Source organism: Amphiura filiformis, chromosome 7 (assembly GCF_039555335.1).
Source record: "Amphiura filiformis chromosome 7, Afil_fr2py, whole genome shotgun sequence".
NCBI classification, from domain to species: Eukaryota; Metazoa; Echinodermata; class Ophiuroidea; order Amphilepidida; family Amphiuridae; genus Amphiura; species Amphiura filiformis.
Window position 1 is genome coordinate 21946285 of NC_092634.1, and position 58568 is coordinate 22004852.

General features: G+C 37.3%; 2 protein-coding genes across 2 annotated transcripts; both read right to left on the reverse strand.

Annotated features, from left to right (window-relative positions):
- Positions 1-13536: 13536 nt before the first annotated feature.
- Positions 13537-24497, reverse strand: LOC140156309 (adhesion G-protein coupled receptor G6-like). The gene is made up of 9 exons (XM_072179289.1): positions 24382-24497; positions 23888-24034; positions 23333-23711; positions 22901-23055; positions 21505-21645; positions 19575-19684; positions 17153-17424; positions 15983-16049; positions 13537-14953 (listed from the first exon to the last, which is right to left on the reverse strand). Exons 4-9 carry the CDS (start codon positions 22997-22999, stop codon positions 14101-14103), a joined length of 1542 nt encoding a protein of 513 aa, XP_072035390.1. The 5' UTR covers positions 23000-23055; positions 23333-23711; positions 23888-24034; positions 24382-24497; the 3' UTR covers positions 13537-14100.
- On the reverse strand, positions 23025-43640 carry LOC140157713 (uncharacterized). The gene is made up of 13 exons (XM_072180955.1): positions 43559-43640; positions 42513-42578; positions 41433-41548; positions 40041-40206; positions 35119-35214; positions 34259-34504; positions 27233-27478; positions 26842-27087; positions 25722-25841; positions 24382-24503; positions 23888-24034; positions 23240-23711; positions 23025-23053 (listed from the first exon to the last, which is right to left on the reverse strand). Exons 1-13 carry the CDS (start codon positions 43638-43640, stop codon positions 23025-23027), a joined length of 2154 nt encoding a protein of 717 aa, XP_072037056.1.
- Between the last annotated feature and the right edge of the window lie 14928 nt (positions 43641-58568).

The window sequence follows — 58568 nt, forward strand, 5'->3', positions numbered from 1 at the left end:
TTTTTTTTCTTAATCCTTTAATTAAACTTGTAAAAATGACAGATGAAACGCATTCCTTAAAGGTGCCTGACTTGTGCATCAACATGACTATACTGGATTTACGATTTGTGTCTGAAGACATCATCAAAGATAAGTATTTCTACACCAACAGTGAAAAGCTTATTGTGTTAATATTATATCCTTTCCTCCTGATGTTTGGTCTTACCGGTAACTGTGCGTTTCTTGCTGTTGTCGCACGGATTCCTAGTATGCGTACGATAACTAATGTGTACTTGGTGAACCTTGCCATAGCCGATATTTTATTTATCTTATTTCAAGCTTACGACATACTTATCAGATATCTAATTTCACCTCAGATAAAAAGTTGGCCTTACTGGACAGATTTTGGATGCATAACCGCTCTTGGGACATTGTACATCGTTCATTTTACTTCTGTATTCCTGATTGTCTTTGTCAGTAAGGAGAGGTACTTAGCCATCTGCAAACCTCTAGAACACCGTGTCTCAGCAACTAGAAAACACGCTATTAAAATGGTGATTACATCTTGGTCATCCGGGTTCGTTTGTTCCATTATACATATACTTCGCTTAGGCAAAATATCCACAACCTGCATTCTGTGGCCAGACAAAACTGAATTCCATGACGCACCGACCATTTTCAGTGCTTGTACATATTTTCACCCATTCTTCAGATCTATCCCGCTCATTCTTCATGGTATACCATTTTTCGCTGCGAGCGTCATAACATCATTGATGTATTTCAGAATCATCAAGGCATTGCAAAATCGGACATCTCAAAATGCACTAAGCACAGATAAACCAGAGAGTGTAAAAGGTCCGCTGAAATTTGAGCACTCTGCGCAAAAAGCTCGCAACAAAGTAGCTTCTCTGCTAATTATCACTGCTGTCGTGTTTTTTCTTTGTAATTTACCTTTTTTCGTTACTCGTATAAATGATGGTATTTTTGATCTCAGCAACCAACAAATTGGGTTTCAGTTAAGTACTGATAAGCACGCAATGCTGCTGCAGATTGTCCGTGGTTTGGGTGTGGTTAATTCTGTGATCAATCCAGTTATTTACAGCGTCACCAGCCCTAGATACCGAAAAGCGTTGATCGGTGTGTTTATTTGTCGAAAACGCAGTTCGACGGACACATTAATTAGTATGAACTCTTTAGCGACCTCGACAGCTAATATATAACCAATAACTAGTATGATAGACAGATAGAGACCACATGGGTCAAGCCAATCATCTGAACTCAATCTGTACTCAATCATCTGAACTCGAAGACTTGACGTGCAATTTTATGGTGGAAGATTCAATTAGATTTGTTAAATTTGCTCTATTTTTTCTTAATCCTTTAATTAACTTGTGAAAATGACTGATGCAATGCACTCTTTAATGTTGCCCAAGTTGTGCATCAACATGACTATACGGGATTTACGATTTGTATCCGAAGATATCATCAAAGAAACGTATTTCTACACTAACAGTGAAAAGCTCATTGTGTTAATATTATATCCTCTCCTCCTGCTGTTTGGTCTTACCGGTTTCTTGTGTTGTCGCACGGATTCCTAGTATGCGTACGATAACTAATGTATACTTGGCGAACCTTGTCATAACTGATATTTTATTTATCTTATTTCAAGCTTACTGGACAGATTTTTGATGCATAACCGCTCTTGGGACATTGTACATCGTTAATTTTACTTCTGTATTCCTGATTGTCTTCGTCAGTAAGGAGAGGTACTTAGCCATCTGCAAACCTCTAAAACACCGTATATCAGCAACAAGAAAACACGCTATTAAAATGGTGATTCTATCTTGGTCAGCGGGGTTGGTTTGTTCCATCATACACATACTTCGTTTAGGCAAAATATCCACAACCTGCATTCTGTGGCCAGACAAAACTGAGTTCCATGACGCACCGGTCATTTTCAGTGCTTGTACATATTTTCACCCATTCTTCAGATCTATCCCTTTCATTCTTCAAGGTATACCATTTTTTGTTGCGAGCGTCATAACATCATTGATGTATTTTAGAATCATCAAGACACTGCAAAATCGGACATTGCAAAATGAACTAAGCACAGATCAACCAGAAAGTGTGGAAGGTCCGCTGAACTTTGACCACTCTGCGCAAAAAGCTCGTAACTAAGTAGCTTCTCTGCTTATTATCACTGCTGTCGTGTTTTTTCTTTGTAATTTGCCTTTTTTCGTTACTCGTATAAATTATGGTATTTTTGATCCCAGCAAATTGGGTTTCAGTTAAGTACCGATAAGCACGCAACCAGGGGCGTAACCAGACCTGACCTTCCGGGGGGCAAGATTGAATAATTTCCCAATTTCTGATGAAAAGTTGTAGCATAGCGAGCGGTTTGCCGCGAAGCGTTAAACGGGTGGCGTCCAGGGGCCCGCCTTAGGGTCCCTGGTGGGGTCCAGGGGCAAAGCCCCGGCGGGGGTCATGGGGCGGAGCCCCCTGAAGCTCCTGGTTTTTGGCATATTAGAAGCTAAAAAATCGGTGTTTCAGAGTACAAATTTCACAATGAAAGTAGTATAGATCTTCTTCCCTCTTTCTTTCCCGTTTCTCTTCCCCCTTCCCCTTTTCTCTTCTCCCTTCCCTTTTTTCTTCCCTCTTTTTCTTTTCTTCTTTCTTCTTCCCTCTTTTTTCTCTTCTTTCCCCTTTCTCTTCTTTCCCCTTTCTCTTCCCTCTTTTTTCTCCTTCTCCCCTTTTCCCCCTTCCCAATTTTTAGTTCTTCTTCCCAGTTTTGTTGTCACGGGGGGGGCAGCTAGAACAAAATTTCAACAAATCAAAATTATTTGATATCATCAGGACATTCCTCGGATTCAGAATACAATTTGGTGTGTCTGATGTCCTCTCAGGTCCCACAAAAATACTGTGCAAAGGTGTGTGACCGAGCCCTCAAGAGTATTCCATAACAGTGGGCCTCATTGTAGTCCTGATATGATCAGCGAATACTTTCTTGTTTGTCATTTGATAATACGTATTTCTATTTCTTGTATGAATATCGGATCGTTTTCAAATGGGCATGGTAGTTTTTTAACAGAATATTTATACATATACACCCAGTTCTAATTTATATGTATCAAAAATATTAAGAATATTGAGGACAATAAAGGTGTGCAGGAAAAGAAGTTGTCGAGTAAGCATGGGAGTGCAAAAATGTCGTACCTGCCATTTTTGTGGCAAAATGTTTAATATCTGTCTAAAATGTAAGCAATCATGAAACACAGTGAAGTGACGTACCGCTATAAAGACTCCTTGTTTACAACTTCATTGTGCGTACTGCTAGCGCGTGCGTGTATTCCGTATTAGTCTACGCATACAACGCGATACATACTCGCACCTCTATTATAAAGCGTGTTACGCGTTATTACGCATTGTTACGTAGTAGATAAAGGGTTCAAAACAGACCATTACCATAGATAATCGGTGTCTTGTTGAGGTATGATTCGCATGTTAGTCGCTCGGAAGGCGAGACCCCGTCTTACATATACGGTGAGCCAAAATAAACGAATTTGTGGTTATGGTTTATTCATTTTCCAAAAGACAAACTGGAAAAGCTGATATGATTATCTTGTGTAAGTTTAGGGTTTTCCAAAATAAAAACACACCGGGACAGTGTAATATTCTTCTCATGTGTCCTGCGTTCGAGTCTATGAGTCTTATCTTGTTAACATTGCAAGTGTTTAATCAAATCAATACAGCATTGATTTCAATCTATTTAACGCGTTAACAGGAGATTCTATTCAATTTACTCGATAGCCTTATTAATTCTTTATACAAATTCGTAATATTAATAATGAATATGTAAATAGTTCAAAGGTCAAATTACCAAAGTGGGTGTGTTTTACCTAGATATGACGGTAACTCATTTAACACCATAGAATATATATTTATCTTTGATATGCTTATACAACAAATGTCCTGAACCAAATCAACGCATATTCCTGGGTACCCTCCTCGACCTATTTTGGTTGGGGTTAGGCCGCGGATTGTTGTAGTTACTAGTTTTCTACATCTAGTCTTGTGGCCTGTAATGTAAGACCTCATGGCTCTGTTTTGTTACCTACTTTGTCGGAATCAGCGTTAGTTGGGAAAGGGGGGACAAAGGTAGATTAACATCCCCGTCCTAATTATACAGGCTTTAAGAGACATAATACAAACTAATTTGCATTATTCAATAGAGGCCTTCTTGGTGTCATTCAATACACACAAGTATTGTTTATCATCTTCAGTTAAATCTAATATGCATAAACTTGCATAATAATTTATGCTGATCATGTAAAAGTCAAAATTAGAGCCCTCTCTAGTTTGATCACTTCATAATGTACTTTGATGCATTTTAAGTTTGTTGAAATGTCCAAAAAATCAAATAACGTGGTTATAAATGTGAACATGTACTTCTCTTGTTCAAAATTTATTGACCTGGCCAAGATTATCTTGACCTGTGCAGATTATCTTGACCTGTCCAGATTATCTTGACCTGTCCACATTACTTGATATAATCGACAGTTGACCAGACTTTGAACAAAAGAAATACAATAGATAATGGATCAAAAGAAGAGGGCTAGACGTATATGGCCTGATAGACGGCACCCGAAATCATGCGATTGTCCAATCAGATTATGTGTCTACGAACCACTCCCACTGACTAAGAATTTGGGATGAAATGACCGCCACTTCGAATTGTAATGATTGTTTGCTATTTTCTGCCAACAATATGGAAGAGGAGACACATGTAGCTGCCGACATAAGGTACCTTACGCTGTAACGGGTCACATAATGCTCTTATGCGATTACCTAACTCTCAAATGGAGTTATTGTTACAGCTGAGAAGATATCTCAAGTTGTTGCTGCACCTGATGTGACAATCGGTACGGATCAATCTACAAGCAACACGTCCTTGACGAATCATCATATCGATTCCTCTGAGATCATGATAGTTGCTAACGAAAACACAGATCCAGATCAGTCGGAAATTACCCCAACACAAGCAGCTGAGTATAATGACGAAAACTGAGAGGTTCATACTAAACTAAGGATGTCCTTCATTGAGCAGAATAATTTATATAGACCCAATCGAATAAACTCAACCGGAACGGTATAACAAATGACAGATACGTTGCTTCTAAGTTCTAAGTGACAGAGGGACAGGTCTCCAGTTCGATTCCACAACCATTCTTACCTATCACCTGTTTTGATTGTACTATCATGCGAATTACCGCACGGTACCTTACGGAGGGCAGTATTTTATTTAAAGGAGTATTTTGTGATCCTAGCATCCTCTTTTTATGACATTTGTCAGTAGATATCCACAAACAAAAATAGAGAGAGGTTTTAGTGGTACACAAATCTCACCCTTTTTTTTGAGAAAAGTGGGGGTGGCTTGTGGATCACGAAATGGCCCTTTAAAGGAGTAGAGGACGTGTGACGCAATATTTCATAGGGTCTATACAATAAGGCGTCTTGTACGAAGGGATCGCTTGTCTTTGTCGCAAATAGCTTTGTAGGAAATCATGCTAGAAAAAGAACAGAGCTGATTAGGGAATACTATTATTATAGATATTGAATGTCATTAATCGCATAACACTTCTATATAAATTAGTAAATGAATAAAGCAATCCATAGTGCATTTTCTTTTATACTGCACGGAATCTGAAATTAGATAAAAATATAGGCCTATACATTTATGAATACTTATAAAACCAATTTAGCATTATTATGCAAGAAGTTACTGATCTCATAATAATAATAATAATAAAATGACGTGATTGGGGCTCGAGCAAACTGGCATATGAAAATATTGAGAAAAAAAATTCAGGACTCAGCGGGGAATGAACTTCTTCATTATTTAATAATAATAATAATAATAATAATAATAATAATAATAATAATAATAATAATAATAATAATAATAATAATAATAAATAACAATAATAATTCTTCAATATATATACGATATGACAATTCAAATACCTTTATACGAGTTTGTATACATATGTATCATAATAAGTATCGCATTTCAATGTACTCAGTGAACTTGATAATACAGTGACAGTGCCGCACCAATCGGGGAAGGGGTTATCCACTTAAGCCCATAAGACCACGATTTATCTTGATTACGGGTCAAATAATAGTTTAAGTGACCCTACAGACTTTTTATTTGACGTATAATATTCGATGTAACATATCTACGTAATTTAATCTATTCCAGTAATGTTTAAGTTCTAACGAATGTTTGATGACGTAAAATCGATAATATATTTCTACCGATTTTACGTCATTAAACATTCGTTAGATTACTGGAAATAGAATGGGACTAGATTAAATAACGTAGATATCTTACATCAAGTATTATACATCAAATTAAATATTTAACTGACTAAGAATGATAATAAACGATAGTAATTTTTATTTTTACTATCCTATGATAGACGACAGGCAGGTCAAATATTTTTATCGTAGTATACCGGCTGCGCCGGCATCCACTACTCAAATATTGGACCTGCCAGTCGTCTACCACACGGTAAAAACAAAAATTCCTCTTATTCTCTAAGTCAACGAGGTCATTCCCTACACTGCAAATGTTCCCGAACACGTGACGCCTCTCAGACGCGTCCGAGGTGTTCATAATTGTCTCTTTAGAACACTAGTGTATTTGAAAATATGATAAGCCTTGCACATTAGTGTTCTTTTAGTATAATGTAGAACACATAGTATTGATCAGACGTGTCACAAGTGTTCTGAATGATTATATTGAATACTGGTGTTCAAAAATGGAACGCATGAGCAGATAGAGGCGTTGGAGAGCTGCGACGTGTCAGCGAGAAATACACGGTGCCCCGGGCACGGTGCTCCTTTGAAGGAGGGATATAAGTAACAACAACAACAACAATGGCGATGCAACGTGGAAACGCTTCCGGGAAACGCTATAACAAACTGTCTTTTCCAAGACAAATGGGATGATAGTGAGAGTAAATTCGAAGGATTTAGAGAAGAATGAAATTCAGGGCAACTTTGGGAGCGACTCGGAGCCCGTATATCTGTTGACAGCGATGAACAAGCATAGGAGACACAAGAGGGTGACTATGGCCGAGCGATTTTAATCGCATTAAAATGCGTTGCGCTGTCAGCCGGGAGATACGATCGGCGAGGGTTCGAGCCTTGGGCTTGCCTTAGGTGAAAATTCTCTGATTTCATCGGAATTCTTCGGAACACCGCCATTATCTTGTTTATACTACCATGCATTTGTTTATTGTCGAGTAATGAGATTTTGAAAATGTATAAATAAGGTTTGAACACCAGCATTCTGAAAATCAATGTTTGAACACGTGTCATGTGTTAAAAAACCGTTACATTTCTTTCATGTGTCCGAGGTGTTCATAGATAGTAATTTTGAACACCAGAGTTTAAAGGATTAGAACATGTTACACTAGTGTTCTGAGGTAATAACACCTGTGTTCTCTACATTAACACTAGTGTTCTCTAAATAAGTTGAACACGTGTCATGTGTTAAAAAACCGTTACATTCATGAACGCGTTCCATGTGTTCTGGCCAATTTACAGTGTACATAAGGAACAGAAGCGAGTGGAACAGAAATGCTTGAGTGGTACTACTGACGTTTACATGTTTCAATTCTCATTTCAGTGTGAGCACACTTTGTAAATTAGAACAGGACATGATTAATTATTTTCAAACGCTGCACAATCGTGTGATTATGCTGCTCAGCTGCATCAACTTTGAATGTGATAACATTATACAACTTTGCTCACAGCTGGGATCAGAATCGTTTTTATTTTATCGTACATTAAATAATATTTATTTTATATTTTATCTCAGTTTTTCTCTGTAGTGAGATTGCTTTCATTGAGTTAAGACACAGCTTATTTTACTCTGAGCTTGCTGTCTTGTTTGCTACTGAGTTTTATTTGAAAAATTTTTCCAAAGAGACATAAATAGTTTTGGTGTTTTTGGGGGAAAATCGATATCTTCAATACGTAAGGTCAAAATGTTCAATTGATCGTTGTCTTTTCATCCCTGCTAAATACACTATAAGTGCATATCATTAGATTGATAAAGTTTACTTCGACGACTGTTAAATATCAACATATCAATTTTTAATCATTTGCCATAAAATGTGTATTATATCGCGAATTTTTAAAAATCTAAATTAATTGATATCAGAAGGACATTCTTCGTATTCAGATTGCAATGATGTGCTCTCATGTCCCACAAAATAGCGTCCAAACGTTGCTACCAGAGCCCTTAATTGGTACAAATAGGTCCCGGAAATCCAGCCACATCTGTGCGCTCGTGGATAATTTGTAACAAGACCAAACGAGATATTATTTTAATTTGTGGTTCTAATGACCGGATTCAATGTGTCTATCAACTCTACATTGTATCTAATAAATAATAGATGATATAAACGAGCCAACGAAACGTATTGTGTTAGAGACATATAAACGTAAGGATAACACCATCAACGGATTAAAAAAGTGCATCAGAAAATTATTGCGTTAGGTAATTATAGTACTTTTTTCATATATCGAATAAAACGCCTTTTCGATATGTCTCAGAAAGGATTTTAACGCAGAATTTAACCGAGAATACGTCATCAGCGATTCGCACATCATTACTACGCAGTTCAATGCATTGCAGTAACAATACAACGTATTTTAAGAATTCCCAATTGTCAACACGCACCTGTTTTAGGGTATCTCTACCGGATGCCGATTTATACCTAAATTCCTTCCCACAAGGTAATAGGCATATTGCATAACAGTAGATACAGTTCAGAGGTTATTTCAGTTCATTTGTTATGCAATGTACATAATGGTATTATGGGAAGGGATTTTGGTATAAACCGATATCCGGTAGATACATGTCAGGTATCGCACGTCACAACAACTGCAACTGCAAATTTCGCGTATCGCTCCTCACTTTATAACAATCAATTCCCTGATCTGTTTTTAATTGATTCACTTGTAACCAACATTATTTGTTTCATCTTAGTATACTATGGTGCTTATTCTGCCCACCCATGGTGGTGGGACCCAACGGTAGCCTTTGTGTCTGGTTTTTAAAAGAAAATTTTTTTCTTGCCTTTGCTGGACTACCACTACTTGTTTTTGCTTGCCTTTTTCATTACTCTTGGTAGTGTGCAGCATTATGCTCTTTTTAACAGAGGTATCCGTTGGGTCATGTTGTCATGGTGGGGCAGTATTGTAAAAATCTCATTGTCATACTCTGATTGCATATTTGTATCTATCTTGGTTACCGTAATTAAGATGGGGTCTGGTGGACCATACCTGTATGTTCTTTTTTCCTTTCCACCAGGCCCAAGTACAGGTGAATAAAAATGGGGGAAAAACAATCAATTCGCGTATATCGCGTATACCCGGAGAGATGAAAGAGAAAAATGAAAGAGGGAAGCGAAATAGATACAGGCGACGACGGGGACAAAGAAGAACAAGATTATTAAAATGACAGATAAGTTATTCTGTAACAAATTAGACAAAAGGGCGCGCGCTAAAGGGGGGAGAGAGGAGAAAGGAAGAGGGGAAAGGCATGACAGGGGGGAAGGGAAACAGCCGTGAAACAGATCGAGGCGATGGGGACAACGAAGAAAAACATTATAAATACAATGAAGACTGAACGATATGGTGATGTTCACCGATGTTTTAATGAAACAAGAATAAAAATAAACACTTTGATAAAGTGCTCTTGTACGAAACGTCAGTGTTTATTTTTATTATTCCATTGTAACATCGTTGAACATCACCATATCGTTCCGTCTTTATTGTATTTACCATCTTCGTCTTCGTTATCCCCATCGCCACCAGATATTCCACTTCCCATTTCCCTCTTTCTGTTCTATGAAACAAAATAAATATAAACACGTTTCGTATAAGAGTACTTTATCAAAGTGACAAAATGGAGTCATTCTTCATTTTGTCTCTTCGATAAAGTACTCTTATACGAAATGTCAGTGTTTATTTTATTTTTGTTTCATTAAAACATCGTTGAACATCATCATATCGTTCAGTCTTCTTTACAAAGCAATGCCAGTAGGCAGATAGCTGTCACATTAAAGTTGAAATTAAAATCTCATTCAGTGGCTTCTTTACGCCCTTGGTATCTTTAACCAATGATATGCCGTTTGGCACCCTCTACATGTTATTTTGACCAGTTTCAGTCACGAACGTACTGTATTTTCGTTGTGTGCTTGACTGGCTACAGAAGATCTGCTTTGATAAAACCCACACTGTTTCACAGACCACAGAAGTTTGGTTGTTGGAACTTAAAGAGTAAACGTGTTATTTTCATGGTGGAGAATTCGACTTAAAAATATTCCTAAAACTTCGTTTATTTTTTTACTTCGAAGCACATTTTACCCTGCAATTCAACTTGTGAAAATGACAAATGAAACAGATTCCTTGACGGTGCCTGAGGAGTGCATTAACATGACTACACTGGATTTACGATTTGTGTCTGAAGACATCATCAAAGATAAGTATTTCTACACCAAGAGTGAACAGCTCATTGTGTTAATATTATATCCTCTCCTCCTGATGTTTGGTCTTACCGGAAACTGTGCGTTTCTTACTGTTGTCGCACGTATTTCTAGTATGCGTACGATAACTAATGTATACTTGGCGAACCTTGCCGTAGCCGATATTTTATACATCTTAGTTCAAACTTACGATATATTGATCAAATATCTAATTTCGACTAAGGTAAAAAATAATCCTTACTGGACTGATTTTGGATGCATAACCGCTTTTGGGACATTGTACATCGTTCATTTTACTTCTGTATTCCTGATTGTCTTTGTCAGTAAGGAGAGGTACTTAGCCATCTGCAAACCTCTAGAACACCGTGTCTCAGCAACTAAAAAACACGCCATTAAAAGGGCGATTCTATCTTGGTCGGCCGGGTTGGTTTGTTCCATCATACACATACTTCGTTTAGGCAAAATATCCACAACCTGCATTCTGTGGCCAAACAAACCTGATTTCCATAACGCACCGACCATTATCAGTGGTTGTAGATATTTTCACCCGTTCTTCAAATCTATCCCGTTCATTCTTCAAGCTATACCATTTTTCGCTGGAAGCATTATAACATCACTGATGTATTTCAGAATCATCAAGGCATTGCAAAATCGGACATCTCAAAATGAACTAAGCACAGATCAACCAGAAAATGGAAAAGTTCCTCTAAAATTTAACCACTTTGCGCAAAAAGCTCGCAACAAAGTAGCTTCTCTGCTAATTACTACTGCTGTCGTGTTTTTTCTTTGTAATTTACCTTATACCATTACTCGAATAATTTATGCTATTTTTGATCTCAACAGCCATCAAATTGAGTTTCAGTTAAGCACCGATAAGCAAGGAATACTGATGAAGATTGTTCGTGGTCTGCTTGTGGTTAATTCGGTGATAAATCCAGTCGTTTACAGCGTTACAAGCCCTAGATACCGACAAGCGTTGATCGGTGTGTTTATTTGTCGAAAACGTAGCTCGACGGGCGCATTGTTTGTTAAGAACCCGCGACCTCGCCAACTAAAATAAGGATAATGAACTGAGGCAATGCATTTAGTCAAGATAATCGCACGCGCCGTGGAGTTATTTATTAGCTCGAGAGCCGATAAGCTAGAGAGCTAAATTCTAAATTCCATGGCAATCGCGAATATCTTGACAAATGCATTTGCACTAGTACATTATACGTCATATACTTCGAGTATATCAGTTATATCAAAACAATAAGGAATATTAATTGCTGCATTCATTAGGATTTCTTTAGATAAAACACTGCCAGGCCACTGACCTGGTTTGAGGGCACGGTTGCGTGTAACTGGTCAGGAAAATCAGTCACTGTATACGTTAACTACAGTGTATCAATGGTATTGATTGCCATCTTCATCGCCATAGTAGTTAATACGCCATACTTCATACCTTAGTAGCTGGTTAACGCTTGGTTTACATACATGTTAGCAACCAATTGACTTTATGTTGTGATCATTTTGATCATGGTTCCGAACACAGAGTGCATGAACCAGTTGAAACTCTTGACGTCACATTACGACGGCGAATACGCATAGAAGATGAGAAAATACACTATAATAATATCAACGGGACTTTATAGTTCTGTAATTTGAACTTTAAATTCTACTTTTATTAAAACACACGACATTGGAATTTTCCAATTTGTACAGTATTATACATCATGATCATGATCTTATGCGCTAGTGTGTGTTTATGTTTATATTTCTAAAATGCTGAATATTTTGTAATGGTGTCATCCTGTATATAGTCACCCCTGTTTTTTTATCTTTTTTTTGAGCTTTTTAATTTACAGAAGCTCGATTATTCTCTATAAATGTTTGATTTATTTGGGTTCATTAAAGGTCCGTAACCCGATCGAGAGCATCATCATCCGATTTTGCTCATTATTGATGAGTTTTTGGTATCATAATAATACATCTTATTTTTTTCTTTACCATCCTGATATTTGACGATCCAAATCGATGTATTTCCTGAGAAATCGTGAACAAACAGGCTAATAGTGGTTACCAGTTTTGACAAGCCCAGAAATGTCATCCCTCTATCTCTAAGGACCGCTTTCTCTAAAGTTCGCTATCTCTAAGGTTCGCTATCACTAACGTGTAAGTTCAATGAAGATGAAAGTCCCGCTATCTCTAATAGATAAAAGGGTTCGCTATACCTAAAAAAAGGTTCGCTACTTCTAAGGTTCGATATAACTAATTCGGAATAAGATCGCTAGTTCTAAGGTTCGATATCACTCATTTTAAATGATATAGGCAATCATAAAACATTGTGAAGTGATCGTGTACCTATAGCCCCCGTGGTGCAAAATTACAAGTCGTTAACTTTGCAACTTTAACATTATTAAACTATTATTTGACCCGTAATAAAGATAAATCGTGGTCTTAAATGAATAAACCTTTTCCCGATCGGTACGGCACTATCACTGTATTATCAAGTTCACTGAGTACGTTGCAATGCGATTCTTATTATGATAAATATGTGACGTGTCATGTCAAAAGCAGACACTTTTGGGCAGGTTATCAATTTTGAGGTTTTTACATATCTTAAATATAGAGATATTTTGCTCCACAACGCCGTTTTCCCCAATGAAATCGGACATTCCTAAGCGAAAATATTGAGTTTGTAAGTTATGGTATTATAATATTCGTATCGGCCTATATTATTGACAATGTTGAGAGTAGGAATTACCTTGATCCTGCCCAAAAGTGTCTGCTTTTGACATGACACATGTCACATATATATACAAACTCTTATAAAGGTATTTTAATTGCCATATTGTATATATTGAAGTATTATTTATTTATTTATTTATTTATTATTTATTATTATTAATTATTATTATTATTATTATTATTATTATTATTATTATTATTATTGTTATTATTATCAAGAATACTTATAGTGGTAATCAATGGAACAGTAACTTCTTGCATAATAATGTTAAGTACTATGTATTTTACTTTGAGTCTATAAGTATTCATAAACGTACATATTTTTTTTATCTAATTTCAGATTTCTTGCCAGATAAAACTAAATTCACTATGTATTGCTTTACCGTAAAAACTCGATAGCTAGCATTATGTGCTTACTATCGAGCGCTTTTGAAAGCATGAAATTGTACCAAAGTCCGGCACTTTACCAACTGAGCTAATAGGGTTGAGACGTTTACTTGTTCGTATACCGTATAACTATGTGTATATCGATGATTTGCTCAAAGACCTTTACCCTTTTGTGGATGGGACACTTCATGTTTGCATGTTTTAAAAGCGCTCGATAGTAAGCACACATGCTAACTATCGAGTTTTACGGTATTCATTACTAATTTAGGAGTGTTTTGTGATTAATAACATTCATCTGAGTATATTCCCTAATCAGCTTTTTTTTCTAGTAGCTAGTTTTTACAAAAGTGATTTCTTCGTACAAGACGCCATATTTTATTCTATATAAATTATTCTATTCAATGAAGGATATCTTTAGTATAATCTGTCAGATCTCGTGATTCTACTTAGCCGTTGGTGTTGACCTAATTTCTGACTTTTCTGAATCTACGTGTATTTCGATAGCAACTGCCATGATTTCTGAGGAATCCATCTGAGGACTCGTCAAGGACGGGTTGCTTGTAGGTTGATCATACCCGATGGCCACATCAGGTGCAGCAACAACCTGAGACATCTTCTCGGCTGTGACTTTACCCTCTGCTGCAGGACCTATTTCAGCTTCATTATACGGGTTATTTTGGCATCTGGAAGACACATTTTCATAAACCTCCGCTTCACCGTGTACGCGTACTGTTGCTTGACTTTCTTCTTCACAATGGCTACATTTGCCTTCTTTGAAATCGGGTATCGAATACGTCAGGTTTTCTGTCGTACTTGGAGATGACATACTTGCTAAGTTAAAGCCCCTATCGTCATACGTCGGCCCAGATGTTGCTGAAATGACACCGGTACTTGCTGTCATCGATGTTGCGCGTTCGGACAAATGGAAAATGGACCCAATGAATTGATACAGCGATTTCTTAACATCTTCTTGGCGAACACAAAACAAGACAAAGACAACGACACCTTGGAATGAGTTGAACAAGCAGAAGATGAGAGAAAAGATAAATTTGGCACCATCAATAGCAAAAAATCCAAACACCCAAGTAAGCCCCATCAGGATAGATATAGCAAACGCGTTCTGGAGCCTCCGGGATATCTGGGCAGCTTTCGACTTCTGCTGTACGGTACCTCCAAGATTTGCTTTGAACAGACGGCGCATGACGAGACCGAATGTAATCGTGTTATGTAACAAGATTGTGGCGATGGGTAGGACGAGCCCGTAGTACAGTGGCGGTCCTGTGGCTACGAAGCAACTATAAAGGAAATATAATGTTCGAGGCAGATACAGGTTAATACTGGCAATGCAGCCACAACTGTTACATAGACATAAATGCTTGCTTTCTGCCCGTTAGCTCATTTACGAAATTCATTATGTCACAAAGCTTTTGCCTTTCATATAAAATATATTTGGTGCGGTGAATGCAGGAAGTAGGAGGGCGTGACCTTCCAATCAATTCCCTTGCCCACCTTAAAGTCCCGTTAATATGATTTTGCCCTCTAAGCTAGGTTACTTGTCTCGATTAAATACGATAGTATGGTTAGCATACTGATATATCTCTCAAAATCATGCTAAACTAGCATATTTGAGCCTTTACTTTAACCTGTTATAAGCCCCTGTATTAAAGTTAACCATTTCTTCTGGATCCGCCCCTTGTAGAAATCATATAATTGCGATTTACCAATAGCCTACGCCTTACGTTTGCGGTTTTATGCTTCCGGCAGATCCAGTGACGTACCGAGCACAATAATTCCAAGGGGTAAAATTACAAACAGTCACGCGAACCCGGTCTCAATATAATTTTACCGGGATAAAATATTTTCTTCTAAAATAGGGATGCAGCAACAGCGCTCGATCAGAAACCTCGCAGTTACCCAGAGAGAGAGAGAGAGAGAGAGATAGTTACACAGAAAATCCAGGTGAACCAGTCCTAGCCTTAGTGATCAGAAAGAATTTAATCATCCTAATAATTTATGGCTTGCCGAAGGCAAGCATCAAGTACTAGCCCCAGTTTTCTAGGAAGTTCCAGTTATCTAGAAATCCCCAGCTGTAACCTTCCAAGGTTCTTCAGACTAGTTTCAGAGGTCATTGCAATTGGACGCAGTTTTTCCTTTTATATTGGGTGCAAATATATAGGTCGACTTTGAAGCAAAGGTAATACAAAAGATGCAAATTGATAATTTTCGATCCAAATGGAAAACTTGCCACCTGGTACGCCACTGGGCAACTTGGAGCTCTAAAATAGTTTATTGTTCAATTTTCAAAGTATTGTAGCTATACGTACTATTGCATGTGACCATAATAACTCATTCCAGCTCCTAGAGATATCACTGACACTAGCAATGGAAATCCTATTGACAAAGTAAATAAGGACCGAAGAAAAAAGCACATTAGTAGAAATGCGTTACGACAGAAACCATGAATTTGAGAAGATGCTATGCGAAAATGAAACACAAAATATTGAATGTTTATGAGTACAATGGTAAGAATATGTGCCTGGACACCTCGAATAAGCCGTAAAGTCCCCCTCTGGTCATTTTTACTTTTTTACATATTTGCAAAGAGCATGTTTCAGGGATTAAAATGACACCTCGATGAACTTAATATGACAATCAGAAGCGAAGTTATGGCTTGTTATAGGTTGTCATGAATCAAAACGCGAAACCGAGAAAAACGCGTTCAAAGTTAGGGAAGCATGATGACCACTCATCAGATGGGCCTCAGAAAATGTAAATTATTTCATATTTCCACTTATTTCTTTAAAATAAAACTTTGTATGTGTTTAGAAGAAAACTTAAACATTTCAAATCTGCAAAAATCTCAACTTCGCCAAAATACGAGATTTGCATATATTTTCACCTGTAGCTCGAAATGAAGTTTGCCGAGTTTACGGCTCATTCGCCGCGTCCAGCCACATATGTTCACGAGGTGAAATATGGACTGTTCCAAAAGCCTCGCTGAATGGAACATTTACCGAATACAAATATTCTTTCCATTGAACTTTTCTTCCACTTAATTTTACAAGTTACCATGAAAACAAAATCAATTAAAGTATCTAAATTATATTTATTTTAGAAGCAACACCCACACCAATAAATGGCGAGTGAGGTGGTCACCGCGAGTACTATGCGATCGCGTTTGTAATTGGCCAAACAAATGACAAGAATCTTTGTATAAGTTTTATAAAACTGAATGTCTAATTATCACCATCATCTGAGACACACTAGTCTCAGCCTTGTGAACCCAATAATTCAGTAGGTAGAGCATTACGATGATAAATCGGGATCCCATGTTCCATTGGTTGGTAATGTTTCATTTGGGATGGTTTAGTTGCAGAGGTGCTAAATGTAAGAAAATATTGTAGCTTACAGAGATCGTTTTGGATTTGGCAGACTTTGAAACTGATAAATAAATGAAACTACGCGTCCAGACAAGATGTGAATTGTTAACTCACCCCATGCAACAAGAGATGCCTTAAGAAGGAAATGTTCCGGGATCGCATCGAAAACCTTCACCACATTAAGATACATGTGATATGCCTCAACGCCCATCCATGAGAGACTCACAAGAGTCAGAAAATGTAATAAAGCCGCCACAAAGATACAACCACCACGATGTGACACGCGATCAATACCAACCAGAAACACGAAGTATAACAAGAACAAGGCCATGCAGAATTGGATGAGAATTTTGCGGGATATGGCGTTGTTACCAGACCGCAGTTGCCTGTTTGTAAAAATTGTGAGACAAAGAACACCTTACTATCAAGGTGATTATGCATTAATAATTAATAATACTAAATATTAACATTAAAATCAATGACAAATGATAGTGTGTACTGGAAATGCTACAAACCCCCCCAAAAGCATATCTATTTATTTTAAGTTATACTATCAAAGCTCTTGGGATCGAAGTTCATATCTCAAGAACCAGAAACATTCTTGAAATTTATACAAGTATTCGTTACAAAGAGGGCTTTAACAACCCGGTCAGTACAAATGCAAAATAGCTACAGTAACATGTGCACATTCAATAACAACAAATTTAAACTTGTCCATTTAAGGGCGGGGGTAAGGGCAAACTTAAAGTACTGGTAAATGGAAAGAGGACGTGACGAGGAATCCCAAATCACAGCGCTAGATAATGACCGGGCCACCGAGTGCAAATGTGCATTTATTTTGGAAGGTTCATATTTGTTTTAAATTTTGGGGCGTTTTTTTCGAAATTTGATATTTTGGTGATATTTCAATAAAGCGACATAATGCCAGAGACAAATCTTTTGGCACATACTTTGTTTTTGTTAATACAACTCTTTTCTGCATACCTACGTTACAATTCGTTTTGGTGATTTAGTAATATAATTTTGTGACTGCGTTTTGCCGTTTTCAATGCGTTTTAAGCTTACCGTGGAATTAATATTACAATTTTTGTCTGATCGTCGGCTTTTGCAAATAACAGAATGTACGACCGTAAATTTGGCTCTGAATAAGTATCCTACTCCTCTCGGTGGGTGTTTTCATGCTATAATTACTTTGAATTCCATGTAACAACACAAAATTTACCTTTGAATTCAGGGTTCAATGCTGCTTTCGGAAAAGCCTTAGTCTTGGGTACTGTATTAATATCTCAAAAATGTGCACGAGTGGCGACTATGTTTTATACGTCCCGCATTGATGATTGCGTCTACGCCTAATAATATATACTTCTTATGTTGATTGTACAATGATTGAATCACTGTATAATCAAGATATACAACGAATTGGTTATATGTGATGCGATCAAGCAAAATCAGTCGGAACTCGGAAATATTAAATTTTCAGTTTCTTATACGATAGTAAAAAACCCTAACAAAGCTGCATTTTGCAGAAAACCCCATTGAATTTGAACAGCCAGTTCCAAAGATATGAGCAATTACAGAGTTCCCAAAACAAGAGGAAACAAAAGAAAATATTTACTTTCTTTGGTTATATCTCAAAATCAATATTGCCGAGTTCCGACTGATTTTGCTTGATCGCATCACATATGTCAATGACATCACATTATATTTATTTGTATCAGGTATAGACCCTTTACAGCAATGTGCCCGGGGCATGTGCCAATATTGCGTATTAACGCCAGAGGTGAATATAATTATTTCTTTGACACCGAGTTGTTATTGTTTCATCTTTTTTCTTATGTTGCTTTATTTTTCCAGCGTATAGAAACTGATTTATATTTCTTTTTGTATTATTTATTTATTTATTTATTTATTTATTTATTTATTTATTTATTTATTTATTTATTTATTTATTTATTTATTTATTTAATGACGTTTTAGGGGCTCGAGAAAACGGGCACATATATTTATTTATTTATTTATTTATTTATTTATTTATTTATTTATTTATTTTATTTATTTATTTATTTATTTATTTATTTATTTATTTATTTATTTATTTATTTATTTATTTATTTATTTATTTATTTATTTATTTATTTATTTATTTATTTGATTGCTTATTTGAATAACGTGATGATTGAGTGATGATTGATCGATTGCTACTTTAGTTGTGAGACTTCTATATGAATGACATCGTATATTAGTATTGATTTATTCCGTTAAGCATTATCAAGGATTAATATCACAGGTTTTAGTGCAGATAGGTAGTGGGTTTAGTGGTACTATCCCGTGCTTCAAAACCGAGAGTTACCGGGTTAGATTCCCATCTATGCCTAATTGTTTTGAAGACTAGGAAAATTACTGCAGTAAGTTTATTTGGCGCGCGATCTCAGTTGGTGATTTTCTCTTACAGATACCCTCCATTTTTGCCACATGTAGCATATCTGGATAGAATGTTAATTTAAGATTGAAGTACTAATTGATACTTAAACTATACCTGAACGATATAAATATGATCAATGTTATCAGTAGAGAACACATCGATAGACCACATCCAAGTTTGCTTACTACATCAAGAACAACGTGAGATTTCTCGTATGTAACATCCTGCAAAAGAATAACATATGATGCTCAAACTAATTTAATGTTTTTAGTCGAAATCAGCTCATGTGTGATTTCTCGTATCTGATACCTTGCTGTAATTTTTTAATGACCGTTCAAATTAAATAAAGCTAATGGTTCCATATACGATTAATTCATTATTCATAACTAAATGTGCGGTTTCAATGTTTGGCTCTCTTTGGAGCTTTATTTAAGAGGGTACTACACCCCTGCCCAATTGTGTGCCTATTTTTGCATTTTTCTCAAAAATTATAGCGCATTGGGGAAAAGTAAGATATGTGTATTGTAGGGCAAGGACTACAACTACTGCAGTGGAAATTTTATATCAGCACAGCCAACAGTTGTTGAGTTACAGTCAAAAATGAGGGGAAAATAATATTTAATCAATAAATCAATAACTACGTGCTTTGAGTTGCTGAATTTTCGGTACAGTAGTTGTAGTACTTGCCCCTATAATATACATATCTTACTTGTCACCAATGTGCTATAATTTTTGAGAAAAAGGCAAAAATAGGCACAACATTGGCCAGGAGTGTAGTACTCCCTTAAAGAGGCAAGAATTAGCCTTACTATGATTATGCCCAGCTTTTGTCAGAGCCTTACAAAGACAAAAACGGCATATAAGCAGAACTCTTGATAAATGACTATTGTGTCCTGAATTTAAAGCCACTTTTTTGAATGAAGACTTCTTTTCTTTGACAATGTGGACTTTGGTCTTTTGACAGTTTGGACGGTATTAAATTTAGTTTCATAAAACTTGTCACAGTTGTGAAAAAGCACTCTCGTTTTACAAGGAAATTACTCTTTATATCTGAACATTTGTGTAAATTATTTATAAACTAGGAATCTCGAGGACATTACAAATACTTTATTGGTTGAACAAACCGACTGAAATATCACATTTCTCTTTACTCCATATTGCACATTATATACCTCATATATAGATTCCTCTCATCTGATTGGTTAAAAGTGGAGTCATTAAAATTGCTGTGCCCCCTTTTTCTATCAAGATGACATCATAAGCAACAACTGTGTCCCGGTCATTGATTCAACTGTGCCCGCTAAATAATTGGATATTCGCAACCCCGAATACACAGATCGCTCGTATACATTACGCACCCACTATACGGCCGGCGTTGATTACAGTGTTGTCACATAGTTCGCGATGAATTTGACCTCTCCTTGCAGACGACGACCTTTCACCGCCGTAGTGAGTGCAGTGATTTGTTTTTAAATACAACCATGTCAAGAATTTATACCTGCCAAATGACACTTTTTAGACAAATTACTACGACCTGAAGACTTGGCATTGTGTAACGTTAGCACAGAAACGGTAGGGTTTTAGATATGTTATCGGTAGATATCGAACCAAATTCTGCACCCTTGCTCTTGCATGCACTGTGCATTTAAGGCCTATGCAGTTAAAGCTTGTGGGCCTTGTCAGCTCAGGAAATCTTTTAACCAATCAAATGAGAAGAAGCTATATTATTCGGTATATAACACAAATATTGACTGCTTAATATGCGGGGCACAGTTTAAAATTATAGGCCCGAGGTGATGTCAAAACCATGACTATGCCCGAAGCTTCGCTTCGGGCATAGTCATGGTTTTGACATCACCTCGGGCCTATAATTTTAACTGTGCCCCTCATAGCATTGTATACTATTCCAAGACTTATATTTCATCTCCGCACATCGAGATTAAACGCTAGGTGTGAACATCGTTAAAATCAAACATTCGAATGCGGACATGAGAATATCACAGTCCACATTTTGTAATGCATAATATATATAATCATAACTTACCACAAGAACAGCAAAGTTGGTCAGGTGATAACAATGACACATCACTTTGTTTCTTACTGAAGCCACAAATTCACATCCTTTTTGGGACCAGTCAAGAATGTTAAAATCCCAAAATACGCATGTTGGGTTTTCTCCTGTTACCTGCATACAAGTGATTTGATTTAAGTAACTGTCATTTTTAAATGACAGTTTATTTTAAATGACAGTTTATACTTAAAAGTCAGTTAAATTTACCTTCCGGTATAAAGAAGTATGGAGATGCTGCCTCCAGTAAACAGTAAATGGGTGGGTAATTTTGCAAGAAAAGATCGGTCGATCTCACATTCACCATCATTTTAAGAAATGATCAAACTATTCCCGGGTATTATACATTATTGCAATCTATGGATGGTGGATACCTTTTAAATACGCCTAAGATAATACGCCTAACCTTACACGTCCAAGATGCAATCTTACACGTCTAAGATGCAATCTTAAACGTCTAAGAATTTCGCGGTAGATTTAAATCAACGAAACAAACGACCAGAAAACCCAAACAGCCAATCATCTTAAGCGTATTCAATTATTGACCAATGAAATCTTAGACGCCTAAGATTTTACATCCCTAAGATTTCTTACACGTCTAAGATTAATAAATTGCAGTGATGGACGGTATCACCAATGTGATAACTCGCAAACGCACCTTGGAAGACTACTAGCAGCTTGTATTACAGATACCATGCGCAGTGATCGATCATAAAGCACAGCGGGATAATCAGTTCAGTTGATATAAGCAAACAACAAGTACACTACCAACCGCAATAAGCCGGAGAGAGGGCCTGGATCTCGTGTGAGATACAATAATATATAAGAGTTCCAACAAAGTTTAACAGGGCAGTGTAAAGTTACGCACAAAGCTTTCGATTTAAAAAATCATCTTCAGTGTGTAATCACTACAGTCTACGCTCTACAACAGCAATCATAGCAATGACTGCAAAATTGAATCTTACACTACTACTACTACTGGTACTACAAAATGATGAGAGAAAAGAGCAAAGTTTATATATCAGTTACGAATAATTTTATTCAGTATTATCAGGGAAGTGCCATAATAATACGACAGAATTATGGCAGTCGTGTTATAAGATTGCATCTTAGACGTCTAAGGTTAGGCGTGTTATTTTAGGCGTATTTAGAAGGTATCCGCCATCCATAGCAATCTGCTACTTACGTTCATACGAAGTACTTGAATGTTAATGAAGTTTTCACTACGGTTTCACTAATAAGTTAAAAGTTCTCAAGACATAAGGCCTAATCATGAACTGGAGTTTTGACAGCTTCAGTTGTCTTAACTTTAACTTTATTAATACCCTAGCATTTGTATCATATCCTAGTGTCCGTTGCTGCATAAACTTACGGTGAATTCTAGTGCCACTGGTTCAGCTAAATTATGGACGTTATTGGTTCCAATTACAATGGGGGCGATTATATCTCCACTCACAGTTTTGTTAGTCATATCACTGGGAAATAATGCATCACTGTTATGCACAACAATACTGACTCCAATCGTCTCTGTGGAAAAAATCGCGATTATTATAATAGCTTCACGTCCAATAATTATCATCATCTTCATCATCACCGTTATCATCGTCGTCGTCATCATCATCATCATCATTATTATCATCATCATTATCATCATCATCATCATCATCATCATTATCATCATCATCATCATCATCATCATCATCATCATAACCATCATCGTCGTTGTCATCGTCATTGCTAACCTCGTTGTTATCATTATCACCATCATCGTCGTCATCATCATTATTATCATCAACGTTCATACCATTTGTTGTTGAATTGAAGAGTGCTGCAGGAAGAGACACGGATGTTCTGGCGTCTTTCTGAGATGTGTTGTTATCTTTGAGTTGGAAAAGACCATCCTCTCCAAAATCATTACCACTCTCACTTTTGCTACGTACTGCAAAATTCACGCGTGCTTTATAGTTTCCGCTCGGTTTTATGGTTGTTGTTTTAAGAATCAAGTTAGGTTTTACAACATCAACTTCTTGTCTTGTTGAAGCACTCCTGATAACCTGATCTTCAAATGCTCTCAAAATGTCAAATGCCTTCGGATCTTTCTTCTTCGTTTGCTTTTTAAGACTTGTTTGCTTATTTGCAGCTTCAACAAGATTATTGACAATCCCAACAACTGCTTTCGTAACCTTTACATTAATATGAAAGAACGTTGAGTCAGAAAATACGTAACGTAACTTAAAAGAATATCGTGACAGACAAAGTATGTATATATTATACATTATGTTACGTGATGTTTATAGTTGTGTTTTTTTATCGCGTCGTATTATTTTTAGTCGAAAACAACCAATGAAGTATACAATACCTCAGGTTCAGCAGACCCGACGTCTACAATACTTCTAACAGTTGTAGCTACATCTTCAATATTGCTAGATGTCAAGCTCTCTGAATTCTGTGTAACACTCTCCAGTGCCTCGGCTACATTGACAACATTGCTTTCTACAACATCAGTCTACATTCAGAATAAAAACAAACAACAACAACAAAACAAAAAACGCACATGTATTTTAATCACAAAATTCTTTTTTGCAGTTAATGGAGCATCATGGATTAAACAGCAGGCAAACTCACATAAGAGTTCACAAATACAAATACGGGACCCAAGCACTCGCCAAATCAAACTTGTGAACACATTGACGAGTTCACAAAACAAACAAAACAAAAGGGACAACTAAATTCTCCGTAGTGCCTATAATGTTCAAAATGATGACAAATCAAAACTACTTATCATTGAAAATCATTTGATTACTACATTCAATCAAAATTAAATGAATATTAATTTATTTTTTAAATAATTACCTCAGATAGTTCGTGTAAATCAGGTTTATCATTATCCCCGCATCCTTTCCAGGTTGGATTCAACCAAATAGCTCCGTGTTTTTCGTCAGATATGCACACACGTACCGCTATGGCGTTACCACCTGAAAATAAAAAGATAAATATAATGTCGATTAAATTGCTTGTTATATATATTGTTTCTTCTTATGGAATAACCTAAATGACAAGCGAATGATTCTACTGAATGTTGTTACAATAGACAATGAGAAGCAAATATCAACTAGCTGCGGTCTTATAAGACCAACTCCAGCCGTAGCCGTATGCTAGGCTAGCATCTTTCATTTTAATCAGAACATGTCAACCTCACAAAGAACACGGTCCTAATAAGGACACCACCAGGCATAAATTTAAAGTATAACCAGAACTCAATACAATTGTATGGATGGCGGATACCTTCTAAAGGCACCTAACCTTAGGCGTCCACAATGCAATCTTTGACGTCTAAGAATTTCGCGGTAGACTGAATCGACGAATCACAGAGCCAGAAATCACAAAGAGTCAGTCATCATTTCACATTTTGGACACCAACGTTGTATAAAACGCACGGGTGACGTTGAAATATATGCTGATTTTCACAGCATGTCGTGGTTCATTTTGAAAGTAAAGTCATGATATATGATGTAGTGGTCCTTATTCTAACAAAATATATGGTTTTGGCAACCATGATATTTGGGAAGCACTAAAATACAATTTATTTTAAGCTGCATGTTAACCAAAAGCACGCTGTATTGAAGTAGGCATAGACCCCAGTGACCATTACATTTCAAGTGCGTCGCCCCTCTTAACCAGGTCAGATGTTACTCTTTGTTCCACCGCGACCTGTTTTCCCTATATAGATTTTGGGCAGTTCTTGCAAGGGATTTCATATACTGCTTCGGCTGTTTGGAGGGGTCTCGCTTGTCCTTCAGGTGTACAAGGGCTTTGCGGATGGTGGAATGTGGTTTGTTTTAATGATGTAGCGAAACAGTGCTTTTTGAAAGCTCTGGACACGCATTCCGATAACGATCTACGTTCTGATCTACAAAGTTTGCCGATAACATCTAGAAACACTACCACTCATGAAACCAGAGTGAACAAGATTCCTGATCCTGATGAATCTGTTCAGAATATAGAAGGCCGTTTTGAACGTCGTATAAACTCACAGTCGTAGCGCGTATGTAAATCGCAATCTCTCTAATATGTCATTCACACAGAACAAAATAATATCGTAACAACTTCGCAACTGTGCAACAAATACACATTCACACCTTATTTAAATATCGTATAATGGTGAGGCAGATTGGGATTTAACCTAGACGTACGTTTATCGGTGTTTACATCACATCTTTCATTTGAAGGAACTGATTGGTTTTCATCAGCAGCTGTTAGTGGCCAAGACAGGCTTTGGGATTTAACAGTAGCAACACTCATCGGACATGCAGCTGAGAATGAAACAAGATCAAATATTACATTATGTTTGCTGTTATTGCTGTTGCTGTTGCTGCTGTTATTGTTGTTGTCGTTTGTAATGTGCATTGGCATTTGCACCAAACCATATTGCCAATCCCGAGTCTGTTACATTTGTCCATGTTTTGTCACTAGCAACTGTGGCTTACACAATGGTACTGTCAAAAACCAATATTTTGGGGCAATTGTGCAATAGATATACTAATAATATTACTATAATTCCATAATCCTGGTATTTTGGCATAATACACTTCCGACAGTGTCAGTATCCAACATTGCATTGTAAACTGTAAAAAGAATTACGAAGAAATAATAAACTGTAAAAAGAATCACGAAGAAATAATCTAATGTTGTGGCGATATATTATTTTATATCCCGTGCCTTTCTATTTTTATTTATTTATTTAATCAAAATTATGGTGTCATTCACCCCGAGTGAGAAATCACTCTCTCGTATCATTTCGATTAGACTATCGTAAAACGTCACAATGGTCTTTTGAGTCTGACAGCCTAAATAAGATCCTGGTCGAACCTCTAGTTTTATGGAGAGCTTTTTATTAGCGCCCATACCAATGCCAAATCTACGATGAAGACCTGCTGAACAGAACTACCAATCTGAGGGACTAGCCGAGACGAGTGAACCAAGACGCATCTACCAAGCCGTGTGATTTATCCTGGTACCTACCTCGCCGCCTAAAATATTTAGCGAGTCCTAACCCCAAAGCTCTTTATTAGATATTTATCAGATACACCACCATCTTTAAGTTTAAGAGAACGTCTATTTCACTTAGAATCTGTATCACTGTTGACCCAATTATTATCATGTTGATAGTACCCCTTCAGACAAAAATCAAGTTCGACAATCATAAATCATTTATACATGTATGGATTTACAGTTTCAAACGTAATTTACAAGAAATCATTGACTGACATATCTACATGTACATTATTAAAAAATGATACTTGTCGGGCTTACCACATACAGTCACAATGAATATGACTTTTTCAGAATTGCTGCTTGGGTCAGTCGCAGTATATACCACCTTGGTGTTGCCTATAGGAAATGTCTCCATAGGGTGAGAGCTTGACGTCACTGTTACATTCCCGGAATTATCAGTAGCTATAATGTTGTCCTTCCAAATAACAACGGCAGAAGGTAAACCAGGATCATTGTTGACTGTTATATTTGTAAGCATGTTCTTGATAACGGGCCTTTCCCAATCTGAATGTTTGAAGCAAATTTATAACATACTTTTGCTTTCAATGATCATGAGAGGCATCGAGTTGCCTACCTAATAAAATAATTCATTAATTTACTTTCGAGGGAAATACAATTTTAGATTCAAATGCACTATTCAGAATCATACCTTTTACGATGACGGTAAAAATGGCAGTTTGAAAGTTGCCACTCGAGTCAGTTGCAATATTCACCACATCAGTATTACCAATAAGGAATGTTTCACCAGGTTTGTAGTTTGATAATAATGTAACGTTACCAGAATTATCAGTAACAATAATTGTATCATTCCATGTAACGACAGCAGAAGGAAGACCAGGATCTGTGTTAACTGATATGTTGCTAAACTTGTGTTTGATGATTGGTTTTTCCCTATCTGTATAAAAATTGGGTTGGAAACACAAGTCATGACTCGTAGAATAAATATTGTATCTTTTAGCTGCTTTCATACGATGCTATCGATATATCCTAGACCAATCTGTTGCTTTCAGAGCTTACGATCAATTTCTTTGCATACATGGAAAATATAACCATAAAACTAATGTCGACATAATAAAGATCATAGACGTGGTAGAGGCCAAATAATAAATTCTGAATATTTGGTGTAAACTCCGACTTTAATGAAAAACAACTCCAAATTCATATCGATACTTTGTTTCGATGAAATTGATATAATAATAAAAGTTGTTTTAATGTCGTTTTTGCTATTCCAAAAATAAACTGGATTACTTTAGTACTCTACTCTACACACTGGTCAGTAAGCAAACAGTTGTCCAACTGACACAACAGCAAAATGCACTGACATCTTGGACCATATTCACAGCCCAACAAAAGAAATCTGTGAGTAAAATGGAATAGTGTGGAACAAGACCTGTTTCTTAAAGAAAGTGTGTGAAAAGCAGATTCAGCCCCAATCCACACTATTCCACTTACTCTTTTGAAATAATCACCTGTGTAAGGAACTTGTGCGCATTCTCACAGATTTATTTTGCTGGGTTCCAATTATTAGCCCCTGAATGTGGTCCCGGAAGCTGCTCCGTGTCAGTGCATTTTATCGTTGTGTCAGTTGGACAACTGCTTGATTACTGATATGTGTTTAGAGTAGAGTATCGAAGTAATCCTGTGTGTAATTTGTGTTCGCTTTTATGGACAAGATTTTAAGATATGACCTTGTGAAAAATTATAAGTTTCCTTTTGAGGCCAGTTTATTTCCGTTTGCACCAATAGAAACATCTAAAAAGGTAACGTCATTGGCTTTTATATTTTGTATGACTGAATGGGATATTTATTTGCAGATATGATGTTTAGAATAGATTTATGGCAAGAAGAATCAAAAGGTGCGCACAGACACTTTTACCTGCTCGTTTTATTATGTATTTCATAATGTTAAAATAGTTTGCACTCTTTACCCTTTAAAATATGGATATTGCCACAGTATAAAACATTAAACATTTCTCCATCCCCACCTTGTATAAACGCACATGACTTTGGAATGCTGACTATATCTATATCTCGGAAATTCCTACATCAGTCTCAATTACTAGAATATGGCGCGATTTTTTTAGTTAGCATCAAGTTTAGCTACATTAGTGGAACCAATATTTTTGCATCCTTACACCTCAATGATAAAACTAGAATTGATTCAATTTTTTTCTATGCCCTCTATGCTTCCGACGAGGGGTCGAAGGTCATAATGGGCGAAAATTATAAATTTGTTCTATCATGTTATAATATACTTCATATTGTTCCTCTCATTGCTAGGAATAAAAATGTCAACTGTCATTCTACAATAGAATGCTTAGTACAGGAGATATAGAGTAAACTAGGTCAAATGTCTAATATCTCATGACAAAGGCTTGATTTTCAAAATGCACCGATTCAATCGAAACTTGTCTCAAATTACTCCTCTCGGCAAACGAAATAGGAAAATAATTTGTTTGAGAAACCTCAGAATCGGATGAAATAATGGGTCAAAGATTATGCATGTGCACATTTCTATTGGACGTTGGCTGTATTAACTCTGAAGGGGGACGACATGACAATAAAAAGTTGACAAAATTATGAATTAAGTATTGTTTGAGATTTCTTAAGTTTAGGGAATAATTTGTGACCAGTTTCGATGAAATTGGACCATTTTTAAATCTTGACCTCTGTGTATGACATTTTTGGCATTTGACCTATCCGTGCTTATAACTCCTTAACTAAGCACCGTAATGACATTTTATTTCCCGTGATGATAGGAACAATTTGGGAAACATTACAATACGATGGGCCTATTTTTAAGTTTTAATCATTTCAGGTTTAACACTGGTTCCACTAATGTAGCAAAAGACAATCCCAATACCCATAGCCTACTATACTCGCGTTTGCTTAATATACACCGTGTAAACCCTTTTTTCAAAATCACATTTCGAGTTACGGTAAATTAAGGTTATACTAAACTTTGCGATGATCGATCCAGAATGAGACTGCATGTAGCCCCCTTTAAAATTATCTATTTCTGGAAATAAATATCGTAGAGAGAAAACGCAAACTACGTCTAAAAGCTGAAAGTGTAAGGGTTATTATTATGCTTGAATTTTCCACTTGGCTCAAAAAGAAATGTACTTTTGGGAACACGGCCATAATTTCTCAGTGGAAGTGGCGATTTTGTTGGGAACTACGACGCACATTACAAACAAGTCAATAAAAGAATGTGCATATTCATTCTTGATATTGCTTGTCTCGATTTGTTTTAGTAAGCTTACATGTTTGCCGAATTTGAAGTAAAATGGCCTCCACTTGTATGTCGTTTTGTAACCAGTAATAACAATTCCGTGCACGATTTCATAGACAAAATTCTGACCTACATTATTTCTATAAACCCTCTTCTATATGCAGGTGCTATTTAAATTTTTATTTCGATAGCAGAAAATTGAGATATTTGCTATTTTTCCGACTCGCTGCTGTCAAATTGTCTAGTTTCGCGATAAAAGATACAGCGAAATCAATTTTTTTAGAACCATTTCACCTCGTTTCGGCTTGTGCTTTGAAGTACAAACTTCAAAATTGATATAGTGATTCTATATTTCAAGCTGCGTCATACTGTGTTTTTCTTACCTCTGATTGTCGCTGCTCAAGGCCAAAATTCGAAATTTTTTGGACAAAAGTGACACTCTCATTTTTTTTTTAAACACGCTGTTTACGTATACGACGGGCTCTATTTGCCCGATAAAGTGGTGTTGCTGAGTTTGGATTTTAAAATATTTAGGTATTTTCTAGCTTAAAATCTAGCGCCAATGAACCTGGTGCATGGGAGGGAAAATGTTGGGGGGGTAGTTAGGGCGCGAAAAAAAATGTGCACATTTTCATGCTTGCTGCGCTTGCAACAGGTAGATATTTAGAAATCCATTTAAGGTATGGGTATGAAAATTGGGGATCCCAAAAAATTGGCATATAGGCGTAGGCCTAGGCCTATGCAAAGGGGTGGGGCATTTTCGGCAGGCCAAGGAGGGCCACAAAATTTGGCAGTCCAGGGGGTGCGGACAAGTGATTTTTGGCTGGCCGAGACGGGAGGCAAGCGATTTTTAGCGAGTCGCTTGGAAATTTTGGCTTATAATTAGTAGGCTAATACCGGTAGGCCTACTGATTGCACAGCCTTTCGATTTCGAGAACGCAATTTTTTGGCAAGCCGGGGCCGGGGAGGGAATAAATTTTGGCATGTCGAAAGGGAGGAAGAATGACTTTAGGCCTATCTAGCACACATTAAAGGGGCATTTCGTGATCCACAACCTCATACAACCCCATAGGCCTAGGCCTACGTCCTTTCTCACAAGTTAAGATTTTTATACCACTCATCCCGCTCTGGCCACATGTTTAGGAATTTTCACGCAGATCAATTCGTTAAGCAATGGAAAATATTGCCAAATTTGAATTTCGTTTTAAAAGCCTACTCCCCATTAAAAAACCCCACTAATTTTGGGGATTAAAAAAAGTTCTGTAAAATGAAACAAAAGGCTGCCTCAATCTTAATTATTCATTTAAGGCCAGGCCTTCATTTCTGAAAATAGCGGGAGCTCAGTTAGTCCCTGTACTCAGGAGCTTGACAAGGAGCTCAATTATATAATATCAATATTAAACCATAGGAGCAGCTCAATAAATGCCATTGGTAAAATTATTAGGCCTACGATATTTTATTTGACTGTGATCCGTTTTAATAGGCTATATACACTGTATATACCTTTAAAATTTCTAAATTTGGTGGAATTGAACAAGCTCTAAATTTCTCATACCGTACGTCCAGCATAACCAAGGGCAACTGGGGGTGGGTGGGAAAGCCCCCTAGCTATGGCCATACCCGTAGTGGCGGAACCAGAATTTTTTTCGCGGGGCATGGAGGGGAAGTGAATTTGAGACGGGGGCACTTGGAAATCATTGCACTAAATTGCCGCAAAAAGTGGAAAATTACATAATTGTGGGGATTTTGCCTAAAAACTGGGTGGGAAAGAAAAAATATTGGGGAAATACTGCCCCCCTAGCGGCGCCACTGCATATCCATCCATGATGCTAGAATGACGGAAGTTCTGGCGCTGAAATTCAATTTCAATATCACGAGTTTTTATCAGGGATTTTACCAAGGGAAGGCGATAGGTGTAGGATTTTGCTGATATACCAGGCAACCCGAGAAAGGAACTGAGGTGTGGCTAAATAAGGGAGTGTTCATTATAAATATTTGCCATTATCATACTTTCGACGCCGAGAGCATAATTATTTGAAGCGTACATCGTGTCAGTCACATGGTCACATATTTTCTGTTGAAAGAGAAACGCACATGTCTCTGATTAGCTCGGGGATTTAGCTACTGCGCGCTGCGTGCTGGCCTGTTGTTGTCCCGGGTTGTTGTCCAGTGGAAATGGAAAATTTATCGAATGAACTTCCGCAACTTTGCAACATCATCACGCAGCGGCGTAGCTGGGATTTTTTCCAGGAGGGGCAAGACTGTAGGCCCTATGGGGCGGGGCCCAAATCCACCAAATTTCCCACTGGGGGCGGGGGGCCCAAATAGACAATTTTTGCCAGGCTTATTGATAATAATCGTAGGCCTATTGAGCTGTATTGCATATCGTTTGGATTCCCCATCTCTCTGCCCCTCCTCTCACCTCTCTTTTCCTCTTCCCCCCCCCCCCTCTTTCCCTTTTTTTTTCCTTGCACTAGGGGGCGGGGGCCCAAATAGGCAATTTTTGCAATTGCCCCCCCCCCCCGGCAGCTACGCTACTGTCATCACGGTAGACATACGCGGTAGCCAACTACAAGAAAGGTTTACAGACAAATATAGGTCTAGTAGGCCTATCAAAATGTTATATTTTTATATTTTCTGGTGGACTCGCGGAGAATATCATGTCATGGAGGTCCCGGCGCTGGGTTGGGGGGGTCTCAAGGCATTTTGGTATGCCTACCCATGCTTGATTCCGGGAGGGTTTTTAGCAGGCCCGACCATTTTTTTTATAAAAACACCTCGGCGGGTCTCTTCAAAACATTTGTACCGCGGGGATCAAAGTCACCCACATTTGGCCTAATTTGACGCTTTTTTATTGGGCACTTTTGCCAAAATGCGCCCAAAAGTTGGTCTTCGCTGTAAACCCACCCATCATAGTCGTTGAAAAGGTAGGCCTACCCCAAAACTGTGGCACATCCACGAACCCGAGGGAGAGACCTCCGCGGGTAAAAACACACCTCTAGCGGGACCAGATTTATAATTTAAAATAGGCCTACATTTTGGAAGCCAGTCATCACGACAAAACGGGCCATGGTAGTGTTAATGGTATTAACACTTTGATTTTAGGCTTAAATGATGAGTGTAGGCCTATAAATTGCAAATTTGCACACACCCCGGGGAACCTTCTCAAGTTGGTTTGGGTAAGGATGTGAGGCTGTGACTCCGAAAAACTACGGTACGATTTTAAACCAAATTTGAATAAAACAGACCCAAAATTGTATCAACTTTTGGACTGAAAGTTTTCGCAAATTTTTACTTTTTCGAGAAAATCATTGAAAAATACCCTTCTTAAACCTAATTTTCAAGACACTGAGGGTCAATAAAATCATGGCTAAAAATACAACAGAGTCTAAACTAAATGGCTGAAAATGCACCCCAAATCTGCCGCACATCCCCACGACACCGTATTTCACCTTATAGATTTTATGATATTTTTAGCAGGGTACAGTTTGTCTTGTTTTTTTACGTTGAAGTTCCAGATTCTTTTTTTCATATATTATTATTCATTTATTATTTATACCCTGTAGGCCTACGTGGGGAAAAAGACACACGACAGCTACAGAGAAGCCACGAAAAAACTCCTGTGAAGTGCATGAAAATGACCCGAAAATGTGCCAACCGAAACACCCGAACAGGAAGATAAAATAAAAAACTAAACAAAAAACCCAGGAAATTTCCCGAAATAATTTCCAAATTCTTTGTCCCCACTAAAATATATTATGAACACTCCCTTATGAAGTCTGCCCTCTTCCGGCTATTCTGGTAGTAGGCGTTGACAATTACCTTACGCGATTACCATATTTTTGAAGCATGTTTGAACCCGATTTGTTCTCTATTCACATTTTTAACGTTGCAAGTAACATTTCAAGACCTCTATTTGTGACAGGTATTTAATTATCTTGCTAGAGATGTGCTTAAAGTTGAAATTCAATATTTCGGATCGCAAAGATCGAGAGATATAAAGTTGCTGAATATCAGTTTAACACCATGGATCATATGGGCGTCGTATATGAACGATTATGATAGCTAAGCAAAATGGCTGGGATACAGGTTGTATAAATACTACATGAATATTCATGAACTATACAGATTCCATTCTTCTCTAATAATAAAGATGTCAATCACTCTCCTAGACGACAGTTGCTTGGCGCTTGTAAACAAATCGAATAATAGTGCTTGACAGGAGCTAAAAAAATAGGCTAAAAACACATTTTCACACATTTTTTTCCGGATTTTTTTATTTCACATGATAAGTAGACATATTTTCTTACGTATAAGGTAATAATATATTTTTTCTGGAGGTAAAGCCCTTCAACACTTTGTTTAACCTTAATTGAGTGGTTTATAAATCCGTTATTTTAACAATAATAATTATACTCTTAAAATCTAAATACTTCATACCTCTTACGGTTATAGTAAAGGTGATATTTTCAGAGTTGCCGCTTGGATCAATTGCAGAATATACTACATTAGTATTGCCTATCGGGAATGTTTCACCAGGTTTGTAGTTTGACGAGATTGTAACGTTACCAGAATTATCAGTAGCAATAATTGTATCATTCCATGTAACGACAGCAGAAGGGAGACCAGGATCGGTGTTAACTGAAATGTTGCTAAACTTGTGTTTGATGATTGGTTTTTCCATATCTGTATTGGTTTTAAACATTAAGGCATATTACTAAATGTATAAATGGATAAAAGTAGACAAATGCAAGAATAGTTTTAACTCCAATTGATGTTCCAGACATCGACATTTTTCGAGTCACTTGGATCAATTGTTATATATGTACACTACATCTTTACTGGCTATAGGGAGCCCCGCAGCGTTTCTCCAGGTTTGTAGTTTGACAATAGTATGATATTGCAAGAAACACATCAGCAATAGTAATGATTCATTCGAAGTAACAATAGCAGAAGATTGATCAGGACTGGTCTAGACTATAATAGTAATTCTAAACTTGACTTCTGTAAACAATTTATGTCATGGCTCGTATAAAAACAAAGTATAACAATGCGCGATGGGACAAGAGTGAAGTTAGGAAGCTACACAATTTGTAAAATAAAACCTAACGTTTCACATTGCCATGACAACGACGTGTTTGCTCGAATAGAGTTGATATTGTACATATCGGATTAGATGAAATGTGTAGTACTGCATAACATTCTGTTGTTAAGTTCTAAATTTGATCGTTAGCTTGAATGAACTTGATAGCGCATAATGAACCATGTTGTTGTTGTTTCTATATTTAAATGTTTTCTACCTATCTGGCATCTGTTCCCCGTAAATCCACTTGTACAACTACAATTATTTTGGCTTTTACAGGCTCCTCCGTTCTGACACTCAGGCTCACAATATTCTAATAAAAATAAAAGAATAAAATACAAGTTGTTAAATGTACTTTTTCCCATTCATCATTTTCATTTTGTTTTGATCAAAAATGTAACTTATTGGTTCCTATATTATTTTTATCTCACCTTTCCAGCTCGAAGGGGTCAAGCCTTCCGAGCAACTAACATACGAACCATACCTCAACTCAGTGGCGTACCGTGGCCGCTCCAACCCCGGGTGGCTGAAGAAAATTCAATTTCACCCCCCTTCCCCAACAGCCCGAAAAGGTTGACCCAATTTTTTTTCGGTGGTTTGAAAAAGTGAAGAGAGAGAGAGAAAAAAAAGGATTTAGGCGATAGCGCCCTAAAAGCAAAAAAATTTGATGTAGGGGTATCAAAAAAAGAGGGGCTGGCGCCCGCAAAGCCCCCCCCCCAAAAAAAAAATACGCGCATGTGAAAACGGGACGCCGATTATTTCTGGCAATGGTCTGTTTTGAACCGTTTATTCATTCATTCATCTTTATTTCATTCAAATATAAAATATAACAGCACAACATTAATTTCCCAAAAGAAAAAAAATGAAAAAGCAAATGTATTATCTTGTAACAGTTTAGTTTTTTTACTAAAATAAAAACACTTCGAGACATAGACATAGACATATATTATTATTCCAATATGTCCCGTGTTCGAGTCTATCTATTCCCCATTCCAGAAAAATACAGCATTAATTTTTTTGGTTTAAAAATATTATCCTGTTTTGTCAAATGAACCATAGCTAAATCCTAATCTAAAAATAAATAATAATTGCCACAAACGTGCATTTTGAGGGTGTTTTTCGACCTATTTCGTATTCTGTGACAATCAAGCCCCAAGACTTGAACAAAGACTTAGAAAGTTATGCATTCTAATTTTTGGAAAACACATTTTCCAATTTTTTTCATAACCAATTAGCAAAAATAACATAGAATATTAAAATTATGAGCTAACTCTTACCCTCTACTCAAGATTTTAAGTGTTTAGACTTGCGCCAAGTCGTACAATTTCGTGACTATAATTGTAATAAAACATGCAAAATTGCATGTTTTTACTACTTTACTGAAAATTTAACAACTCAAAGCATGTAGTTATTGATTTATTGATCAAATATTGTTTTTCCCTCATTTTTGACTGTAACTCCACAACTGTTGTCTGTGCTGAAATAAAACTTCCAGTACGTAGTTGTAGTCCTTGTCCCTATAATATACATACCTTACTTGTCCCCAATGCGCTATAATTTGTGAGAAAAATGCAAATATAGGAACAAAATTGGGCAGGGGTGTAGTACCCCCTTAAAGATTAGGATTTAGCTATATTTCATTTGGCAAAACAGGATAATATTTTTTAATCTAAAAAAATTAGTGCTATATTCTATTGGAATGGGGAGTAGTGACAAATATAAATCAATACAGAATTTATCCTAGAACCCAACCCAATACAATAACAAAATTATCACTAAAAGTGTTGGAAAATACAAGCAAATATAAATGCATTAACCCACAAGAAAAATGAACGCGTCCGAAAGCACTGCGCGTAGTACGCGGATAGCGCGCTCGTACATATGGACCTTTTTCTCAGACGTCACCAATTAATTGATATTGGGTCGAGCATTCGCGTCATCAGCACCCAAACGCAAATATTGCGCCGGCACGCACGATCAACTTTGCGCGACGCTAGGCGTCCTGCGCGAGATTGCCAGCTCGCAGTACGCGTTTAGTTCGTCACGGTGTACAAAGTAAACAAAATTGTGAAACAAGACAAAGATTGATTTTCAGATAGCATCGCAGTTTTTCCGCATCTTTTGTATTTTGTAGCATCAAAACAAGCTGGAACAAAGGTAACCAGTATGCAGTTCCTGTTTAAATACTAGTAATCATTTTATGGAAGCTAAATTGACAGATAACAAAAATAGGAGAAAATACGCAGTATTTGGTGTTTTCACATCACGGGTACGTGAGGAACGCACGTGTTGTTTGCTTACATCTGAGACCCCAATATCGATTAGGTGACGTCATCAGAAAAAGGTCTATATACACAATCAGTGCATGGTTTTGGTTTTTCTAACGCTTGCTCTAATTAGTTCTCGCTATCTAAGAGTGTATGAAATTTTTTTAAACATCATCATAGACGATAGAATTTGTGCTCTAATGCTCAAGTTATTAGTTAGGGGAAAAAGTTCACTTTGGTGACCACTCTCTGGCTAGTAAGGTTTGACGATTGATTCGACTTCTATGGGCCATTTAGAAAAAAATAGCCACCATGTCCCTCGCGAAAATCCCGGCATTTTTCGCTAGAGGCCAAAATCCAAAATGGCGGCCACCACCATTTTGAAAATTTAAGTTTTGAACCAGAGCACCTATAATCATGCACAAAGACACTTTTTCGGATATGTCGAGTACAAGGATTCCGATTCTGACATTAGTTTGACATTACGGCATTATTTTCACCCAGAAATCCAAGATGGTGGCCGGCACCATCTTGAAAAATTTAGTTTTGAACAAGAGGACCTTAAATCGTGTACAAAGACACTTTTTGGATAAGTCGACCACAAGGATTTCAAATTTGACATTACTTTGACATTACGAACTCATATTTACCCAGAAATCCAAGATGGTGGCCGCCGGCGCCATCTTGAAAAAAATAAGTTTTGAACCAGATTACCTAAAATCGTGTACAAAGACACTTTTTCCGGTAAGTCGACCCCAAGAAATCCGAATCTGACATTAATTTGACGTTACAAAATAATTTTTGCCCAGAAATCCAAGATGGCCCCCATTTGGTAGAGCGTAAATGTGATTTTTGAATGAAAGCAGAAGCATAAATGTGTCATTTCCGCCTTATCTGGGGTTCATGTCCCTTATATGGGGTTTAAACTGCCTTATCTTGGGTTTACATCCCTTATCTAGGGATAAGGCGCCTTACCTGTGGTTTAGACGGCCTTATCCTGGGTTTACGTTCCTTACCTGTGGCTAAGATGCCTTAACCTTAGCATATCGCAGTCTAAACCCAGATAAGGCATCTAAACCCCAGATAATGCGCCGTAACCCCAGATAAGGGACGTAGACCGTCGATAAAGCAGTCCAACCCCCAAATAAGGCGCTTTAACCCTAAATGAGGAACATAAACCTAAGATAAGGCATCTAAACCCCACATAAGGTGCCCAAACTCTAGATACGGGTCGTTAACCCCAGATAAGGGTCGTAAACCTCAGATAAGACATCTAAACCCAAGATAAGGCGCCTTAACCCCAGATAAGACACGTAAACTCAGATATGACAGTTTAAACCCCAGATAATGCGCCGTAACCCCAGATAAGGGACGTAGACCGTCGATAAAGCAGTCCAACCCCCAAATAGGGCGCTTTAACCCTAAATGAGGAACATAAACCTAAGATAAGGCATCTAAACCCCACATAAGGTGCCCAAACTCTAGATACGGGTCGTTAACCCCAGATAAGGGTCGTAAACCTCAGATAAGACATCTAAACCCAAGATAAGGCGCCTTAACCCCAGATAAGACACGTAAACTCAGATATGACAGTTTAAACCCCCGATAAGGCGCCGTAACCCCAGATAAGGGACGTACACCTCAGATAAACCAGTCCCAACCCCAAATAAGGCGCCTTAACCATAAATAAGGAACATAAACCTAATATAAGAGAAGTAAACCCCAGACGGCGCCTTATCTGGGGTTTAGACTGCCATATCTGAGTTTACGTCTCTTATCTGGTGTTAAGGCGCCTTATCTTGGGTTTAGATGCCTTATCTGAGGTTTACGACCTTTATCTGGGGTTAACAACCCTTATCTAGAGTTAAGGCACCTTATGTTGGGTTTAGATGCCTTTTCTGGGGTTTATGTTCCTTATTTAGGGTTAAGGCGCCTTATTTGGGGTTTAGACTGCTTTATCTGGGGTCTACGTCGCTTATCTGGGGTTACAGCGCATTATCTGGGGTTTATATGCCTTATCTGGGTTTAGACTGCGATATGCTAATGTTAAGGTATCTTAGCCACAGGTAAGGAACGTAAACCCAGGATAAGGCCGTCTAAACCACAGATAAGGCGCCTTATCCCTAGATAAGGGATGTAAACCCAAGATAAGGCAGTTGAAACCCCATATAAGAGACATGAACCCCAGATAAGGCGGAAATGACACACTTATGCTTCTGCTCTCATTCAAAAATCACATTTACGCTCTACCAAATGGGGGCCATCTTGGATTTCTGGGCAAAAATTATTTTGTAACGTCAAATTAATGTCAGATTCGGATTTCTTGGGGTCGACTTACCGGAAAAAGTGTCTTTGTACACGATTTTAGGTAATCTGGTTCAAAACTTATTTTTTCAAGATGGCGCCGGCGGCCACCATCTTGGATTTCTGGGTAAATAATGTCAAAGTAATGTCAAATTTGAAATCCTTGTGGTCGACGGATCCAAAAAGTGTCTTTGTACACGATTTAAGGTCCTCTTGTTCAAAACTAAATTTTTCAAGATGGTGCCGGCCACCATCTTGGATTTCTGGGTGAAAATGATGCCGTAATGTCAAACTAATGCCAGAATCGGAATCCTTGTACTCGACATATCCGAAAAAGTGTCTTTGTGCATGATTATAGGTGCTGTGGTTCAAAACTTAAATTTTCAAAATGGTGGTGGCGGCCATTTTGATTTTGGCCTCTAGCGAAAAATGCCGGGATTTTCGCGAGGGACATGGTGGCTATTTTTTTCTAAATGGTCCATAGAAGTCGAATCAATCGTCAAACCTTACTAGCCAGAGAGTGGTCACCAAAGTGAACTTTTTCCCCTAACTATATATTAGTTCATACCTGGGTGTATTGTACAATCCCTTTCACCCTCGGCTAATTTCAGATCGTATTTTCTATCATTCCCCATGCGATACCTGTTACTACCGCCGCTATCCCACTGTACATAGATCAAGCCATTTTCACTTAGTTCTCCTATCACACTGCCCTCTGTTGGTGGTGTACCATCCTGTAAACAGTACATGAAAGTAGTTATTTTAAATGTGTGTTTAAATATTTCAGAAGTCATGCTGGTCAAACAGTTGTGTGATCTACATAATATAGACAAACTACATTGCTTAAATATAAGTTTAGAAGATTATTTAAATTTGACTGTTAGCAGAAATATTTTGATAAAAGGTAGATATTTTGTTACACAATTAGGTTTCCATGTTTTGTTTTTTGTAGTGTATTGTATTAACACAGCAAATCCTGGCTTGGCATCTTACTGTCCACTTCAATCTTTCGAATAAGGAATAAGCAAAGAAAGTTCTTCTTTTAATAATAATAATTTCATTGCAATGTACAGTACGTTATTAAAATAAAATGGCAAGGTGAGGTGGAGAAGTGGGTGCAAAGAATGAAAACTAGTAAATAGTGATTTCTGTTTCTTTGCTTGCTTGTTTGTTGAATCCGTGTCCACCTCATTTCAGAGACAATATCTTAGTGACAATATCAGCCCTTTCACCTGATAACCCTAGCATACTTCAGTTACTGTTCATTTTCCTATACACAATACACAGTGCTCTCACCATTGACGTGTGACCTCTACAAACAGTGTATGTTAGAGGTATAGGCCGTTGCCTAGTTAACGTCACTGTGTGAAAAATAACCGGCCAATATTTTTTGTACTCTCTGAAATTTTAGAAAATGGTTTTGTAACATGTCCTAAATTTTTAGCTAATTTAGATATTTGGAAATATTCGCACTTTGGAAGGGCACGGCATAGTCTGCAAAATTCCCTGTGTAAATCGAATGCAACTTTTAGTGACTATCACTCACTTGTAGACCGCTCTCTTCCGAAGGGCATTAAAGCTAAACCACTTGACGGATATTGTTTGTACTTGCTGTTAATCAAGAATAATGTATACATTACTTGTAGGCTAAACACTGAGTAGATGGGGCATCTGCAAATGTTCGTACCTCCCTGATATGTAAATTACAGATAACAGCAAAAAAAGTTCCCATATCTGTCCATAACTTTAGTCAGTTCAGCGAGTCAGGGGATTTCAAGTGGGTGATTATTGATTGGCAAGTTCCATATTTTGGCATAAGTGCAGTTCACCATTCAATGTGGAGGATAGACCAGACTTTATTGATTGATTTTGCTGGAGTAATTTCATATTAACCAGGTTTAAGTACTGCAAAGGTCGACCCATGATCTCCCTGCTTAAAAGACTCGATATATGAACTTACCTGAGCACCCCATTTCCAGTCCTGACCCCTGACCACTCTAGTGCCTATCTTCATCATAGCAACCAGTTCGGCTCCGCTAGTTGGCAGTGGTGCGGGTGATGCACAGAGATGAGATTCTGAAGGGTAAAAACGTCAACAAAATATAAAAATGTTTCAGCAATGTCTTGAGCAATATAAAACGTTGTTGCAACTTATCAGTCACTGATTATTCTCCTCGATATAAAATTGGATGGATTGAGCATGATACACAAAGATATTGGTCAAGCTGTGAGTTTTAAAAGATATCGTGCGAGGCGATATTAAACTGTCGATATAAAACAAACTTTAATGTTTTCATTCTACATAATTTTACACTCACGAGTTCTTCACACTTAATAACGATAAATAAAATTGGCTTTAAAATGGTCGGTTAAGGGATCTGGAATGAACGTTTTGAGCGTTTCGACAGTATTTTTTGTGGGACATGAGAGCAAATCAGACATATCGAATTGCATTCTGAATACGAAGAATGTCTTTCTGATATCAAATAATTTTCATTTTTGAAATTCACGATATAATACAAATTTTATGACAAATTATTAAAATTGGATATTTTTCACATTGTTGATATATAACAGTAGTCGAAATAAATTTTATAAATCTAATGTCATATTCTTAAAGTGTATGTAGCTGGGAGGAAAAGCCGACGATCAATTGAAAATTTTGACCTTTCATATTGAAGATATGGATTTTTGTCCCAAAAAGACCTAATTTTTTGGGTGTTTTGGGAAAAAATCCATATCTTCAATACGAAAGGTTAAAATTTTCAATTGATCATCGGCTTTTCATCCAACCTACATACACTTTAAATATAAATCATCATTTATAAAGTTTACTTCGAGTACTGTTAAATATCAAAAATATCAATTTTTTTTTTTTTTTTTTAAATGTGTATTACATTTCGAATTTCAAAAAATCAAAATTATTTGATATGAGAAGGACATTCTTCGTATTCAGAATGCAATTCGATATGTCTGATGTGCTCTAATGTCCCAAAATAAATACTGTCCAAACGTTCATACCCCACCCCTTAATACTTACCCAAATAATTTAATGAAAACATTCCATCTGCTAGATAGAGTTCTCTCCGTCTACCTCGCCAAATGACTAGAATTCACAACACAAATACTTTGATTGTGCTAAAAATTTAAATCCAATTCAGGGCTACGCACATTTCATGTGAGCAGAGCAGAGTTCGAGAATATTCAATTCGCCAGCGAAGTGTTTCGTGTAATCCGATTATCACCATATCAACTGGATCACGCTTTTGAATTCTGCACCACGATCGAAGTGATCGCGACACAAAGTCTATGGCATGCACTATCAACTCCAAAAGGTGCGTGATCAAGTTACCAAGGAGTTATGTAACCACTTCGCTGGCGAATAGCCCAATTCAAATCATTATTATGTTTTGATGAATCCAAGTGTGTGAAAATATTGGATCCAGCACATAATAATGATAAAATTAGATACTTTACGCCCAATATTTATTGGTTTCGCTATGAGTTTAAAACTCATAGCTCGACCAATAAATATGTGCTCAATCAATCCAATTTTATATCAAAATTATAATAAGCTCCTGTTTTTCTTGTATTTTCATTGTATTTTAATCAATTTCATTTTTATCACAAAACATTATTTGTGTTTCAAGTTACTTGATTAGATTTGTTTTTTAAGTGTAAATTTTAAACATTGCGTATCACTGAAGCTGTTCTACCCTCAATAAAGAAAGATGACTATAATTATCTATTTCATTTTTTCTTCTAAATATTGTTTTTCGTTGGCTCAATGTTAGGTACGTTCATTTGTTTGCTTATCACCCATTACCGCGTTCGAGACCCAGCACATCACTACCTTTTTTGCTTGATTTTACCGGCTTTATGTTTCAAAATCATAATTATATCATTAACTGGTAGAATATTCGGATTGCATAAAAAAATATCGGTGTTCTATTTTTAATTACTCATTACAAATATACCTGACATTTTCTGGCGACTTGGCAAATAGGTTTTCCATTTACGCTGCCCTCATCTGCAGATTAACATGTAAACATAATATTCGTGCCAATTACAACTATCGTCCCTTACCTTGGAATGCTTCATCTGACTGACTTGAAGAAGTCCATGCTAATGAACACAAAATAACTAAGATGTACAAAGATATATCCATAACTATCAGCTACGATGCATTACTTCATGTACATGATGTAAGTTATATCAAAATGCAATGATGCTCCATGAACACGGAACGAAATAGTGATTAATTGGACTAAATTTGGCAAAGGAGTAATATATACGTGAAGATTAGGAAAGAAGCCAAGGGGAAGTCAGAATACAGAAAATCGAGCCTGGAAAATGTATCCAGCAGGCAAACTTATATCAAATTGACATTATTATATAAACATCATTAAACATTAAACATACACTTGTTGCCCAGAATTCATATGTACATCATCTAATTTACCAATTTGAGGTAAATGAACCAAAACTCATCTTCGGCTCATGTAGTCAGGAGTCCTGACTCAGGACCCTAATATCAAGTTCACGCGCGAGGAAGGGGGAGATGGGCAACTCCCTTTCCTCGACACGCTAATCTCTAGGAAACAGAAAATCAGCCAAAATCCAAGCTGAATGTTGTAAGAACCCTTATATACAGAGCGGAAGCGGTCGTTACTGATCCTGATCACATAACAGAGGAGATAATGTATTAGGGTCTATACGCAGTGGCTATCAGAACTCAAAAAACAGAATAAGGACAGCATCCAAGATAGCAATAAGAAGGGAATATTTGTCACCTTGCTCTATGTGGATGGTCTCTCAGAACGTTTGCGTAGGGCGTTTATTTCTGCAGGAGTATATTACCGAAGGTCATGCTCTCAGAGCACAAATCTCTCTAGTTTCTTTACTTGTTTCAATCACTATACTTGACCTAGCTCTAACATATTTAGACCAATTTTGACCTAGCTTGGTCACATCAATCGTGACCACACATGTCACATGAGACTTGGGTTCGAAGATTACACAGGGGACACATATGCCACAAACGTGATTTTCAGGTCAAATACATCTTTTCCCCCATGTGTACAGGATGACGCCACATGTACAAGTGCATTGACAATAGTCAGTGTCAATGTGGTATTCACAAATTTGGAGTCAAAGGTCATTAAGGATTCATTTCCCGTCGGTGACGAAATATCTTCAAAACACCTCTTCTGCCACAAATTACACAACAGAGTGACGCCCCTTACAAACATGCAAAGCCAATGTCCATGTAGTGTTCACAGATTTAGGATCAAAGGTCATTAAGGATTCATTTCCTGTCGGAGTAGAAATATCGTCAAAATGCCTCTTCTGCTACAAATAACATAGCAGTGTTTTAACAATAGCCAGCGTCTGTGGATCTTCACAGGTTGGGGTTCAAAGATAGTTAAAGGCATCGCGCGAAAAAAACAGATGTGGAAGTTAAAGTCTAACTGGCCGTATTGGGTGGCGTAGGGGAAAATAAGACCCTAAATATAAGACTATATCCATGTGCTCAAGGTGAAATTTACACCTAATCATGTTACTGTCTGGCCATTTCCATAGGAATGAGTATTTCCAATATGTGCCTTTAAGGTTCACTTCTGGTCTGAGATGAAATACTTTCAAAATGCCTCTACCACAAATTACATAGCACAGTGACACCACTTTTACATATACATTGACAATATCATGAGTCTCTCAATAATTGTCGCTAAAGGGTTATTTCTGGTCTGATACTAAATACCCTCAAATGCCACAAATGACAGTATCTGGTGCTTAAAGTCAAAAGTTCACTAAATTGGCACAGTTTATTTTCTTTCAGTATGTTAATAGAAAGTAATCGTATTTTGTTTATTTGGCTGCCTGCCTGTTGTTTCATACTAATATCTCATGTTTACAACTTCCATGATTATTGTAATTTTTAGATGTAGTTCCTTCTTAGCCATAATATGGAAAATCTAGTTCTGCTTTTAAAATGACACGATTTATAGAAATACTTCCTTCATTTATGATTAGAATACTTTGATATCCGGTTCTTCTTTCGACACTGTCCAAAATTCCAGAAACAGAGATTCTTTTTAAAAACAAGAACTGTCTTTACAAAAGATATGGTGGAATGAGCTTTACACTTTTTTCAAGTCTTACATAGTTTGCTGTAAACTTAGGTTTACTTCCTAGCCACTATTACCGATCGGCACCCATATGTATGCAGGTACTCGACAGGGGATAAAGAACGCTGCATAAGGATCAGTTCAGGGAACTTACTATTCGGGAAATGCCTTTTATTTGAACATACCGTAAACGTTCGCCTAATGGCGCACCTGGGCTCCTTTGCCTTGGGGTAAATTGCATGTACAAATAGAGATCCCCCTCCTCTGAAAATCCCAACAAGAATTAAGTGTATGTGCCCTTATTTGCTGATGGGATTTTTATGGGAGGGCACTTTTAGTTTGTGCCTAAAATTCCAGTTATGTCAAGGGAGCCCATAGCGCTATTAGGCGAACTTTTACGGTAGGTCAGTATCCTTCACGGCATGCTTAGTAACCTCGGCAGATAATATTATTCTTATGATTCACACACTATATACATGTACATCTGGTCACATTTTATTATACGATGAACACGAATATAGTAAACATTGTAAAACAACTGTTCTATAGCAAATCGATAAACAAACTTTCGTTGTTAATTGTCCATTGTTGATTATCTTGAACAAATGCTCCCAACGTTTAAACATTTTAAAGTCAGCATAAATGTTGGTATTACATTATTTGGATGATATATAAAATTAATACTATAAATAGTATACACGAGTGAGCCAAACTATGGAACAACTAGTATGGCTTAACGGCAAATATTTGGACGCACGATCTATTCACTCCTGGTTCGAACCCCGGCAGGGGACGTCTACTTTAATTTTGGTTTTATTTTAACTCGGTTTTATATTTGTCTTAATCCTAGGTTTTATATATTTGTTAAAAACCATAATATACGATTTTGGTCAAATTTCAGTTTGGTTATTCTTTTCCAAAAATTATGAAAATATTTATAATACTAGTAAACAACTGCCATGAAGGTATTCTGGTCAATTGAAGCAGAAATAATGAGGTAAAATGAAAGAAAAAGAAAGCACCAACTATGTCGATAACACGAGCTATGCTACGGGGGATTTAATTAGACATAAGAGGCTCTCAAATTTGGCTGATTTCAAGTAGGTTAAGCCAGGGGTGTAAATTGGAACATGCGAAAAATTACAAAATGCCAAAAAAAAATCAGATTTTAAAAAAATCGTTCGTGCATTTATGGCTAAATTTATCTCATGATTTGATTCCGCATAAAGATATATGGACAGGGCCGACTGCTAATTTTAGCTTATTTTCATGGTGACACTGATCACCAATGGTAACGCATGATTACGACACGGGGCCTCTTTGAAAGCAACTTTCAACCTACGACTCGATTATTACATGGAAAATATTTCGCTGAAAATTTAATAAAAGCTAAAGTCAGTTTATGTCTATCATTACAGAAAAGCGTTTAGCCCGCGTCTGCTCACAGTTGTTGATGTAATCATTTTAGTGATCGTGACATTCCTCATTTTTATGCTACTTTGCGCACCATAAACATTAATATTTTCCGTAATAATTCAACTTTGATACGTTATTGTTTGCTTTACTCATGTTTCATATCTTATCTACATGTATGGGCTCAATTAATACGGGAATTAAGCGAGAAATGATTCGCGTATTCCATTTTTTATTTTCACCATTTTGTTACGTAACAGCAAAGGTCACGCCGATAAAAATTACCGGAAGTGAGCTAAGTTGCCGTCGTACTGAAAATGTAGGTATCTGAAATAGCGGCTACGTGTAAACAGACTTTTACAGAGATCGTAAACAACCAAAGTGTAATCTTATAAAGTACATAAAATTGTAAATGTCTTTCAGAAGAGTTACTTGTAACAATAAACAATGTTGGAGAGACGATTGCAATATTATTCATACTAAAAAAAAAGTGTATGAATTATACTGTTCAAATAATTATAACAGAGATGAATTTCCACGGGCAATTTAGCCACAATTTTGGTTCTCAAAAGATGATGTTTTATTGTTTACATTGAAAGTAGGTCCACGGTTCGCGTCCCATTACGTAATGAGATTAATTTTCTCTAAACGATATGACGCTATAGCAACCGGTTGGCTGAGAGTTTGGCATACCTAACTTGTGCCATAGATGCAAATATTACCGTATTGACGGGTGGTCGGCACGAAAGGTGCTCGAAAGAGTTGTTGCTGGACAGCTAAAGACTTACCTGCAAAGCAATAACTTATTTTCCAGTGCACAATCATCTTATCGCTGCCATCATTCGACTGAGACTGCCTTATTGCGAGTCCAAAACGATCTACTCCTTCCTGTTAGACTATTCAGCAGCCTTCGATAGATCATGATGTCTTGCTTCATCGATAGAAGGTCAAATATGGTGTTGGAGGAACTGTTCTGAATTTGTTTGTTTCATACTTGAAAAATCGTGTTCAAGCCGTTCCACAAGGGTCTGTCAAAGGACCTTTAGACTTTGTGTTATTCACAGGCCCGTTAAGCGATGTTATCAATGTGCACACATGTATCCAGCATATCATTTACGCTGACGATACCCAATTGTACTTAATCCTTAAACTGCCTGAGCACCTGCAAGGGATTAGTAGACTCGAAGCATGTGTTGCCGATGTTCGGTCATGGGCAATTCATAATAAGCTGATGCTTAACGATACCAAAACTGAAATAATCCATATCAGATCGAAATTCCGGAAGTCATCACCTCTTCCTACTGTGAACATTGGAGGTGCTGAAATACAGTCTTCCCCTTCTGCTAAAGACCTTGCCGTCATCATAGATGCACTTTACAAATGCAAATGAATCAACACATTCGCAATGTCTGTCGGTCTGCCTCTTATGGTGTATATAAAATTGGCAAGCTCAGGAAATACCTGGATCAGAGCTCCACCGAGCGCCTGGTTCATCATGTTCAGGCATTCATATCCTTCCGCTTAGACTGCAACAATAGTCTCCTTTACGGTTTACCATCTTGTGACATTGCCCCAAGCACCGTGACCACATTACACCTGTCCTCCGGAAGCTATATTGGTTACCAGTTAAACATCTTGTACTGTTCAAGATCATGCTGCTAACTTTCAAAGCTAAACACGGTCTCGCTCCCAAATACGTCATTGAACTCATTTCAGGCTATGTTCCCACCACATTTTGACCAGTTTCAGTCACGAACGTACTGTATTTTCGTTGTGTTCTTGACTGGCTGCAGAAGATCTGCTTTGATAAAACCCACACTGCTTCATAGACCACAGAAGTTTTGGGTGTTGGAATTTATAGAGTAGACGTGTTATTTTATAGTGGAGAATTCGACTAAAAATATTCCTAAACGCTCTTTTTTACTTTGAAGCATTATCCTTGTAATAATACAACTTGTGAAAATGACAGATGAAACACATTCATTGACGGTGCCTGACTTGTGCATTAACATGACTACAATGGATTTGCGATTTGTGGCTGAAGACATCATCAAAGATAAGTATTTCTACACCAAGAGTGAACAGCTCGTTGTCTTAATAGTATATCCTCTACTCCTGCTGTTTGGTCTTACCGGTAACTGTGCGTTTCTTACTGTTGTCGCACGGATTTCTAGTATGCGTACTTTAACTAATGTATACTTGGCGAACCTTGCCATAGCCGATATTTTATTTATCTTATTTCAAGCTTACGACATACTTATCAGATATCTAATTTCACCTCAGATAAAAAGTTGGCCTTACTGGACAGATTTTGGATGCATAACCGCTCTTGGGACATTGTACATCGTTCATTTTACTTCTGTATTCCTGATTGTCTTCGTCAGTAAGGAGAGGTACTTAGCCATCTGCAAACCTCTAGAACACCGTGTCACAGCAACTAGAAAACACGCTATTAAAATGGTGATTCTATCTTGGTCGGCCGGGTTGGTTTGTTCCATCATACACATACTTCGATTAGGCAAAATATCCACAACCTGCATTCTGTGGCCAGACAAAACTGAATTCCATGACGCACCGACCATTTTCAGTGCTTGTACATATTTTCACCCGTTCTTCAGATCTATCCCGCTCATTCTTCATGGTATACCATTTTTCGCTGCGAGCGTCATAACATCATTGATGTATTTCAGAATCATCAAGACACTGCACAATCGGACATTGCAAAATGAACTAAGCACAGATCAACCAGAAAGTGTGAAAGGTCCGCTGAACTTTGACCACTCTGCGCAAAAAGCTCGCAACAAAGTAGCTTCTCTGCTAATTATCACTGCTGTCGTGTTTTTTCTTTGTAATTTACCTTTTTTCGTTACTCGTATAAATGATGGTATTTTTGATCTCAGCAACCAACAAATTGGGTTTCAGTTAAGTACCGATAAGCACGCAATGCTGCTGCAGATTGTCCGCGGTTTGGGTGTGGTTAATTCTGTGATCAATCCAGTTATTTACAGCGTCACCAGCCCTAGATACCGACAAGCGTTGATCGGTGTATTTGTTTGTCGAAAACGCAGCTCGACTGACGCATTAATTAGTATGAACTCTTTAGCGACCTCGACAGCTAATATATAACCAATAACTAGTATGATAGACAGATAGAGACCACATCCCAATTGGGTCAAGCCAATCATCTGAACTCAATCTCTACTCAATCATCTGAACTCGAAGACTTGACGTGCAATTTTATGGTGGAAGATTCAACTAGATTTGTTAAATTTGCTCTATTTTTTCTTAATCCTTTAATTAACTTGTGAAAATGACTGATGCAATGCACTCCTTAATGTTGCCCAAGTTGTGCATCAACATGACTATACGGGATTTACGATTTGTATCCGAAGATGTCATCAAAGAAACGTATTTCTACACTAACAGTGAAAAGCTCATTGTGTTAATATTATATCCTCTCCTCCTGCTGTTTGGTCTTACCGGTTTCTTGTGTTGTCGCACGGATTCCTAGTATGCGTACGATAACTAATGTATACTTGGCGAACCTTGTCATAACTGATATTTTATTTATCTTATTTCAAGCTTACTGGACAGATTTTGATGCATAACCGCTCTTGGGACATTGTACATCGTTAATTTTACTTCTGTATTCCTGATTGTCTTCGTCAGTAAGGAGAGGTACTTAGCCATCTGCAAACCTCTAAAACACCGTATATCAGCAACTAGAAAACACGCTATTAAAATGGTGATTCTATCTTGGTCAGCGGGGTTGGTTTGTTCCATCATACACATACTTCGTTTAGGCAAAATATCCACAACCTGCATTCTGTGGCCAGAGTTCCATGACGCACCGGTCATTTTCAGTGCTTGTACATATTTTCACACATTCTTCAAATCTATCCCGTTCATTCTTCAAGGTATACCATTTTTTGTTGCGAGCGTCATAACATCATTGATGTATTTTAGAACCATCAAGACACTGCAAAATCGGACATTGCAAAATGAACTAAGCACAGATCAACCAGAAAGTGTGAAAGGTCCGCTGAACTTTGACCACTCTGCGCAAAAAGCTCGTAACTAAGTAGCTTCTCTGCTTATTATCACTGCTGTCGTGTTTTTTCTTTGTAATTTGCCTTTTTTCGTTACTCGTATAAATTATGGTATTTTTGATCTCAGCAACCAACAAATTGGGTTTCAGTTAAGTACCGATAAGCACGCAACCAGGGGCGTAATCAGACCTTACCTTCCGGGGGGGGGGGGGTAAGATTGAATAATTTCCCAATTTCTGATCAAAAGTTGTAGCATAGCGAGCGGCTTGCCGCGAAGCGTTAAACAGGCGGGGTCCAGGGGCCGCCTTAGGGCCCTGGTGGGGACCAGGGGCAAAGCCCGGGCGGGGGTTAAGGGGGCGGAGCCCCCTGAAGCTCCTGGTTTTTGGCATATTAGAAGCTAAAATCGGTGTTTCAGAGTACAAATTTCACAATGAAAGTAGTATAGATCTTCTTCCCTCTTTCTTTCCCTTTTCTCTTCCCCCTTCCCCTTTTCTCTTCTCCCTTCCCTTTTTTCTTCCCTTTTTTTCTTTTCTTCTTTCTTCTTCCTTCTTTCTTCCCTCTTTTTCTCTTCTTTCCTTTTCTCTTCCTCTTTTCTCTCCTTCTCCCTTTTCCCCTTCCCAATTTTTAGTTCTTCTTCCCAGTTTTGTTGTCACCGGGGAGCAGCTTGCCCCCGGCCCCCCACTGGTTACGCCACTGCACGCAACGCTGCTGCAGATTGTCCGCGGTTTGGGTGTGGTTAATTCTGTGATCAATCCAGTTATTTACAGCGTCACCAGCCCTAGATACCGACAAGCATTGATCGGTGTGTTTATTTGTCGAAAACGGAGCTCGACGGACGCATTGTTATGAACTCGCAACCTCGTCAACTAAGGCAAAATACTGACTAAGGACTATGAATCACAGGGTCCCGGGTTCGAAATCTAAGTAAGTCCGCTTGAGCTCGGCTGGCTCTTTGTGTCCTTGAGCAAGGCACTTCACTCTACTTGCTTCGGAGGGCACTTAAGCCGTCGCCCAACTCGGGCGATTAAGTAGAATCAGGCATATCGTTTCAACTTAGACTAGGAAAGATTTTCTGTTATCCAATATACTACTGAATCTACTGGGTGCACACCAGTAAATAGCTCCCATTGACTTTCTGTACAAACAGGGTCCAGGAAAACGTCATTTTCTTGACTCCAGAGCGACTCAGTTCTTCAAAACTTACCCTTTCTGCAAGTCAAAGGTCAGATGAAGTCATCTATTGTAGAAAATATATATGGAGTCCAGCATTTTTTTCCAGAAAAATGCCGAATAGATCACCCTATAGCCCATACAGCGTACGCCACCTTACAAATAGCTTGGTGTTTCTGAAATGTAACATATTTTGAAAGTTTAGCCAAATTGTAATAAAAAGTCAGATCCTGCTCATTTTTCACAGACAATCTATTTCCCAGGCCTAAATGAGGATTAAATATGAATAAGGGCCTAATAGTTGGGTTTTAAGCCTTTTCTAATGGATTTAATTCAGTCGTATTGCACGTTTCCTCGTTTGAAACACTGATTTTTTTTCTCCCAGGGTGTAGGAGACTTGTATTTACTGGTGTGCACTCTAAAGAATTTTTATGTTTTTATGTTTATTTAATAAATCATAAATTTGGACATTGGTAAACTTAATTAGACTGCTTTCTTTCAGTTTGAAGGGGCTTTTACTATGCAAATCAGCTACTTGACATGGTACTATTTTTAGAATATTTTGCTATCTACTGCTGATAGCAATGACAAAAATTCTAATTTCATGATTTCCCATTTTAATCTCTCTAAATAAGAGCAAGCAAACATGAAGATAAGCAAATTCCAAAAGCAAATGAGAAAATACATGGCCAGTGGTGTAGCATCATAGGGGTGAGGTGGGGGGGTTGCAGGGGGTGTGTGTGTGGGGGGGTGAAAGGGCATCATGTTCCCTGTCAATCGATTTAAAATTTTGAAAATCTCTGAGGAAAATTGCCGAAAAGGTGCTTGGGTGCCCCTAGGGCCTGGTGATGCTCCCTCCCCCATAGTGGTCTGTGCCACCCCCACCCCCAGGATATCTCATGCTACACCCCTGTACAGGGCTAGTAACTATATAACATAAGCCCTGGGAGTAGAGCCTGGGTACAGTGATGAAAATTAGCTTGCCTAAAACAAGCTGGCCATAAATGGTCAGTGTAATTTTTAAGCTTACCAACATTGTGTCCAATGCAGGTTCCATTCAGCCAATCACAGCCTTCTAAATGCATGCTTGAACCATGGTGGGAATGATTTTCTTAAGCTTTTGCAGTTCTATATGATAGAGAACGACAGCAGTGCCAAATTTGGAAGTCTCGCGATGCATGATCATGCATCGTCTTACAATGCTATCAGTGATCGAGTGATCCGAGTATGCATTTCACTGATTTTGTACACAAATCTTACCTTTATACTCCTTCAATAGTCAAAAATCTGCAGGTAGTTTGCTAAACAAGCTAGAAACCACCTAATTGATATGCTACACAGTCATTTGTAGCTTCGCTTTGAAGGATTTTATCGATAACAATTTAAAACTCGAAGGAAAACAATGTGACCGAGGTCAAAAGGTCAAAATTGTACAGGGTGCACACCAGTAAATAGCTCCCATTGACTTTCTGTACAAACAGGGTCCAGGAAAACGTCATTTTCTTGACTCCAGAGCGACTCAGTTCTTCAAAACTTACCCTTTCTGCAAGTCAAAGGTCAGATGAAGTCATCTATTGTAGAAAATATATATGGAGTCCAGCATTTTTTTCCAGAAAAATGCCGACTAGATCACCCTATAGCCCATACAGCGTACGCCACCTTACAAATAGCTTGGTGTTTCTGAAATGTAACACATTTTGAAAGTTTAGCCAAATTGTAATAAAAAGTCAGATCCTGCTCATTTTTCACAGACAATCTATTTCCCAGGCCTAAATGAGGATTAAATATGAATCAGGGCCTAATAGTTGGGTTTTAAGCCTTTTCTAATGGATTTAATTCAGTCGTATTGCACGTTTCCTCGTTTGAAACACTGATTTTTTCTCCCAGGGTGTAGGAGACTTGTATTTACTGGTGTGCACTCTACTGCATATTACATTACCACCATGGCCGCTCTATTTTTTTTTTCCTGAAAGGCAAAAATGCAATAGCTAATCATGAAAGTCGATTTTACGCAATGCAAGCTTGATATGGGCGAAAATGTCAAATGTGGCCCACTCGTTTTCTCGAAGATTTAGTTAATTGAGCATAGTGTTTGAGCCGAACTAGTAAAAAAACGAGCCAAGTTTTTTCTGTTAGCCAAGACGTTGCCACTGCATATAACAATGTTGCCATGATCTCTTTTTTTAGAACAAAATTTCAACAAATTAAAATTATTTGATATCATCTGGACATTCCTCGGATTCAGAATACAATTTGGTGTGTCTGATGTCCTCTCAGGTCCCACAAAAATACTGTGCAAAGGTGTGTGACCGAGCCCTCAAGAGTATTCCATAACAGTGGGCCTCATTGTAGTCCTGATATGCGGGCATGTTAGTCGCTCGGAAGGCGAGACCCCGTCTTACATATACGGTGAGCCAAAATAAACGAATTTGTGGTTATGGTTTATTCATTTTCCAAAAGACAAACTGGAAAAGCTGATATGATTATCTTGTGTAAGTTTAGGGTTTTTCCAAAATAAAAACACACCGGGACAGTGTAATATTCTTCTCATGTGTCCTGCGTTCGAGTCTATGAGTCTTATCTTGTTAACATTGCAAGTGTTTAATCAAATCAATACAGCTTTGATTTCAATCTATTTAACGCGTTAACGGGAGATTCTATTCAATTTACTCGATAGCCTTATTAATTCTTTATACAAATTCGTAATATTAATAATGAATATGTAAATAGTTCAAAGGTCAAATTACCAAAGTAGGTGTGTTTTACCTAGATATGACGGTAACTCATTTAACACCATAGAATATATATTTATCTTTGATATGCTTATACAACAAATGTCCTGAACCAAATCAACGCATATTCCTGGGTACCCTCCTCGACCTATTTTGGTTGGGGTTAGGCCGCGGATTGTTGTAGTTACTAGTTTTCTACATCTAGTCTTGTGGCCTGTAATGTACTGCATTTTAGGTGCAAAATATCCTTGGTTGAACTTAATTTGTAAGACCTCATGGCTCTGTTTTGTTACCTACTTTGTCGGAATCTGCGTTAGTTGGGAAAGGGGGGACAAAGGTATATAGATTAACATCCCCGTCCTAATTATACAGGCTTTAAGAGACATAATACAAACTAATTTGCATTATTCAATAGAGGTGTTCTTGGTGTCATTCAATACACACAAGTATTGTTTATCATCTTCAGTTAAATCTAATATGCATAAACTTGCATAATAATTTATGCTGATCATGTAAAAGTCAAAATTAGAGCCCTCTCTAGTTTGATCACTTCATAATGTACTTTGATGCATTTTAAGTTTGTTGAAATGTCCAAAAAATCAAATAACGTGGCCAGTATTTCTAAATATGAACATGTACTTCTCTTGTTCAAAATTTATTGACCTGGCCAAGATTATCTTGACCTGTCCAGATTATCTTGACCTGTCCACATTACTTGATATAATCGACAGTTGACCAGACTTTGAACAAAAGAAATACAATAGATAATGGATCAAAAGAAGAGGGCTAGACGTATATGGCCTGATAGACGGCACCCAAAATCATGCGATTGTCCAATCAGATTATGTGTCTACGAACCACTCCCACTGACTAAGAATTTGGGATGAAATGACCGCCACTTCGAATTGTAATGATTATTTGCTATTTTCTGCCAACAATATGGAAAAGGAGACACATGTAGCTGCCGACATAAGGTACCTTACGCTGCAACGGGTCACATAATGCTCTTATGCGATTACCTTAATGGAGTTATCGTTACAGCTGAGAAGATATCTCAAGTTGTTGCTGCACCTGATGTGACAATCGGTACGGATCAATCTACAAGCAACCCGTCCTTGACGAATACTCATATCGATTCCTCTGAGATCATGACAGTTGCTATCGAAAACACAGATCCAGATCAGTCGGAAATTACCCCAACACCAGCAGCTGAGTATAATGACGAAAACTGAGAGGTTCATACTAAACTAAGGATATCCTTCATTGAGCAGAATAATTTATATAGACCCAATCGAATAAACTCAACCGGAACGGTATAACAAATGACAGATATGTTGCTTCTAAGTTCTAAGTGACAGAGGGACAGGTCTCCAGTTCGATTCCACAACCATTCTTACCTATCACCTGTTTTGATTGTACTATCATGCGAATTACCGCACGGTACCTTACGGAGGGCAGTATTTTATTTAAAGGAGTATTTTGTGATCCTAGCATCCTCTTTTTATGACATTTGTCAGTAGATATCCACAAACAAAAATAGAGAGAGGTTTTAGTGGTACACAAATCTCACCCTTTTTTTTGAGAAAAGTGGGGGTGGCTTGTGGATCACGAAATGACCCTTTAAAGGAGTAGAGGACGTGTGACGCAATATTTCATAGGGTCTATACAATAAGGCGTCTTGTACGAAGGGATCGCTTGTCTTTGTCGCAAATAGCTTTGTAGGAAATCATGCTAGAAAAGAACAGAGCTGATTAGGGAATACTATTATTATAGATATTGAATGTCATTAATCGCATAACACTTCTATATAAATTAGTAAATGAATAAAGCAATCCATAGTGCATTTTCTTTTATACTGCACGGAATCTGAAATTAGATAAAAATATAGGCCTATACATTTATGAATACTTATAAAACCAATTTAGCATTATATTATGCAAGAAGTTACTGATCTCATAATAATAATAATAATAAAATGACGTGATTGGGGCTCGAGCAAATTGGCATATGAAAATATTGAGAGAGAAAAAATCAGGACTCAGCGGGGATTGAACTTCTTCATTATTTAATAATAATAATAATAATAATAATAATAATAATAATAATAATAATAATAATAATAATAATAATAATAATAATAATAATAAATAACAATAATAATTCTTCAATATATATACGATATGACAATTCAAATACCTTTATACGAGTTTGTATACATATGTATCATAATAAGTATCGCATTTCAATGTACTCAGTGAACTTGATAATACAGTGACAGTGCCGCACCAATCGGGAAGGGGTTATCCACTTAAGCCCATAAGACCACGATTTATCTTGATTACAGGTCAAATAATAGTTTAAGTGACCCTACAGACTTTTTATTTGACGTATAATATTCGATGTAACATATCTACGTAATTTTATCTATTCCAGTAATGTTTAAGTTCTAACGAATGTTTGATGACGTAAAATCGATAATATATTTCTACCAGGTATTATACGTAACATATTATCGATTTTACGTCATTAAACATTCGTTAGATCTTAAACATTACTGGAAATAGAATGGGACTAGATTAAATAACGTAGATATCTTACATCAAGTATTATACATCAAATTAAATATTTAACTGACTAAGAATGAGAATAAACGATAGTAATTTTTATTTTTACTATCCTATGATAGACGACAGGCAGGTCAAATATTTTTTATCGTAGTATACCGGCTGTGCCGGCATCCACTACTCAAATATTGGACCTGCCAGTCGTCTACCACACGGTAAAAACAAAAATTCCTCTTATTCTCTAAGTCAACGAGGTCATTCCCTACATAAGGAACAGAAGCGAGTGGAACAGAAATGCTTGAGTGGTACTACTGACGTTTACATGTTTCAATTCTCATTTCAGTGTGAGCACACTTTGTACATTAGGACAGGACATGATTAATTATTTTCAAACGCTGCACAATCGTGTGATTATGCTGCTCAGCTGCATCAACTTTGAATGTGATAACAGTATACAACTTTGCTCACAGCTGGGATCAGAATCGTTTTTATTTTATCGTACATTAAATAATATTTATTTTATATTTTATCTCAGTTTTTCTCTGTAGTGAGATTGCTTTCATTGAGTTAAGACACAGCTTATTTTACTCTGAGCTTGCTGTCTTGTTTGCTACTGAGTTTTATTTGAACATTTTTTCCAAAGAGACATAAATAGTTTTGGTGTTTTGGGGGGAAAATCGATATCTTCAATACGTAAGGTCAAAATGTTCAATTGATCGTTGTCTTTTCATCCCTGCTAAATACACTATAAGTGCATATCATTAGATTGATAAAGTTTACTTCGACGACTGTTAAATATCAAAATATCAATTTTTAATCATTTGCCATAAAATGTGTATTATATATCGCGAATTTTTAAAAATCAAAATTAATTGATATCAGAAGGACATTCTTCGTATTCAGATTGCAATGATGTGCTCTCATGTCCCACAAAAATAGCGTCCAAACGTTGCTACCAGAGCCCTTAATTGGTACAAATAGGTCCCGGAAATCCAACCACATCTGTGCGCTCGTGGATAATTTGTAACAAGACCAAA

What these genes read in the sequence shown, in the direction of transcription:
- LOC140156309 (XM_072179289.1), bottom strand. Translation starts at nt 22,999, where the DNA reads ATGACTAACAAAACTGTGAGTGGAGATATAATCGCCCCCATTGTAATT. An exon ending in GGCATCTCTTGTTGCATGGG is followed by an intron (nt 16,050 to 17,152) that starts GTGAGTTAACAA and finishes CTTTGTCAATAG; the next exon opens with GATTTCCATTGCTAGTGTCA. An exon ending in TATTATGGTCACATGCAATA is followed by an intron (nt 14,954 to 15,982) that starts GTACGTATAGCT and finishes TTTCCTTTATAG; the next exon opens with TTGCTTCGTAGCCACAGGAC.
- LOC140157713 (XM_072180955.1), bottom strand. Translation starts at nt 43,640, where the DNA reads ATGGATATATCTTTGTACATCTTAGTTATTTTGTGTTCATTAGCATGG. An exon ending in GGATTGTACAATACACCCAG is followed by an intron (nt 35,215 to 40,040) that starts GTATGAACTAAT and finishes TATTTTTATTAG; the next exon opens with AATATTGTGAGCCTGAGTGT. An exon ending in ATTCATTGTGACTGTATGTG is followed by an intron (nt 25,842 to 26,841) that starts GTAAGCCCGACA and finishes TTTCATTCTCAG; the next exon opens with CTGCATGTCCGATGAGTGTT.